This window comes from Caloenas nicobarica, chromosome 30 (genome assembly GCF_036013445.1).
Source record: "Caloenas nicobarica isolate bCalNic1 chromosome 30, bCalNic1.hap1, whole genome shotgun sequence".
Classification (NCBI taxonomy): Eukaryota; Metazoa; Chordata; class Aves; order Columbiformes; family Columbidae; genus Caloenas; species Caloenas nicobarica.
Window position 1 is genome coordinate 2,645,743 of NC_088274.1, and position 70,040 is coordinate 2,715,782.

The 70,040-nt window shown below is 52.2% G+C and overlaps 2 protein-coding genes and 1 pseudogene across 2 annotated transcripts; 2 read left to right on the top strand and 1 right to left on the bottom strand.

Moving 5' to 3' along the window:
- Positions 1 to 12,737: 12,737 nt before the first annotated feature.
- Positions 12,738 to 13,670, bottom strand: LOC135999866 (olfactory receptor 14J1-like). Its single transcript, XM_065653439.1, has one exon. The coding sequence runs from the start codon at positions 13,668 to 13,670 to the stop codon at positions 12,738 to 12,740; it is 933 nt and encodes a 310-aa protein (XP_065509511.1).
- A 7,400-nt stretch (positions 13,671 to 21,070) lies between these two features.
- LOC135999867 (olfactory receptor 14J1-like) lies at positions 21,071 to 48,606 on the top strand. Its single transcript, XM_065653440.1, has 4 exons — positions 21,071 to 21,111; positions 26,206 to 26,785; positions 46,608 to 46,682; positions 48,532 to 48,606. The coding sequence occupies exons 1-4, from the start codon at positions 21,071 to 21,073 to the stop codon at positions 48,604 to 48,606; spliced, it is 771 nt and encodes a 256-aa protein (XP_065509512.1).
- A 3,735-nt stretch (positions 48,607 to 52,341) lies between these two features.
- Positions 52,342 to 53,130, top strand: LOC135999868 (olfactory receptor 14J1-like; annotated as a pseudogene).
- Positions 53,131 to 70,040: the final 16,910 nt, after the last annotated feature.

Consider the following 70,040-nt stretch of genomic DNA (forward strand, 5'->3'; position numbering starts at 1 on the left):
GAATCATTTCAGCTGATGAGTAAGTTGTGGTTTTGTATTGTTTGTTTGTTTGTTTTTTTAAGAACTGAGAGCAGTTCTCATGTTTTCAGGCAGAGCTCCATGGTCTGACCATAAGCCCCCAGTGCAAACCTCCAGAGCCCACAGGGTACCTGAGGTATCTGCCTGGGACTGGCAGTTATCACACAAGACTGATAGAGCCCTGTTGCTTCCATCATGTACATCTGGTCTTCAACACTTGTACACTTAATTAGATAAGTTTCAAGGGTGTAGTGAAGGCGGAAGGTACAGAAAGAGCACTTAGAAGAAGTGATAGGAGAATTCTCCCATTGATACTGATGCAGAGTGTCCCCTGAGGAGGTGTGGACAGGAAGGAGCAGCAGTCTGCCTGAGGTCCATCACTGTATGGAGAACCTGCTCCTCACCTCCCCAACCCCACCACGTCTCTCTGTACACTTGACTGTGTTAGAGGAAAATATTCATCCATATGACACACATAAGGTTTAGATCCCTCCCAGACATCTCCTCATCTCCCCAGTTAGCGCAGAAAGAGACAAACACACAAACAAATGGGTCTGGGATGGACTATTCTTGAGCTCGAACATCACAGAATCATAGAATATCTCAAGTTAGAAGATCCCCATAAGGATCAATGAGTCCAGCTCCCTGCTGCTCGCATGATCACATAACACTAAACCACAAGACAAAGAGCATCGTCCAGACACTCCTTGACCTCTGACAAGCTGGGAACCGTGACCACTTCCCTGGGGAGCCTGTTCCAGTGACCGACCACCCTCCAGTGAAGAACTTCCTCCTAATGTCCAGTCTGAACATGCCCTGATGCAGCCTCATTCCATTTCCACCTGTCCTGTTCTCACTGGTCACCCAAGACAGGACATTGGCCCCTCACCTCTGCTGCCTCTCTGAGGAAGGTGCAGACTGTGATGAGGGCTGTCCTGCTTATAGTTAAAACAAGACTAATTCTCTGTTGGTGAATTTTCCTTTCAGCTTAAGCTCTTCTAAGTAACTGCATATTTCTGCAGTTGGATGCATGTTTTTCAAACACTGTCTACTCCAGAGCCGACAACGGCCAATATTGACAGTTTTACTGAGCTAACAGTAGGGCTGGTATGCAGAAAAGGCCTAGGACTAGATCTTATTGCTATAGCAGCCAACATCACTGGTGAATTTCTTATGTCCCATAAGTGAGGGGGTTGTACTTGCAGGGAGGGGTGGACAGAACGAGTGACGCCAATTGAAAACCGAGTTGTTCCATGCCATCCACGTCATGCACAGTTTAAAGCTGGGAGATCAGAAGGGTCTCAGGCTCTTGGTCCATGGCTGGCGTCTCAAGAGGAGCCTGCCCGTTCTCCTGCCTGCAACCCTGATCCTGGTTCCAGTCCTTGCATCCCTGAATCCAGATCCTGTGCACTGCCGAGTCCAGTCCAGGACTTCCTGATGTCTTCCCTGCAGCCTCTGCTGTGACACCAGCCCCTGTGGCAGCATTTTGGCTACTCTGGGAAATACAATATTGGTTTTGTATATTTTCCCTTATTTCTCTCATTATTAGTATTATGAGGAAAGTTTTCATTTTTGTTGTTTTATTTTTTAAAACTTTCCAACTTGTAAGTCTCTCTCCCTTTTCCTCCTTTTCCCTTTCCTTAGTGGGGAAGGGAGCGTGGTCAAGAGAGAACATCAGCCACACTTTATTGTTGCCACTGTGCTCGGCACTGGTGAGGCTGCAGCTTGAATCCTGTGTTCAGTTTTGGGCCCCTCCTCAGAAGAAGGACATTGAGGCACTAGAGAGAGTGCAGAGGAGGCGACAAAGCTGCTGAGGGGCCGGAGCACAAGTGTGATGAGGAGCGGCTGAGGGAAGTGGTGGGTTCAGCCTGGAGAACAGGAGGCTGAGGGGAGACCTCATCACTGTCTACAACTGCCTGAAAGGAGGATGGACCATGGAGGGTGTTGGTCTCTTCTCCCAAGGAGCAAGTGATAGGACAAAAGGAAATGGCCTCAAGTTGTGCCAGGGGAGGTTTAGACTGGAGGTCATTAGGGACATGGGTTAGTCCTAGAGTTGGGTAGAGGTGGAAGGCGCTGGAAAACAGAAGATGGGAGAAGGTGCAGCGTGTGTGTGGCAGCGGGGATGAACTGACACCCTTAGTTTGGTGTCAGGATCAGTGCTGGGCTTGCACATGGACTAAGCCCCAGCTCAGAGCACAAATTGCTGTTGTCGGCCCTGGGTGCCAAGCACTGTTCCTGCTCTCTCCTCCCTGGTGCCGCCCAAGCGCACGACTGCCCTGCCTGCTCCTGCCTTGGGGTTGGGGAACTCGGGGTCAAGAGGAAAGACAGACTCGTGTGGTTATGGGATCTCTGAAGTGTCCTGAGTTTGCTTTGCTAATCACTCTGTAATGGTTCCTGAGCTATTAATTCAATAATTGGCACAGGGAGGCAAATGAGGCATGAACCAACTTTCCAGTTAAGGTTTCCTTCTTAGAAAAAAACACACTTCCATTTTTACATCGGCAACAAACTGTAAGATGGACGCTGAAGCAGCATCTGCCTCTTGTGAAAACAGATAACAACGGATGGTTCCACTGACCCTTAGTTTCTTCCTGCACAGGAAAACTGTCCATTAATTTAATCTTTGGTGTACAGGCAGGGCCTTGCTGATGTTCCTGTGGAGGCAGCAAGCATGTGGATGTCAGGCTTTCTGCAGATTTGTGACTGAGTTTTCCTGTTTTCCCTAATAAGGAAAATCTTGCTGTGGACTCCTGAAGTCTCCCATAAGCTGATGGGTTGAGAGAAGGACGGGGAGCTGCAGTTAGCTCAGGGAGGACCAGTCAGCATCACAGGCAAAGCAGGCTGGAACTCGACTTGGTGAACATTAATGGAATTTATTGATAGATGAAACTGGCCCCTCGCCCCCGTCTTTGGGTGGATCACCGTGCACCCTGAACCGATACAGGCAGGTGTGGTCCGCGTGGCCCCAGTTGCTCAGCACTTGCAGCTGGATGTAATTCACGACCCCAGGGAGCTCGTTCTGAAACGACAAGAAGAAAGGAGTCGCCTTTTCCTCTCTGGTACGTGACCACTGACAGAAGTGCCGCAGCGACGGCCTCGTTCAACAGCTTCCTTCCAGCTGCCCCACGAGGGCTTTGTACCTGTCGTGGTCAAGATGTCCTTATCCTGCTCTACCTCGTTGGGCCATGAGAACTAGTAAAGGAAGAAGCAGCACCCAGATGCCTCAGCAAATACAATGGAAAGTTCTCACCTGCTTTGGGGCACAGGCTTCCACAGGCAGAAGACCCAGTGGTGGTGTCAGGAAAATAGCTCATTGCCTTCTCTAGAAAGCCAAGGAAACAGAATGGCCTCCCTGTCACTGCTCACTGCCAGCACCAACAGAATCCTCAGGAAGCCCAGTATTTCTGGTCTTTAACTGGCAGACCAGCAGTCGTGCATCCTACGGGATGTGGCCTCTTGTGTGCGCTTGGAGTCCAGACAGTCAAGCTGATTGTAGTTTCAACTGTGGTGCTTCTAAGTGCTGAAGTTTAAACCCAAAATGAAAGAGAAGAAGACTGGCAGTCCAGCCATGTGCCACCAGGAAGTTAAATCAGAAGAAAGGCCAGCGTGGCACACGTTCAAGGACAGGGCTGCCTGTAGCCCTTTGGCAGGGAAGCCTCTCCCCATCCAGCCGCATTTCTCCTCCTCTCCTAGAGTTCTCCCCCCTCTTTGTCCCCATACCTTCAGCTGGAAGGTCTGACTGGGATTCAGCGCTGCCAGGAAGGTGAACTGTCCCAGGAATGTTCCTTGCTCATCATGTTCTTCCTTGAAGCCCTATGGAAGGACAGGGGTGGAGAAAACAAGAGCGTCTGGTGCACCATGGCAAGACTGAACTTCAGTCGACGAAGCACAGGCTTATTTCAGCTACGTAGTCCAAGGACCATGAGCACAAGGAAAAGATGAGAAGCTGCAGGTGGGCAGCACGCCACACTTGCCTACTCATGAGTCCAAGCTGCCAGTCAGAAAAGGAGCAGACGCTCCCAGTGAAAGGGAGGTAACCCGAGGATCACAAATGCCACTGGGGTTGGAAACCAAGAACGTCTAGGACCATGCACTGTCCAGCTCCTTTTCCCTGTGGCTCCTGGAGTAGCATCTTGCCCCAGAAGCTTCCTTTCGAGTGGTCCATTGAATAAAAGAGGATTACAATGGGAAGGGAGCGACTCCAAGGAGCCTGTTTGTTCTGAGAGCCAGGAGGAACCTTCAGGCCACTCCACTCTCAGAACCGTCTTCACCCCCTGTGTAGAAATGCTGTGCAAGCCCCTGCCCCCCACTCCAGAGAAATCACTTACGTAGACAGCAAAGTCCTTTGGAGCTCCAGAGACACTTTCCCCATGGAATGCTGTCCCCAACACATGGTCCATGCTGACTGCTCTGGGAATGACTGGCTCAGATAGTTTGATGAAGACCTGTCCTTGACTTCCTGGGAAGGGCCAGCAGCTTCCAGGATGATTTTCTGGCTGAACAAAGAAGAAGAAACTACATTGACATGGAGAAGGTTGCCCTGGCTCTCTCCCAGAGCTCTGCAGGCACCTCTGCCATTCTCCTTCTGTGCCGTGCTGACAGTTTGCACAGCGACTGGGCAGACACAGACTGCAGGAGCAGCCTGGCCTGGTAGAAGCTCCCACCGAGAACCTGGGGCACTCTGGGACAGGAAATACTCAGCAGGGAGACACAGGAGGAGAGCAGGTCCATGCGAGAAGGAGGCAGGAGAAGAAGCTTCGAGGAGCAAAGACGGGGGGAAAGGCAACTCTGAGCAGTGTGTGTGGTTCATCCTCCTGACCTCTGTTTTACTGCTTCTTGGTGCTCCTACCTCAAGAATAAGCTCAGGGGACCTCATATAATCCATCACCGGCATGGAGTACAGGAAGACTTTGGCTTTGTCATTCCGGAGAGATGGAGAAGTCCTTGAATGAATGACAGCAGCCCCTGGAAATTAAAACATGAGCAGAATCATCAGGCAGTGTTGGGAGCAATATTGCACTGTTGACTTGAAAAAGCTTCTCAGTTGTCATCCATGTCCTACAGTGGGTTCCTCTCTTTCTTACTGGAATGACCCCTCTAGAACACACAGCAGGGAGTCATGGGCCGTGGAAAAAGACAAGAACGTGAACCAGGCTTTCTGTGCTTCCCATGGAGTCTGGCCCATTACAGACTCTGTCAGTGGGGGTACTTGTAGGGCACAAGGTGACCCTTGACTTCTTGCCCCTTCTCTCCTACCCCTGGGCATGTTCCAATGGCCATCTTGTCAATCTGGACAGGAAGCGCTTTGGAACTGGTTTGTTTGTACAGTGTCATGGTACCTGCTGATTTTAGGGCGTAATCAGGCATCGGGACCTGCATTTCTTCCAGCTTCTCCAGGGCTTCATTGATGATCTCCTGAACCGCCTGGGAAGGAACACAAAGGAGAGCGCCTGTTGGAAGGAAAAGGAAGGGGGCAAGCAGCTCCCCTGCAAGGCCAACCAAGGTGAACGGGGACAAGGCCCATATCAGATGGAAGGAACACTCAAATTGCCTGGAAGCCTCGCAGGTTTGCTCTGCTGTGCTTGACGGGATCAGAAAGGGGGGCTGCTCACTCCAGTGCTCTGAATGATGGAGCTGCGGGAAGGGGCTTTTCCCGTGGAGAGGCCCCAGGCCAGGCAGCACGGACAGGCAAGGAAGCGTGGCCATGACAGCACTTGTTCCAGCAGCACCAGCCTGTTAGCTGTGACAGGGAATGGAGTAGGATACGTGCCGGAGGGAGGATAAAACCCCTGAGGAGATCCTTCTGCCTTGTGCCCTTACCCGTCCGGTAAAGCCTGGGAGCCTTCCCTGCTTCACGCCTTCATGGAGAGCCCGCTCAGCCACATCCTTTGAGCTCCAGCGCAGATTATAAATCTGTTCCTGGAGCTTACGGAGCTGGTCTGGCAGGGGTTGAGTTTCAATCAGGTCTCCTAATTCCGCTGCAGTGCTCCAGAGCGATAAGGTGCCGAGTCGTCCCATATGGAAAACACCTGTCAGACACACACCAGAGCTTAGAACTTGGTCTAAGGCTGGGTTGTGCCTCGGGCTGCCCTCTCCCCTTTCTGTGTCTATCCCCAGTGCCATTGTTGTCTCTCCTCTTATTGTCTTTGACAGTGGCCATCATGGCATATGGGCTCCGCAAGAGATGGACGTTCCCTGCCCTGGACTGTGCTCCTCGTCCTGCAGAAGATTTTCATCCCCCTGGGGCAGGAGAGCTCAGCCACGGCCTCTCCCTCGGCTGAAGAGAACTGGCTTAGCCCTCCTGGGGAAGGCAAGTCACCCCTTCCTCACCCCCACACCCGTCCCGCTGGAGCAGGGACTGGCACAGCTCTGTCGGGGACTTTCTGCTCTCAGCTGAGCTCCTCTGGTCACAGCGGGGGAAGCGGACCAGGGCAGGATGGAGCCCCAAGCACATCCTAAAGCACCGTCCTCAGGTTGGAGCTCTGCAGAGACTTACCGAGAGAGAACAGGCCAAGAAGCAGCACCAGGAGTGTTGCCTTCAGTGCCTTCATCTTCCTGCAGAGCAACAAGGAGGAAAAGGCTGGTGAAGCTGGCGGTTCGCATGCAGATCAGCAGCAGACTGGAGAGCAGCAGCAGGGACTGCAGCCCTTGAGCCTGGCGCTCCTGGCGTGTGCGTTGGCTTGGTCCTGCAGCAGCTCGAGTCACTGCTGGGGTTGTCACCAGCTGCACCAGTGGGGATTTGTCATGGCAGTGATTGTTTCGTTAGTGACAAAGGGCTCAAGATTGACTCTGGACTAAGAGCAGGAGTTGCAACAAGAGCTGTGGCCACACTTCCCGTCTATTGGGCTGGACAGGTATTCTTTGGAAATGGAAGGCACATGATGAACGCTGTTTCTCCTGCCCACCGCCCGATGGGCACTTGTGCTCATCCTCTTCTCCACCCTCTCAAGAGAAGGTTCAGCCTGTGCCCCTACGGCAGGCTGTATCGGGGCCACTGCTTGGGACTCCCTCCATGTGATCCAAAATAGACCTGTCCCTCATTCTGCAGAGATCAAAGGCTTTCTGGGCCTTGCCCCTGTGGTCATGAAGAGACTGAAAGGCGGCTGCTGCCTTCCACCTGCTCCAGAGCGAGCTCTCAGGCTGCCCTCGTGTTCCTCTCCTGTCCACCCTCCACCCACCCCAGCTGATGAGGTGGAAAACACACCTGGGCAAAGGGGAGGAGGATTTTTCAAACATACCCGTTCAGACTTTGAACCTTTTCCGTCTGCCTCTTGGTACCTGCTGAGGTGCAGGTATCAAGCATCTGACTCGCTCACGAGTGAACCAAAAGCTCTGCGATCTCAGTTCCCTCAAGATCGAGAGTGACAAAGGCTCAGGGGACCCCTGCTTTTATACCCTGCTGTGCCGACCTCAGCGCTGATGCTGCTTTCTGACATCAATGGCAGTGGGTGATGTTACAATGGAAGAGGCTGCGCCACGTTGAGAGGCAAAGTCCAACCTGACAGCAGCGGGTTTTGCAGTCCTCTCTGCAAGGGCAGAAATCCTTCGCCATAGAAAGACTGGAAAGGTACAGGAACATGTTACTCTCAGAAAACAGACTCTGTCAACCACTCTTCCTCTTGCTTACTGAAGTTCAGATGGTGTGAGAAAAAAAAAAACCACCACAAAAAAGCAAGATTCTTGTTCTTATTTTATGGAGCCCATTATATCAGCCACTCAACATTAAGTCCAACTCCAGTCTGAACCTCAGAATAAGAAATGCCATCTTAAAATTTCCAGGAAATGGAAGGGCTTTGAAGTGGCGTGACCAGAAAACATTCATGAAAGCAGGGCCATGCAAGTCCACAGCCCTGATCACAGACCACCTGCCCCGTTACCTAAGGCAATGATGTTCTCAGCTGATTTGCAGCCACTGACATCTGGAAAACAGAACAAGCTCTTTTGTTCTTTTGCGCGGAGCACTTAGGTTGACACTGGAGCTGGTAAGAAAAATATCCACAGTCAGTCTGGTTTCATTGGAGGACACCAGGACAAGTTCAGTTCACATTCACAAGGAATCACAGCAGGTCCCACCAGTCCCTGCAGACCCCGACACGGCTCCTGTGCAGGGTCCCAAGGAGCAGTGAGCGCAGAACAAGAAACCTTCCTTCAAAAGAAGGCCCCCAGCCGGCTCTTTCCCCAAGCTGCACAAAGCAGCACCTAAGAACAACCTCTGCCACAACTACACCCGGCTCTGCCGTCTGCAGGAGGAGACCAGCTCCTAAATGATCCCCAGCCCTACAGACACAGATCTTCCCCAGGGCAGTGCTCAGCAAATACCAGAGCACAGCGACACCTGGTCATTCAGTTGAAGCTGCTGGGGAGAAGGACAGGGGACTAGAAAGAGACAAATCAGACAAGAGAGAAGAGAGAGGAGCCCAGAGAGAAAGAAACACACAGGGAAAAGGCTGGAGAGATGGAGAGATCAAGAGAAATAGGGACGAGGAGCCACAATGAGACAGGGAGGAAGAAAGAGGAGGGTGGAGGAGCAGGACAGAGGGACAAGGGGATGGGAAGGAGAAGAAGGAAAGTTGGGTAGAGAAAGACAGGGACAGGGAGGGGGATGTACAGCTGGAGAAAAGGAAGGAGACAGAGCAGAACAAAGCGACTGAGAAAGAAAGGGAAGGTCAGATGGGGATGAAATGTCTCAGAAAGGGAGAAAACCCACAGTGAGCTGGAGGAAGAGGAAAGGAGGGCTGAGAAGCAGCAAAGAGGAAGAGACAAAAAATAAAAGGCAGAGCCAGCTGGACAGGGGTCGATTGCCAGAAGCAATGGGACAGGCAGCGGGGCAAGAATAAAGACAGAAAAGATGGGGACAGGCAGCAGGACAGAGGGACAGTGAGAGGATAAAAGGGGCAGGGAACAGGATATACATGGAGAAACAATCAGCAGGAACAGAGAGAAAGATAGAAGAGAAAAAAAGAGATGAAGAGGGACATGGGACAGGGAGACAAACAGAGAAGGAAAGGGAGCAGGACAAGGATTGTCAGAGAAACACAAGGACAGGGAGCAGGACAGGGGAATGCAGACAGAGAAAAAGGGGTCAGGGAGGCAGCAGAAAGGGAAAGACAAAAAGAAGAGACAGGCAGCAGGGCACAGATAGAGGTAAAAAGGCCTGGGCTGGGCAGCAGGGCAGAGATGGAGACCAAAAAGCAGCTTTGGGCTGCAGGACAGAGATGGAGTGAGAAATGAAAGTGACAGGGAGCAGGAGAGAGTGACAGAGAGAGTGGAAAAACTACAGAGGGAGCAGGACAGCAAAACAGAGCGGGGGACAGACAGGGAGAAGGGCATAGAAACAGAGAGGGAATGAGAGGGGCAGGGAGCAGGACAGAGAGCTGGAGCAGGAAGGGAAAATGAGATGGGCAGCACCACAAAGGGAAGGAGAGACAAAGACAGGGGCAGGGAGCAGGACAAAGGGGTGGAAGAAGAAAAATGTAGTAATGGTTCAGGACTGAGATGAAAAAACAAATGAAAAATACACCGGGACTGGGATGGAGTGACAGAGAAAGGGCAAAGGAACAGGGGGCGGGACAGCACTGAAGGAAGAAACAACTGTGGTGGGCAGTGGGACAGAGAGATGGAGAGAGGAAAAACAGAGCAAGGGAGAGAGGAAAGAAGGGGCAGCAGCTGGACAGGGGGATACAGTGAGAAAAGATGGGACCGGGAACAGAACAGAAAGGAAAGAAAAAAAAGGACAAAAGGACAGCAGAGGGGAAAATGCACAATCAAGCAATCAGGTCAAGAAGCCGACACCGGGGGGGCAGCAGCTGGGGAGAAACCGGGGACACCAGAGACCCTGATGAAGACTCTCGAGTACCAAGGATGGACTTCAGCAAAGTTATGGCGGGGTTATGGAAATAATTTATGTTTGATGCATTAACTAAGCAGGAGAAACAAATGAATATGCAATAGGTGTATGTAAGAAATACCAAGAAGTGCGAATCACACACACGCTCGATCAGAGGAGCAATCTTCCGAGTGTCCGGCGCTGTAACAAAAGTGCTGCTTTTACCACTTTCCAAACCGTGTTAAAGAACCTTTTTGCCGACTTTTCGGTACCATTTCCCCCCGCCCAGGAGAACAAGGCCAGAGCAGCCCACGCACACCTGAGCCAGATGCAGCAACAACATCCCCAGGGCCCCAGTTGCAGGAAAAAGGGCCCCAGGGCTGGGCCGGGGGCTGCTCAGCCTTGGGGCAGCTCCACGGGCGCCACGGCAAAGCTCAGCCTGGCCGCCCGCAGAGCCGCCGCCTCCTCAGCCTGGGCTGCGCCGCCATTGGGCGGGAGGGCTGTCAGTCTCCTCCCCTGAGGTGATCCTGGATCTGATTGGCTGCCTTAGTGGTCACTCCCCACACAGTGCCCGCCCTGCCCTGAGGTAATGTTTCCTGTGATTGGCCGGCTGGGATTTCTCGTTTCCCCCACTACCAAGTGATGAGTCAGACCACTTGTCAATCATCTGGGTGCTGCACTCCCGCCAGCTGTGATTGGTGCAGCCAGCACGGCCCGCCCCTGAACGCTGCCCAGCTCGGTCAGCTCTCGCCACCTTTCCTGCAGGCCTCAAAGCTGGATTGGCTGGTTACCTATCAATCACATGACTTGCCCCGCCTCCTCAAATGCCATTGGCTGTCCTGGGTCCCCTGACTCCCCAGAGACTTCCGGTCGGTTGTTGCCAGGCAACGAGCTCCACCTAAACATGAAACTGTGGGCCCTGATCAGAGGCCATGGGTGATAAAAGACAGGTTGGGACCCCAAACATGAGGATTTGGGCCCCAAGAAGGAGGCTCTGGGCACTTAGAAGGACGGGCGGATGCTACAGATGCCGCTTTGGGCCCTGAACATGAGGGGACCCTCTTGGTTCCCACCCGACCTGGGTTTGGTGCCCGTGACCCCACAGAACAGACACCTGTGCTGTCCGGAGTGGCCACGGAACAGACGGAGCCCAAAGCCACGGACTCCATGAGCTCAACGGGGAGTTGTGACATTTTATGGATGTTTCACAGGGCGGCCCATGGGCTGAGGGCAACTGTGTGTGTGTGTGACATCAAAGGGTGGGCAGGGGAGCGGTGGTTGGTGAGGACGTATTGGATCATGTGGGACCTGAGCCTGACGCCCATGGGGTGGAACAAGGGCTGGAGAAAGGACCATCGTGTTGAACCCCAGCCAGTAACTGAGCCCCACGCAGCCGCTCGCTCCCTCCCCGCAGCGGGACAGGGGAGAGAACCGGAAGGGTAACAGTAGAGAACACTTGTGGGTTGAGATAAAAAGAGTTTAGTAATTGGAATTAAAAAAAAAAAAAAAAAAAGTTAAAAATGAAATTAAAGGAATTGAAATTAAAATATGCAGTATTAAAAATTATACCTATGATAATGAAAAAGAAAATACCAAATAGAAACCTAAAAAAGCCATAGAGTCATAGAATTTCCTGAGCTGGAAGGACCCACAGGATCGTCAGGTCCAACTCCTGTCCCTGCCCAGGACAACCCCACAGTTCACACCGTGTGTCTGAGGACATTGTCCAGTCTCTTCTTGAACACTGTCAGGTTGGGGCCGTGACACCTCCCTGGGGACCCTGTTCCAGTGTCCAGCACCCGCTGAGTGAAGAACCTTTTCCTCATGTCCAACTGACCCTCCCCTGGCACATCCTCCTGACATTCCCTCAGGTTCTGTCATTGGTCACTAAGGGAAGAGTCCAGTTCATGACCCTCCAGCTCCTCTTGTGAGGAAGATGTAGATCACCAAGAGATCTCAGTCTCCTCCAGGCTGAACAAACCCAGTGACTTCAGCTGCTCCTCATATGCATCTCATCTGTACAATGCAAACATGGACTTCTGACCTATTCATTCAGTGTCTTTCAATGGAGGGAGAAAGAAACTCTCTGAGCTGGGGTGAGAGGCCAGTGCTGGAGATGGAGGTTGTGAGGGATTAGTCCATGACGATTGGGGCAGATTGCATTGGGGGTCCAGTGCACATGGCACAGCCCAGACCCTGCTCTGCTGGTCCTGCAGGTCTCTGGCAGGAGGCCTGGCTGTGAGAGGACACTGCTGTGTGCCCAGCCCTGCACACACACACTGTTCAGCTGTGCCCTGGTGTTTTAATTTCCAGGCAAGTTTCTCAGAAGGTTCTTGAGAAAAAGTTTGAATGAAGACCTAAGCCTTTCACCTTTCTCGTGGAAAGGCTGTTCTGAGGCCAGCTCTGTCCCACAAGTGCCCATTGCCTGTCCCTGCCTGCGCTCACAGGACTCACACACAGCAGGACGGTGACCAGGCTGCCAGAGCACTCAGGCCTTGCACCAACACAAGGGATGAGAAGGAGAGTGTGGGAGTGGAACGAGAACAGCTCTGGAAGGCCAAGCGCTGGTGCTCCCTGGCAGTGCTGCCAGGCTGGACTCTTTTCCCCTCCACCCATGCACACAGGAACTATCCCCGTAGCTCCAAAAAGGCCTTGGAGTTAGGATGTCAGCAGAAAAGTATTTGCTGAAGGGCTCTTTATTTTGCTTATACACAGAGAGCACCATTCCGCATTGACACAGCCACTCAGTGAGAAAGGAAAAGCAGGCAGTGAATTGCAACGGGAATTACAACATTATCACAATAAATACAACTAGAAAAAAAAAGTACTGCAGACAGGATGAACCTGCAATGAGTTAGACTATAACTCTTATGTAGAAGAAGAGAGAGACACTTTATAGCTTCAGAAGAAATCCAGTTATCTGTTTCCACACAGCACCCTTGAGCTCCTGGTTCCTCATGCTGTAGATGAGGGGGTTCAGTGCTGGAGGCACCAAAGAGTACAGAACAGACACCACCAGATCCAGTGAAGGGGAGGAGATGGAGGGGGGCTTCAGGTAGGCAAATGCACCAGTGCTGACAAACAGGGAGACCACAGCCAGGTGAGGGAGGCACGTGGAAAAGGCTTTGTGCCGTCCCTGCTCAGAGGGGATCCTCAGCACGGCCCTGAAGATCTGCACATAGGACAGCACAATGAAAACGAAACACACAGAAATCAAACAGACACTAAAGACAATAAGCCCAAGTTCCCTGAGGTAGGTGTCTGAGCAGGAGAGCTTGAGGATCTGGGGGATTTCACAGAAGAAGTGGTCCAGGGCATTGCCCTTGCAGAGTGGCAGTGAAAATGTATTGGCCGTGTGCAGCAGAGCATTGAGAAACCCACTGACCCAGGCAGCTGCTGCCATGTGGAGACAAGCTCTGCTGCCCAGGAGGGTCCCGTAGTGCAGGGGTTTGCAGATGGCAATGTAGCGATCATAGGACATGATGGTGAGAAGAGAATATTCTGCACCAAACAAAAAAAATACAAAGAAGACCTGGGCAGCACATCCTGCATAGGAAATGACCCTGGTATCCCACAGAGAGTTGGCCATGGATTTGGGGACAGTGATGGAGATGGAGCCCAGGTCGAGGAGGGAGAGGTTGAGGAGGAAGAAGTACATGGGGGTGTGGAGGTGCTGGTCACAGGCTATGGTGGTGATGATGAGGACGTTGCCCAGGAGGGCAGCCAGGTAGATGCCCAGGAAGAGCCAGAAGTGTAAGAGCTGCAGCTCCCGTGTGTCTGTGAACGCCAGGAGGAGGAACTGGGTGATGGAGCTGCTGTTGGACATTTGCTTTTTGTTGGCATGCAAGCCCTGTTAAAAAAAGAAAAAGCAACTTAAAATTAGGACAGACTCCTCTTAGCAAAGCCACACCATTTTTCATAGATATCACCCCAACTGAAATGCATTTCCTTCCACTGTTGTGTGCTGGCTGAGTGTGCTGTGAGCAGCAGGACCTCTGCCCGTGTGCTGCAAGCAGCCAGCTTTGCTCTGCTGCAATGGGGAGAGGGGAGCTGGTTTGTGACAGCTCCCATGTTCACACAGAATGGCAGATGTAATCCACCTTCAGTGAAAAAGTTTAACATCTGTTCTCACGACTATCAAGGGCTTGGGCTGGAGAGCAAACAGTTACCATGTCTTTTTAAATATTTTATCTGTGTTTTTTTATTTTCCACCACCACATCAGGTGAGTGGGTATTTTCGAGGTAGAAATCCTTCTTTCTGTGATTTAAAATGTGAAGAATCTTGAGACAGACAGGCAAAAAGGCTCAGCTTTGTCTGGCTCAGTGCAGAGTCAGCAGAAGTGTCCGTCAGGATTTTACTCATCTGTCCTGTGCTTCAGCTTTTGCTGCCTTGAAAATGACTTCAGACACAATTTAATCTAATTAATCCAAACAACTGGACTCATACTGGAGCAGAAGAACCCTTTTAGAAAGGGCGGACCTGCAAACTCTTCTCTGTCCCAGCCCAGAGGTGGAGATGTGATGGAGACAGCAGGACATGACCCCTCACCGAGAGAAGCAAAGGACTCTGGCAGGAGAGTGCGGACCCCAAGGAAAGGCTCAGCACTCCTGGGATCCTACAGCAGAGCTGGGCCTTTCTGGGGGCAGCTGGCGAGCCCAGCAGGACAGGCAGAGCAGAGTCAGGGCTCCTGAAGATGGGATGTGCTAAAGGGACAGTCCGATCATTGCCCAGCAGACAACACCCAGCAGCCACCTGCAGAGAAGGAGCAGAAGAGCTCCTGAACAGCCCCTGCTCTGCTGCCTGGAGCTGTCCCTGCCTGCAGCTGTGTCTCTGTGCCCAGGTCTCCTTCCGTCAGTGTCACAGACCCCATCCCAGACGCTGTGTGCTCAGCTCTGCCCCGCAGACCCCTCCCAGCAGCCAGCACTGCCCAGGGGCAGCTCTGTGTGGGCCGGCTCTGACACCAGACCAGCCCTGATGAGGCTGGAAAAGTCATCCTGATGCTGTCTGGAAGCTAGGGTGTGTTGATTTCTGATACTCACAGGTTTATGCACTGCTAAGAGTAACAGATTTGGAATTTCAGTGCCTCCACCTGAACTGAGACATGAGTTTCTCTGTCCCATTGGCCACATAGACAACTCAGAGTGTGAGACTGATAAAGAGGATCCTTCTCTTTCACAGAGCCCCTGTCTTGCTGTGCTTCTTTAAGAGTCTCCTGGGAATGTCCTAAAGTGATCTGGAGCTGTGAGCAGCCTTGACCCACTCAGCACTCACTTCATAGCAGGACCCTTCCCAGCCACACGCTGTTCCTTCCCCCCACAGCTTCTCCCCTCAGTGTTGTTGGGATCTCCCCGGGCAGGCTGAGCGCTGACCCTGGCAGGCGGCAGAGTCCCTGCCCCGGCACAGCCCTGGGGTGCAGGGACCCTGCTCTGCAGGACAGCCCTGGGCAGCCCTGGGTGCTCACCCGGCTTCACAGCTGTTTGAAATTGCCTGACAAGATCTGTGTCCTTACAGAACCCACCAGCTGTGGCTGTGCCAGTTTTTGGAGTTGCCTCCATGAGTTCCAGCTGCATTGCCCTGCACCCAGAGACTTACCATGGCAAGGGCTGCAAAGATTTCTCCTCCAATGAGCTCTCAGTCATCCTCCCAGTCCTGACCACCTTTAATCTCTCTCTGCCTTGCCCGTCTCCCTGAGATCCCCAGGCAGAGCCCTCAGCCCTGCTGCGCTTTGCAGAGGAGCTGCTCCTGGGCAGAGCTGTCTCTCTGCAGCGCTGCCGCTTGCCATGAGCTCCCTCTGTCCCAGGAGCCCAGCCCAGCTCAGCAGCACAGGAGCAGCCCAAAGTGCTTTAATGACCCCTCTGGTGGATTTGATGCGGAGTCCATGAAACTCAGACCCTGGAGGAAATTGAAGAATCCTCTCAAGAAGTCCGAGTCAGATTCAAACTCCAAAGTTTCTTGTAATGTTAATGGGTCCCACTGAGGAACACTACTGAGGAACGATCCCCAGGGTCTGGTTAGAGAAGGAAACTGGAGGCGGAGACGACAGGTCAGGAAAAGCATGGGGAACGTCTCTCTGATGATTAGTAAACCTAGTTGTGTTTCATCAATCAAGGGGCCAAGCCCTGACCCCCAACCCCGGGAAGGCAAATCCTGTCCCTCCCACGTTGCCCAGGGCCCTTCCTGGGACAGTGTGATGTGGGGCTGTGCAAGGCCAAGGGCAGGACTATGGTCCAACACCTCCCAGGTTCCTGGCTGGGGACAAGGAGGCCATGAGGCCCCTGTGCTGTAAGGACAAGGTGTCTCCTCACAGGCATCAGAGGTGGAGACAACAGCCATAGCTGAGGGGAGAAGGAGCTCATGTCCGTTGGGGGATTTCAGCCTCTTTACGTCCGTGATCATCTCCACGACAGCCTGTGCTATGCTGTGGCATCACCTGCACCTCTTTGCCTGCAGGCTGGAGACATCCCCTCTGCTGCCCCACCTTGCTCTTGTCTGACCATCTTCCTTCCTCTGCTCGTATCTCTCCATCCTCCCCAGCTGTTCCTTGAAGCACAAAGCCTTGGGCTGATGCAGACTCCCTCTGGGTGACCGGTTCCACCACAGCACTGCCCTTCCAGTCACATTCCTTTCTCCTCATGTCCAGCTGGAACCTACCCAGTTGCACTTTGTGGCATTATTTCTTTCTCAAGCTCTTTCCCACTATGAAGAAAACCTCCACCATCTCTGAAACCACCCTTCAAGCACTCTCAGGCTCCTCCTACACTGCTGCAGCCTCCCCAGCGCTGCTGGACCAAAGCAGCCCAGGTCCCTCAGCATCCCACACCATGTGCACAAGGTCCTGAACCTTGCCTTGGCAGAGCCCTACACTCTCCAGTTCCTCCCTAGCTCTCCAAACTGGGAAGCCGCACACTGGCACACACCCGTGTGCGTGGGGTCACACCAGTGCTGAACCGAATGGGATGAGAACTCCAGGTGTCTGGGTCCCCACGCTCCTCCTCATGCAGCCCTGTGTGCAGCTGCCTTGTTCATGGTGAGCGTGCAGCACGGGCTTGTGTGGCGGCCCTTGTAGTGCCCAGGCCCTTCTCCTCAGGGTCCCTGCTCAGCGTGTCAGGTCCTGGTCTGTCCTGATGGATGGGGTTATTCTCCTGCCCCAATAAAGCTTTTTCAGAGCTTTGTGATGGTGGAATCCCAGATTTTCTCAAGGTCTGGACCCTCCTTGGAGTGAAACTCCATTTGTGGTTAGCTCTTAATGTTTACCTGCAGATGGCTTATCCTGATGAGGGTGTCTCTCCAAAGATTACATCATGAGGAGTTTCAGGGCACTACAAATAGCCCCTCCTGGAGAAACTGTGGAGTCTTGAGGGTCTGGTGCTCATCATGCCAGAGGTCTGGAGTCCAAGGGGAAGTTGCCCTTTATGTGAGGGAGCAGCAGGAATGTGTGGAGTTCTGCCTGGGGACAGAGAATATCAGCTGAAAAGCTGAGGAGTCAGCATGAGAGGGCAGAGCAACATGGGCAATGTTGTGGTGGGTGGACATCAGCTACAGACTCACTGATGAGGAAGAGGAATTAGATGCGGCCTCCTTAAAACAGATGAAAGTAGCCTCATGTTTGCAGGGCTGTGTCGTCATGGCAAACCTAAGATATCCCAATATCTGCAAGGTACCAGCCATGCAGGAGGGGTTTGGAGCTCAATGGCAACATCTTCCTGACACGGGTGACTGAGGAGTCAGTGAGGTGAGCTGCCCTGTGGGACTTCACACCTGCAAACCAGAAAGAGTTGGTCAGGGATGTAGCAGTCAGAGATGAGAAAGGAGAGCTGAGGTTCCTGGAAGATGATAACAAGGCAAAGAGCAGGATTTCAGGTGGGCAGGCTTTGGCCTGCTGAGGGTACTACTTGGGTCCTATGGGGTATGACCTTGGTGTCTGTAGCATTTTTTCTTTTACATTTCCTCCCTCCTCTCTCCCACCAGCTGTTGTGCAGTGTTTCTTACCCATTCTCAAATACAATATCACAGAGGTGCTGCCAGCATCACTGAGTGGCTCAGATTTGGCAAGTGTGGCTCCATCTTGGTGCCAGCTGAAATCGGCTCTGTCTGACATCGGTCAAACTCCTGTTGTCTTCTCAGAGAGGTGACAACTGTAGCACAGCCACACTCAGCCCAGTTCCAAGACTTGGCCATGTAAACCCAATACAGGGTGACAACGTGTTGGATTTTACAAACTCCTTGACCATGAAGAAGAAATGGAAAAGATGTTCTATCAGCAACCAGAGGAAGTCTCCAGTCAATGAGCAGGTTCCTATGGGGAACTGTAATTGCCCTGGCATTCACTGGCCAGGCAAAGCGGCAGGTGCCAACAGTCCAGAGGATCTTGGGCCAAGTTCTTAACATGTCTGCCTGGTGGGTCAACAAGGGTGATGCTCACCAGGATCTGGAACTGGCAAACAAGGCAGAGCTGGTCGAGGATGTGAACATCAGTGTCCACCTTGGCTGGTGTGAGCAGGAAACAGTGGGGTCCCAGGCACCAGAGGGGAGGGAGGAAGGCCAGCAGCAGAGCACAGGCTGGTGGGCTCCAGAGGAGAAGACTTTGACATGACTGGGGGCGCTGATAGAGGTGGTGCCAGGGAAGCAGCTCTGAAGGCTGAAGGATCTCAGGAAATCTGACAGGCCTTACAGGACAGCCTGCTCTAAGAACGGGAATGATCTCTCTGAGTACCCATGAGAAGTGGCATTTATCTTGTGAGGCTGTTCGTCTGAACTGACGGACCTCCAGGGGAAAAAGGCAACAGACAGAATGTGGGAGCGTGTCGAGCTCTAAAGGAGGAATTTAGAAACATTTTCCATTGATGTGGCGATGATGCCACAGCTGCCGTGGACTTGAAACCTGCAGGGGAGGCTGAGGGCAGCCAGATGAGCTGACACTGCTTCCTTACAGTAAAATAACCGTCCAGGGTAACATGGACCTGCTGCTGATCTTTGTAAGAGTAGAAGCAGACAGGACTGAGATACTTCACAGTTTCTTTGCCTCCATCTTCACCAGCAAGGTCTCCTGGGGCTTTGTTCCTGAAGGCAGGAGTCTGGAGAACACCCAGGAGTGGATGGCGCTCAAGTCAGGGGTTACTTGAGCAAACTCAGACACCATGACAGAAAAGGAAATGGGTCATTTCACCAGCTCCCTGAACACAAGTATCGCTGTGCTGTGGCACCTGAGATTCCCAGGAACACCCACCTCTTGGTCCAGAGGAGTGTGACTCCTCTTGAGCTGTCCTGGCCTGTCTCCTCACTCACGCGGTGATTCAGGCACCCACTTTCCTGACATCTTCAATCTTTATCAGGAGACGCTCCAGATCAATATGAACAGGAGACTGCTGAGACCACCTGTTCTGGAAAGGGAGGGAAGGACGAGCAGGGAAGGAAACAGAAGAAATACTGGTTTATGGCTGTTTATTATGGAAATGCTCTCTGTTTGGCTGTTCCTGAAATCTCTCTAAGCACCCACACCAGACTTGAAGCCTTTTGGAAAATGATGCAGAGAGGATTGCCATGAAAGGGCATTTTAGATATTAGTGAGCCCTCTGGTGCCATGATCCTGAACTGCAGCTACTGAGAGAATGAACAAAGCTCTAATGAAGTGAAAGGCAGAAGAAAACTCCAAGTTTCTGAGGGTGTTTGGGACCCCACGAAGGGCCATCACTGACACAGCTGTGAAGGAAACAACCAGTCGAGGTCCCTGTCCCTGGAGGCTGGTGAAGCAAAGATTGGAGACACTGGTTACAGGTGGTGAGGGCAATGTGGAGGTGGCTCTGGTGCCATGTCAGCCCTTGATGCTTGTTTATACCTAGAATGGCTGAGCCCTGACCCCTGGGACCTTGCAAATTTTTCTCAAATGTTTTTCAAGGCTTTGCCTGTGGACAGTGTTTTGTGTTTTGGGGGTGGGTTTTATGTCAGGTGCTGTTGCTTTAACTGCAAGGCTCTGGTTTTCTGTGGAGTTGGAAATGCCTGTGAGTTCCTTGCAACTCATCCAGCTTCTTTCATACACCTGGCAATGGTCACCAGTCACCTCAATGTCCCAGTGCCAAACTTGCTTGAACCCTCTATTTGTAGCTGTACCCCATCACTCCAGGATGTTCATGCATCCACCAGGTTCATGGATGGTTCCTGAGGACCATCCAAGTGTGGGGAGCGTAAGAGAGGAGCAGAGCAAGGTCAGCTCATGGGCCATGGCTGAGCACAGCCACCCCCAGCAGCAGCCATTCCCCATCTCCCAGGCACAGCCATGCCCACAAGATGGAAATGTCACTACCATATATGATTACCCCAAGAGAGGCCTTTCCTCCTTCCATTTTCCCAGGAAAATCTTCCTCTTATTCTTCCTCCACCTGCAGACATCAAGTATTTTACATTTCTGGGCTCAGACATGGCTGTAAGGGTTCACTAAAGCCATCGGCCATCTCATTGTTTCTCCCTGACATGCCCTGACCCTCTCCCACACCTACACATGGCCAGTCACGGCTGCTCAGGGTCTCCTGCTGCTCAGAAGAGGCCTTGAGCTTCTTGGTTCTTCCTGGTGCTTATTATAAACTTCCTTGCTCTCTCCAGAGCCCATGCTGAGCTTTCTTGTCCATAATAGCCCCTTTATGACCATGTGTTAGTAAGTGGTTGTCTTTTTATGATCATTTGTGCAGAAAGGGTAATCCCAGGAAATCACCAATTACATAAAAACGGATGCGGAGTGAAATGCCATGAAGACCTGATGAGTTACCCCCGTGTCTGTGTCTCTCCTGGAAGGAGTCTGTCCCGAGAAGGGGATCCAGCTTCTGCCAGTCTCTGGACAGGCACATGAGCAGTGTCCATGGCACCTGGGGAGGAACAGGGTGACTTTTGCCAGACCACCTGTCATCTGATCCACCTAGATACGTACTTGTGGATGGGGTATCAAGCCTTATAGTGTAAATACCTATTTGATGGGCACTGCCAGTGGGGCTACCACACATGCAGACTGAAATGTTGCAGATATTTATATTTGGGCAGGTTAACCTTTTCCTTTTTTTTTTTTTTTTTTTTACTGACACTCTTAGAGAAATTACATGATCACTTGAAGGACTGTTGATGCGTTTTAACATGATTATCCACAGAAGGCCCACCAGCTTTGCATCTCAAGAAATGGGATGCCAGAGGTCAAGGGAAGGATGGTTTGGGCTCTGTCCTGGGATGTGGAAAACTCGAACATGCTCACATCTCCCCAACACCCTGCCTTCCTCAATGAGGGGTATGAGAAATTCTGCTGAGGTCTGAACTCACAGTTATTGACAAGTATGTGTCTAACTGCAGCCAATGGTGTCCTGCCAGCCCAGCAGTTGGGCTTCCATCCCTGGAGGAATTTCAAAGACATATAGATGTGGTGCTAAGGGATATGGTTTAGTGTTGGACTTGGCAATGTTAGAAGATGCAGTTGGACTTGATGATCTTATGTGTCTTTTCCAAACTAAATGATTTTATGATTCTATAACTCTATGATTCTACGATTGCACCTGAAACCACTTCAATTCCCATCACGTCCAGCTTCCCTCGAGGGTGGCTGTTGTGTGGCACAACTGTCCTGGCTCTCCAGGCAGGTTGGGCACTGGTTTGGTGCCTGCATTGGGAGTTTCCCCTTCCTGGAGTACAAGAGCTTCGATGAGAGAAGGTTATAGAGATTTGGGTGGCAGAGGTCTGAAGTCGTCCTTTCAAAATCCGAGCAGGCTGAGCTTTGGAGCCAACAGAGAACAGAGAAGCTCTCAAGGATGTTTTTGAATAACGGCACTATCACTAATAACAGTCACAGATAACTCCTTATTCTCAGTGATATTCATGAGCTGAAGCTCTTTAATTCCATTCCCATTCTTGCTTCTCAAAACAGCTTGTACACCTCAGTAGTTCACCTTTTGCATGAAGTTCTTAGTAATTTTCTCTCACTCCTGCCTTTCCTAATTTTTCTCCTTTTTTTCTGTTGTGAGGTGGAGGTGGCATAGGGGAGTTGTTTCTTTTTTTGGCAAAGTAAGCCAAAGAACAGATCCCAGATCAGTGCAAAGGCACAAAGGAAGCCAGAATGTTTATGTGGTGTCCACTGACACTCACCATCACCTGCATTTCCAGTCTCTGAAGTCCTGAAAGTGCAACAGAAACTGGAGTTCTGCCCTGCATGACACATGTCAAATGAAACTACCCCAGTCAAATGGCTGGTTTTGATTCTCTTTACAGCCCGAAGCACCACAGGGGTCAGGAGACAAGCCAGGATACCCTATGAGGACTCACATGCTCTGCACTTAAAGTTCAGGTGTTCCCAGGAATCTCAGCAGACAAGAGGTGCCGATTCCTGGGTGCAAGGAGCTGGTCAAGAGCCTCGTCTCCATTTCTGTAACTATGGCTTTGCTCCCTGGCTGATGTGCAGACTCTGTACATGGATGATGACACCTGTTGAGCAACCTGCTCTGAAAGGATCAACAAGGTGAGCATGAGGACAGCAAAAAAGAAGACGCTGGGTTGGGGCAAATGAAAAGGGATGCACAAGATGTGGTCAGGACTGTTTGGGGGCACTTGTAAAGCAGCCCTGGACCTCATGTGAATTATTCCTGTAGTCAGAGAGATCCTGAGAGCTCTCCCTAAATTGAACACATGAAGGGGAAGGAAGGACAGCCTCATTCAGGCTGGATGAGACCTCGAGAGGTTTCTTGACCAACCTCCTGCTCAAAGCAGGATCAGACCAGATTACTCAGGGCTTTATCCAAACACATCTTGGACACTTTCTGGGGTAGAGTGGATGTGCACTCCTGGGAAACAGCTTCCAGTGCTTGACTGTCCTCAGGATTGGGAAGTTTCTCCCTTTCTATAGCACCTTTCCAAGCCCAACTATCCAGATTGTTTTTACCCATCTACTTGCACACTGACACAGACCATAATATCCTACCTTGGACACAAGAATATTGTGGGGCATGATGCTGAATGCCTTGCTGACTGCCAGGTAACAGACCACCACTGCTCTCCCCATGTCCTGCAACCCTGTCCTTTCCTCACAGAAAGCAGAGAGGATGGACAGACACAACCTGCCCTGGGTAAATCCCATCACCTTCTCTTCCAGACACCCAGAAATGGGGTCCCAGTGGCCATGTTCTGGGGCACAGCCCTTAGTTCCCCTGCTCGCCCATTGGCCATTTTTGAAGAAGTGCACACACTATGTGAGAGCTGCCAGTGGTGAGGGAGTCCTCCCAGTCTCCATGAGCTTTCCAAGGTGGTGGAGAGTGGCCTCACTGTGACATGGTCCTGCTGTCTCAGCTCCTGGGATGCTGCCCCTCCTGTCCCACAGACTGGAAAGGATTGTGTTAGTTCCAGTGATCCCTGACTCGATCCCCATCCAGATCTCCTCCAGATTCCTGCCTCCAGTCACAGAGGCCTGCGAGAACTTGCTGAGGATGAAGGAAAAGACACAGAGAATATATGTTCTTTCCCATATTAATTTCATCAATGGCCACACTGTGTCTTTGTTTCTCCTTTAACTGTTCCTGAAGTAGTAACAGCTCATTAGGGGGCCCTTGAATTGCATTACAGGTCTAGACCGAGTTTTGATCTGGACTGTTGCTGTGCTTGGAGGCTGCTGTCCTTACCGACCAGATGAACTAACTTCTGCCACCCTGCCTTGGCAGTTTATTCCATCTGTGTCACAGCTCTGTCTGCAACACTGACAGCTCCAGCTCAGCCAGTCAGGTCCCTGGCTGAGGACATTGCCTCCCATCTGGGCTGAACCACGCCAGCTGTGGCACCAGCCCAGCTCTGACCTGCCCCAAGGAAACCTGGTACCAAGTGTCCAAGAGCCCATGTGTATGGGAATGTAGCGGAAGATTTGGCGAGGAGGTTAGTTAAATGTAAATACGCTCAAGTGACTTGCACCTGTCTGTAGGAAAAGCACATACATCACGCTAATTGCTTTACTGACCTTGTGTGCTTGATGAGTAGAATGTCTGTGTTAGATAACATAGGCCTGTGAGAAACTCTAGGCACCTTATCACTATGTCTGAGATTCCTGCTTTGTTGTGAGAAAGAGCAGGAGGCTGCGCCTGCCTGAAGCCTTGAAATACAGGGAAGCTCAGCAGGCCCAGTGATCTTCCAACAGGGCTGAACTTAACAGGGCCTGCGTCCCCGCTTGCGTCAGCTCTGCCTGGGACAAGAAAAGATGTTTCTCATACCGATTTATTTTTTAATACAAAGAACACAATGCTGGAAAGAAGAGTCTCTGCAGATGAGAGAGGATCAAGGTCACTGATTACTCGAGGTTGTTTCAAAGGATGTGCCCCTGGAGCCCCAGGGACTCCTGGAGGGAGCCCAGAGGGGCCAGAGAAAGGGACATCATGGGCTGCTCCTGTGCTGCTGAGCTGGGCTGGGCTCCTGGGACAGAGGGAGCTCATGGCAAGTGGCAGCGCTGCAGAGAGACAGCTCTGCCCAGGAGCAGCTCCTCTGCAAAGCGCAGCAGGGCTGAGGGCTCTGCCTGCAGCACCGAGGGGACAGGAGCCAGGCACAGAGAGGGGAAACACAGACTGGAGTGGGAGGACAGATGAGAACTCACTTGGAGAAAAATCTTCTCAGATATTAAGCCTGTGGCTGCAGGGCATGCATCTGCAAATCTTGGTAGGATCTCAGAAAGCTGTCACATTGCAGAGCCTGCAAGAGATGTAAGTACAACTCTCAGAGATTCTCTGATCAGAGGAGGAGGATGTGCTGCAGAGCAGGGATTGCCTTCTGCACTGTCAGAGTGACAAGACATGAATGCTGCGTTCTCCCAAGGATGGCTGTGGGGTGTAAATGCAAATGTGCAGGCAGGGGTGCCCAGGGCTGTCCTGCAGAGCAGGGTCCCTGCACCCCAGGGCTGTGCCGGGACAGGGACTCTGCCACCTGCCAGGGTCAGCGCTCAGCCTGCCTGGGGAGATCCCAACAATGCTGAGGGGAGAAGCCGTGGGTGGAAGGAGTGACCCCTGGCACGGCAGGGTCCTTCTGCTGCTGGGTTCTCTGTGGGTCAGGTCTACTCACAGCTCCAGCTCACTGCAGACTGCTTCCAACTGGAGGTTTCAAGGAGAAGATCTATACAGGTATTACTATAAAGATAAGGAGCTTTCCTGAGTCTCTGCTTTTCATTTCCTCTTCCAAGACTGGGGGGAGGGAGAGGGGTGTAGGAAAGGATAAATGCAAAAGGAGCTCTCCAGTTTTAACAAGTCACTGAGACTCCTGAACTGCAACTCTGAGTGATCAGTACGTCTACCAGAAGCCTCGGAACATCCCTTCAGCCACTTCTCTGCCCATGGACAGCAGCAGCATCACATCTGCTGAACCCATCAGCTTTAGTCTGACCTGTCCTTTTTTCCAACCTGCAAACCTCTGCTCTCAGCAGTGCCTGGGGGCTTTTCAGGGTAACATGGCACTGTGATCAGCCTCCATCTCAGCAAAGTGCCAGCCCAGGGCAGCTGGGAGCAGGACAGAGGGACAGAGCAGCTGCCCTCACTCTGCACTGACCCACAGGCATTCTCCTGCCTTGCAGGACTCGCTCTGTTCTCTCTGAGTTCAGGATAAATGCTGAGGGTTTCTGACACCCAAGAACACTCTCCAGGGGAATTGCAGGAGTGAACTACATGATCTTTCGTCGTCCCTTCCAGTCCTCTAATATTCTGTGATTCTGTGAAGCTATAAAACACCCAAACATTTCAAATTTCATTTTACCGTCCTGTTTCATTCTCGGTGATAGAGCACATGCTGAAAGGCCCTTCTTCACCAGCAGCAGTTTCAGATGACAAATTTGAACCCCAGGTCTGTCCCCTGCCCCCCGTTCCATGACCCCTGCTGCAGAGCAGGGCTGACTCCTGGGCAGCCAGCGGGCACAGGCCCTGCTCCTCACGGCACCTCCAGCCAGCACCACCCAGGGCTCAGCCACGGAGCTGAAGGAAGGTCTGGAAAAGGACAAGGGGTGTGGAGCAGGGGAGGGTATGTGAGAAATGGCTTTGATTTTGCACAGAGAAGTCTCCCCTAACGTGTTACTTTTCTTCCCTCCTGTGACAGTGCCCCATGCCCAGAGGCAGCAAATGTCCAACAGCAGCTCCATCACCCAGTTCCTCCTCCTGGCGTTCACAGACACACGGGAGCTGCAGCTCTTGCACTTCTGGCTCTTCCTGGGCATCTACCTGGCTGCCCTCCTGGGCAACGGCCTCATCATCACCACCATAGCCTGTGACCAGCACCTGCACACCCCCATGTACTTCTTCCTGCTCAACCTCGCCCTCCTTGACCTGGGCTCCATCTCCACCACTGTCCCCAAGTTCTTGGCCAATTCCCTCTGGGACACCAGCTCCATTTCATATACAGGATGTGCTGCCCAGCTCTTTTTTTTTCTTTTCTGTGCTACAGCAGAATATTGTCTTCTCACGGTCATGGCCTATGACCGCTACGTTGCCATTTGCAAACCCCTGCACTACGGGACCCTCCTGGGCAGCAGAGCTTGTGTCCACATGGCAGCAGCTGCCTGGGCCTCTGGGTTTCTCATTTCTTTGCTGCACACGGTCAGTACATTTTCACTGCCACTGTGCAAGGGCAATGCCCTGGACCAGTTCTTCTGTGAAATCCCCCAGATCCTCAAGCTCTCCTGCTCTCACTCCAACCTCAGGGAAGTTGGGCTTCTTGTCTTTAGTGCCTGTTTAATTTCTGTGTGTTTCATTTTCATCATGCTGTCCTATGTGCAGATCTTCAGGGCCGTGCTGAGGATCCCCTCTGAGCAGGGACAGCACAAAGCCTTTTCCACGTGCCTTCCTCACCTGGCCGTGGTCTCCCTGTTTGTCAGCACTGGTGCATTTGCCTACCTGAAGCCCCCCTCCATCTCCTCCCCTGCACTGGATCTGGTGGTGTCTGTTCTGTACTCTTTGGTGCCTCCAGCAGTGAACCCCCTCATCTACAGCATGAGGAACCAGGAGCTCAAGGATGCCCTGAGGAAACAGATGACTGGATTTCTTCTGAAGCTGTAAAGTGTCTCTGTCTTCTTCTACATAAGAGTTATAGTCTAACTCATTGCAGGTTCATCCTGTCCGCAGTACTTTTTTTCTCTAGTTGTATTTATTGTGATAATGTTGTAATTCCCTTTGCAATTCACTGCCTGCTTTTCCTTTCTCACTGAGTGGCTGTGTCAATGCGGAATGGTGCTCTCTGTGTATAAGCAAAATAAAGAGCCCTTCAGCAAATACTTTTCTGCTGTCATCCTAACTCCAAGGCCTTTTTGGAGCTACGGGGATAGTTCCTTTGTGCATGGGTGGAGGGGAAAAGAGTCCAGCCTGGCAGCACTGCCAGGGAGCACCAGCGCTTGGCCTTCCAGAGCTGTTCTCGTTCCACTCCCACACTCTCCTTCTCATCCCTTGTGTTGGTGCAAGGCCTGAGTGCTCTGGCAGCCTGGTCACCGTCCTGCTGTGTGTGAGTCCTGTGAGCGCAGGCAGGGACAGGCAATGGGCACTTGTGGGACAGAGCTGGCCTCAGAACAGCCTTTCCAGATGGCAAGGTGATCTCCTCAGGGCAGGGCCTGAAGGTTTATGTCTTCTTATAAAGTTTCTCTCAAGGACATTTCCATTACAGTGGCTGACAAATTGAAAAAGCTAAAAACTGTAGGCCTGCAGGCTTGGGGCATTCAGCAGTGTCCTCTCACAGCCAGGCCTCCTGCCAGAGACTGTTGCTCCTCACCTCTCCAAATTTCTGTTTCGATCATTGGCCCCCTGGCAGTTGCATCACTTTTCTTTACATCAGATTCTCCACTCAAGTTTGCACCTGATTGTTACAGCTTCTCTGCACGAATTACTTCATGCTTTCCTTAGAGATCTGGATGTAAATAGGCACAAAGAGGCTTTTTAATTGGCAGAAAGCGAAAAAGATAATGAGAAAGAAAACACAACAGAACATAATGAACAATAAACTATACTCTGTCGTTAGTTTAAGCCACTTCCAGTGAGGTCCATCACCACAATTGAAGAGTTGCCTACAGGGAGTATGAGAGCGACGGCTGAAAGACAATTCAGCTTTACCTGCCTGAAGCTCAAAGCAGGGAGAGAGGTGAGAGGGATCTGAATGAGCAAAGAGTGAGAGGAGAAGAACCTCTGGAGAACAGTGGAAAGTGCAAATGTCCAGACAGGCTTCTGAAGAGATGACTGCAGACATGGTGGGTTGAATAAGGACAGGTAGAAACACCTGGATGTTCAGGGGGATTAAATACACAGTATCATAGGCAGAGTTCTGGAAATACAAGCACAGGGTAACTACAATATGTCTTCTCCTGCAATTCATACATATTGTAAAAATCCATATTTTGGCAGGACAGAAATTCATGGACATTTTATTTAAAACATTGAATCATTTTAGCTGATGAGTGAGTTGTGGTTTTGTATTGTTTGTTTGTTTGTTTTTTGAAGAACTGAGAGCAGTTCTCATGTTTTCAGGCAGAGCTCCATGGTCAGACCATAAGCCCCCAGTGCAAACCTCCAGAGGCCCCAGTGTACATGAGGTATCTGCCTGGGACTGGCAGTTATCAGACAGCACTGACAGAGCCCTGTTGCTTCCATCATGTACAAATGGTCTTCAAGACTTTTATGCTTAATCAGATAAGTTTCAAGGGTGTAGTGAAGGAGGAAGGTACAGAAAGAGCACTTAGAAGAAGTGACAGGAGAATTCTCCCATTGATACTGATGCAGAGTGTCCCCTGAGGAGGTGTGGACAGGAAGGAGCAGCAGTCTGCCTGAGGTCCATCACTGTATGGAGAACCTGCTCCTCACCTCCCCAACCCCGCCATGTCTCTCTGTACACTTGACTGTGTTAGTGGAAAATATTCATCCATGTGACACATGTAAGGTTTAGATCCCTCCCAGACATCTCCTCATCTCCCCAGTTAGCGCAGAAAGAGACAAACACACACACAAACGGGTCTGGGATGAAATATTCCTGAGCTTGAAGACCACAGAATCATAGAATATCTCGAGTTAGAAGATCCCCGTAAGGATCAATGAGTCCAGCTTCCCGCTGCTCGCACAACAATGTGACACTAAACCACAAGACAAAGAGCATCGTCCAGACACTCCTTGACCTCTGACAGGCTGGGAGCCGTGACCATTTCCCTGGGGAGCCTGTTCCAGTGACCGACCACCCTCCAGTGAATAAATTTCTCCTAATGTCCAGTCTGAACTCCCCTGACGCAGCCTCATTCCATTTCCACCTGTCCTGTTCTCACTGGTCACCCGAGACAGGACATTGGCCCCTCACCTCTGCTGCCTCTCTGAGGAAGGTGCAGACTGTGATGAGGGCTGTCCTGCTTTTCATTAAAACAAGACTAATTGTCTTTTAGTGAATTTTCCTTTCAGCTTAAGCTCTTCTAAGTAACTGCATATTTCTGCAGTTGGCTGCATGTTTTTCAAACACGGTCTGCTCCAGAGCCGACAACGGCCAATATTGACAGTTTTACTGAGCTAACAGTAGGGCTGGTATGCAGAAAAGGCCTAGGACTAGATCTTATTGCTATAGCAGCCAACATCGCTGGTGAATCTCTTATGTCCCATAAGTGAGGGGGTTGTACTTGCAGGGAGGGGTGGACAGAACGAGTGACGCCAATTGAAAACTGAGTTGTTCCATGCCATCCACGTCATGCACAGTTTAATGCTGGGAGATCACAAGGGTCTCAGGCTCTTGGTCCATGGCCGGCATCTCAAGAGGAGACTGCCCGTTGTCCTGCCTGCAACCCTGATCCTGGTTCCAGTCCTTGCATCCCTGAATCCAGTTCCTGTGCACTGTCGAGTCCAGTCCAGGACTTCCTGATGTCTTCCCTGCAGCCTCTGCTGTGACACCAGCCCCTGTGGCAGCATTTTGGCTACTCTGGGAAATACAATATTGGTTTTGTATATTTTGCCTAATTTGTCTCATTATTAGTATTACGAGGAAAGTTTTAATTTTTGTCTTGTTTTGTTTTATAAATCTATCCAAATTGTAAGTCTTTCTCCCTTTTCCTCCTTTTCCCTTTCCTTAGTGGGGAAGGGAGTGTGGTCAAGAGAGAACATCAGCCACACTTTATTGTTGTCACTGTGCTCGGTGCTGGTGAGGCCGCAGCTTGAATCCTGTGTTCGGTTTTGGGCCCCTCATCAGAAGAAGGACATTGAGGCACTAGAGAGAGTGCAGAGGAGGTGACAAAGCTGCTGAGGGGCCGGAGCACAAGTGTGATGAGGAGCGGCTGAGGGAAGTGGTGGGTTCAGCCTGGAGAACAGGAGGCTGAGGGGAGACCTGATCGCTGTCCACAACTGCCTGAAAGGAGGTTGGACCATGGAGGGTGTTGGTCTCTTCCTCCAAGGAGCAAGTGATAGGACAAGAGGAAATGGCCTCAAGTTGTGCCAGGGGAGGTTTAGAATGGAGGTCATTAGGGACATGGGTTAGTGCTAGAGTTGGGTTATGTTTGGACTCCATGAACCTGAGGCTCTCTTCCAACCAAAGCGATCCTATGATTCTATGGAGAGATGATCTGAAGGCAGGTTGGCAGCAGACCCTGAGGCTGTGCCGGGGGTGGGCACATCTGGCTCCTCCCAGCAGGATTTTGGAAAGTCCCTTCCCAGCTGTGAGCGCCAGGCCAAGGGCACGGGGCAGAAACAGCCCCCACCCCTGAGGGCCCTGGCCCCCAACTGGCCTCTGTCCCCAAACTACTCAAACTGCTGAACAGGCTCTGCCTCTACCTGAATGATCTTCAGTTTTAAGAAAATGCCAAACAAACGTGTACTTCTCGATGAGGATGGAGCAGGTTCAGGTCCAGGACCAGGGCTGCTGCAGGAGCAGGTGTCTCCAGCACAGACAGGCTGGGGGGACCTGTCGACCTCAGCACCCCTGGGCCCCACCATGCCCAGTTCAGCAGCCCTGGGCCCGAGGGCTCAGCCCAGGGACAGCCCCACAACCAGGGTCAGAGCGGTTCCTGCTGCTGCCCCGAGGGTCACCAGCCCCAGTCAGCCCTGGGCCAGAGTGCAGGTGTCTGAGCTGGGCTGAGGTGGAAGGGGCTGGAAAACAGCTCATCGTGAAGAGGCGATGGGAGAAGGTGCCGTGTGTGTGGCAGCGGGGATGAACTGACACCCTCAGTTTGGTATCTGGATCAGTGCTGGGCTTGCACATGGACTAAGCCCCAGCTCAGAGCACAAATTGCTGTTGCCAGCCCTGGGTGCCAAGCGCTGTTGCTGCTCTCTCCTCCCTGGTGTGACTCGAGGAAACGACTGCCCTGCCTGCTCCTGCCTTGGGGTTGGGGAAATCGGGGTCAAAAGGAAAGACAGACTCGTGTGGTTATGGGATCTCTGAAGTGTCCTGGGATTGCTTTGCTAATCACTCTGTAACGTTTCCTGAGCTATTAATTCGATTATAGGCACAGGGAGGCAAATGAGGCATGAACCAACTTTCCAGTTAAGGTTTCCTTCTTAGAAAAAAAAACACTTCCATTTTCACATTGGCAACACACTGAAAGATGGACGCTGAAGCAGCATCTGCCTCTTGTGAAAACAGGTAACAACGGATGGTTCCACTCAGGCGATCCTTAGTTTCTTCCTGCACAGGAAAACTGTCCATTAATTTAATCTTTGGTGTACAGGCAGGGCCTTGCTGATGTTCCTGTGGAGGCAGCAAGCATGTGGATGTCAGGCTTTCTGCAGATTTGTGACTGAGTTTTCCTGTTTTCCCTAATAAGGAAAATCTTGCTGTGGACTCCTGAAGTCTCCCATAAGCTGATTGGTTCAGAGAAGGATGGGGAGCTGCAGTTAGCTCAGGGAGGACCAGTCAGCATCACAGGCAAAGCAGACTGGTACTCGACTTGGTGAACATTAATGGAATTTATTGATAGATGAAACTGGCCCCTCTCCCCCGTCTTTGGGCGGATCACCGTGCACTCTGAACCGATACAGGCAGGTGTGGTCCGGGTGGCCCCAGTTGCTCAGCACTTGCAGCTGGATGTAATTCACGACCCCAGGGAGCTCGTTCTGAAATGACAAGAAGAAAGGAGTCGCCTTTTCCTCTCTGGTACGTGACCACTGACAGAAGTGCCGCAGCAACGGCCTCGTTCAACAGCTTCCTTCCAGCTGCCCCGCAAGGGCTTTGGACATCTCGTGGGCAAGATGTTCTTGTCCTGCTCTAGCTCATTGGGCCATGAGAACTAGTAAAGGAAGAAGCAGCACCCAGATGCCTCAGCAAATACTCGCCTGCTTTGGGGCACAGGCTTCCACAGTCAGAAGACCCAGTGGTGGTGTCAGGAAAATGCCTCATTGTCTTCTCTAGGAAGCCAAGGAAACAGAATGGCCTCCCTGTCACTGCTCACTGCCAGCACCAACAGAATCCTCAGGAAGCCCAGCATTTCTGATCTTTAACTGGCAGACCAGCAGTCGTGCATCCTACGGGATGTGGCCTCTTGTGTGCACTTGGGGTCCAGACAGTCAAGCCGATTGTAGTTTCAACTGTGGCACTTCTAAGTGCTGAAGCTTAAACCGAAAATGAAAGAGAAGAAGACTGGCAGTCCAGCCATGTGCCACCAGGAAGTTAAATCAGAAGAAAGGCCAGCGTGGCACACGTTCAAGGACAGGGCTGCCTGTAGCCCTTTGGCAGGGAAGCCTCTCCCCATCCAGCCGCATTTCTCCTCCTCTCCTACAGTTCTCCTCCCTCTTTGTCCCCATACCTTCAGCTGGAAGGTCTGACTGGGATTCAGCGCTGCCAGGAAGGTGAACTGTCCCAGGAATGTTCCCTGCTCGTCGTGTTCTTCCTTGAAGCCCTACAGAAGGACAGGGGTGGAGAAAACAAGAGCGTCTGGCGCACCATGGCAGGACTGAGCTTCAGTCGGTGAAGTGCAGTGTTATTTCAGCTACGTAGTCCAAGGACCATGAGCACAACAAAAAGATGAGAAGCTGCAGGTGGGCAGCACGCCACACTTGCCTACTCATGAGTCCAAGCTGCCAGTCAGAAAAGGAGCAGACGCTCCCAGTGAGAGGGAGGTAGCCTGAGGATCACAAATGCCACTGGCATTGGAAGCCAAGAAGGTCTAGGACCATGCACTATCCAGCTCCTTTTCCCTGTGGCTCCTGGAGTAGCATCTTGCCCCAGAAGCTTCCTTTCGAGTGGTCCATTGAATAAAAGAGGACAACGATGGGAAGGGAGAGACTCCAACGAGCCTGTTTCTTCTGAGAGCCAGGAGGAACCTTCAGGCCACTCCACTCTCAGAACCATCTTCACCCCCTGCTTAGAAATGCTGTGCAACCCCCTGCCCCCCACTCCAGAGAAATCACTTACGTAGACAGCAAAGTCCTTTGGAGCTCCGGAGATACTTTCTCCATGGAACGCTGTCCCCGACACATGGTCCATGCTGACTGCTCTGGGAATCACTGGCTCAGACAGCTTGATGAAGACCTGTCCTTGACTTCCTGGGAAGGGCCAGCAGCTTCCAGGATGACTTTCTGGCTGAACAAAGAAGAAGAAACTACATTGACATGGAGAAGGTTGCCCTGGCCCTCTCCCAGAGCTCTGCAGGCACCTCTGCCCTTCTCCTTCTGTGCCGTGCTGACAGTTTGCACAGCGACTGGGCAGACACAGACTACAGGAGCAGCCTGGCCTGGTAGAAGCTCCCACCGAGAACCTGGGGCTCTCTGGGACAGGAAATACTCAGCAGGGAGACACAGGAGGAGAGCAGGTCCATGCAAGAAGGAGGCAGGAGAAGAAGCTTCGAGGTGCAAAGACAGGGGGAAAGGCAACTCTAGAGCAGCGTGTGTGGTTCATTCTCTGACCTCTGTTTTACTGCTTCTTGGTGCTCCTACCTCAAGAATAAGCTCAGGGGACCTCATATAATCCATCACCGGCATGGAGTACAGGAAGACTTTGGCTTTGTCATTCCGGAGAGATGGAGAAGTCCTTGAATGAATGACAGCAGCCCCTGGAAATTCAAACATGAGCAGAATCATCAGGCAGTGTTGGGAGCAATATTGCACTGTTGACTTGAAAAAGCTTCTCAGTTGTCATCCATGTCCTACAGTGGGTTCCTCTCTTTCTAACTGGAATGACCCCTCTAGAACACACAGCAGGGAGTCATGGGCCGTGGAAAAAGACAAGAACGTGAATCAGGCTTTCTGTGCTTCCCATGGGGTCTGGCCCATTACAGACTCTGTCAGTGGGGGCACTTGTAGGGCACAAGGTGACCCTTGACTTCTCGCCCCTTCTCTCCTACCCCTGGGCACGTTCCAATGGCCATCTTGTCAATCTGGACAGGAACCGCTTTGGAACTGGTTTGTTTGTACAGTGTCACGGTACCTGCTGATTTTAGGGCGTAATCAGGCATCGGGACCTGCATTTCTTCCAGCTTCTCCAGGGCTTCATTGATGATCTCCTGAACCGCCTGGGAAGGAACACAAAGGAGAGCGCCTGTTGGAAGGAAAAGGAAGGGGGCAAGCAGCTCCCCTGCAAGACCAGGCAAGGTGAACGGGAACAAGGCCCATATGAGATGGAAGGAACACCCAAATTGCCTGGAAGCCTCCCAGGTTTGCTCTGCTGTGCTTGACGGGATCAGAAAGGGGGGGCTGCTCACTCCAGTGCTCTGAATGCTGGAGCTGCGGGAAGGGGCTTTTCCCATGGAGAGGCCCCAGGCCAGGCAGCACAGACAGACAAGGAAGCGTGGCCATGACAGCACTTGTTCCAGCAGCACCAGCCTGTTGGCTGTGACAGGGAATGGAGTAGGATACGTGCCGGAGGGAGGATAAAACCCCTGAGGAGATCCTTCTGCCTTGTGCCCTTACCCGTCCGGTAAAGCCTGGGAGCCTTCCCTGCTTCATGCCTTCATGGAGAGCCCGCTCAGCCACATCCTTTGCGCTCCAGCGCAGACTATAAAGCTGTTCCTGGAGCTTTCCGAGCTGGTCTGGCAGGGATTGGGTTTCACTCAGGTGTCCTAATTCCGCTGCAGTGCTCCAGAGCAATAAGGTGCCGAGTCGTCCCACATGGAAAACACCTGTCAGACGCACACCAGAGCTTAGAACTTGGTCTAAGGCTGGGTTGTGCCTCGGGCTGCCCTCTCCCCTTTCTGTGTCTATCCCCAGTGCCATTGTTGTCTCTCCTCTTATTGTCTTTGACAGTGGCCATCATGGCATATGGGCTCCGCAAGAGATGGACGTTCCCTGCCTTGGACTGTGCTCCTTGTCCTGCAGAAGATTTTCATCCCCCTGGGGCAGGAGAGCTCAGCCACGGCCTCTCCCTCGGCTGAAGAGAACTGGCTTAGCCCTCCTGGGGAAGGCAAGTCACCCCTTCCTCACCCCCACACCCATCCCGCTGGAGCAGGGACTGGCACATCTCTGTCGGGGACTTTCTGCTCTCAGCTGAGCTCCTCTGCTCACAGCGGGGGAAGCGGACCAGGGCAGGATGTAGCCCCAAGTACATCCTAAAGCACCATCCTCAGGTCGGAGCTCTGCAGAGACTCACCGAGAGAGAACAGGCCGAGAAGCAGCACCAGGAGTGTTGCCTTCAGTGCCTTCATCTTCCTGCAGAGCAACAAGGAGGAAAAGGCTGGTGAAGCTGGCGGTTCCCGTGCAGATCAGCAGCAGACTGGAGAGCAGCAGCAGGGACTGCAGCCCTTGAGCCTGGCGTTCCTGGCATGTGCGTTGGCTTGGTCCTGCAGCAACTCGAGTCACTGCTGGGGTTGTCACCAGCTGCACCAGTGGGGGATTTGTCATGGCAGTGATTGTTTCGTTAGTGACAAAGGGCTCAAGATTGACTCTGGACTAAGAGCAGGAGTTGCAACAAGAGCTGTGGCCACACTTCCCGTCTGTTGGGCTGGACAGGTATTCTTTGGAAATGGAAGGCACATGATGAACGCTGTTTCTCCTGCCCACCACCCAATGGGCACTTGTGCTGATCCTGTTCTCCACCCTCTCAAGAGAAGGTTCAGCCTGTGCCCCTACGGCAGGCTGTATCGGGGCCACTGCTTGGGACTCCCTCCATGTGATCCAAAAGAGACCTGTCCCTCATTCTGCAGAGATCAAAGGCTTTCTGGGCCTTGCCCCTGTGGTCATGAAGAGGCTGAAAGGTGGGTGCTGCCTTCCACCTGCTCCAGAGCGAGCTCTCAGGCTGCCCTCGTGTTCCTCTCCTGTCCACCCTCCACCCACCCCAGCTGATGAGGTGGAAAACACACCTGGGCAAAGGGGAGGAGGATTTTTCAAACATACCTGTTCAGACTTTGAACCTTTTCCGTCTGCCTCTTGGTACCTGCTGAGGTGCAGGCAACAAGCATCTGACTCGCTCACGAGTGAACCAAAAGCTCTGCGATCTCAGTTCCCTCAAGATCGAGAGTGACAAAGGCGCAGGGAGACCCCTGCTTTTATACCCTGCTGTGCCGACCTCAGCGCTGATGCTGCTTTCTGACATCAGCGGCAGTGGGTGATGTCACAATGGAAGAGGCTGCACCGCGTTGGGAAGCAAAGTCCAAACTGACAGCAGCGGGTTTTGCAGTCCTCTCTGCAAGGGCAGAAATCCTGCACCATAGAAAGATTGGAAAGGTACAGGAACATGTTACTCTCAGAAAACAGACTCTGTCAACCACTCTTCCTCTTGCTTACTGAAGTTCAGATGGTGTGAGAAAAAAAAAAAAACACAACACAAAAATGCAAGATTCCTGTTCTTATTTTATGGAGCCCATTATATCAGCCACTCAACATTAAGTCCAACTCCAGTCTGAACCTCAGAATAAGAAATGTCATCTTAAAATTTCCAGGAAATGGAAGGGCTTTGAAGTGGCAAGACCAGAAAACATTCATGAAAGCAGCGCCATGCAAGTCCACAGCCCTGATCACAGACCACCTGCCCCGTTACCTAAGGCAATGATGTTCTCAGCTGATTTGCAGCCACTGACATCTGGAAAACAGCACAAGGTCTCTTGTTGTTTAGAGCCGAGCACACAGGTTGACACTGGAGCTGGTAAGAAAAACATCCACAGTCAGTCTGGTTTCATTGGAGGACACCAGGACAAGTTCAGTTCACATTCACAAGGAATCACAGCAGGTCCCACCCATCCCTGCAGACCCCGACACGGCTCCTGTGCAGGGTCCCGAGGAGCAGTGAGCGCAGAACAAGAAATCTTCCTTCAAAAGAAGGTCCCCAGCCGGCTCTTTCCCCAAGCTGCACAGAGCAGCAGCTGAGAACAACCTCTGCCACAACTACACCCGGCTCTGCCGTCTGCAGGAGGAGACCAGCTCCTAAATGATCCCCAGCCCTACAGACACAGATCTTCCCCAGGGCAGTGCTCAGCAAATACCAGAGCACAGCGACACCTGGTCATTCAGTTGAAGCTGCTGGGGAGAAGGAGAGAGGACTAGAAAGAGACAAATCAGACAAGAGAGAAGATAGAGGAGCCCAGAGAGAAAGAAACACACAGGGAAAAGGCTGGAGAGACGGCGAGATCAAGAGAAATAGGGACGAGGAGCCACAATGAGACAGGGAGGAAGAAAGAGGAGGGTGGAGGAGCAGGACAGAGGGACAAGGGGATGGGAAGGAGAAGAAGGAAAGTTGGGTAGAGAAAGGCAGGGACAGGGAGGGGGATGTACAGATGGAGAAAAGGAAGGAGAGAGAGCAGAACAAAGCGACTGAGAAAGAAAGCAAAGGTCAGATGGGGATGAAGTGACTCACAAAGGGAGAAAACCCACAGTGAGCTGGAGGAAGAGGAAAGGAGGGCTGAGAAGCAGGAAAGAGGAAGAGACAAAAAATAAAAGGCAGAGCCAGCTGGACAGGGGTCGATTGCCAGAAGCAATGGCACAGGCAGCGGGGCAAGAATAAAGACAGAAAAGATGGGGACAGGCAGCAGGACAGAGGGACAGTGAGAGGATAAAAGGGGCAGGGAACAGGATATACATGGAGAAACAATCAGCAGGAACAGAGAGAAAGATAGAAGAGAAAAAAAGAGATGAAGAGGGACATGGGACAGGGAGACAAACAGAGAAGGAAAGGGAGCAGGACAAGGATTGTCAGAGAAACACAAAGACAGGGAGCAGGACAGGGCAACACAGACAGAGAAAAAAGGGTCAGGGAGGCAGCACAAAAGGAAAGACAAAAAGAAGAGACAGGCAGCAGGGCACGGATAGAGGTAAAAAGGCCTGGGCTGGGCAGCAGGGCAGAGATGGAGACCAAAAAGCAGCTTTGGGCTGCAGGACAGAGATGGAGTGAGAAATGAAAGTGACAGGGAGCAGGAGAGAGTGACAGAGAGAGTGGAAAAACTACAGAGGGAGCAGGACAGCAAAACAGAGCGGGGGACAGACAGGGAGAAGGGCAGAGAAACAGAGAGGGAATGAGAGGGGCAGGGAGCAGGACAGAGAGCTGGAGCAGGAAGGGAAAATGAGATGGGCAGCAGAACAAAGGGAAGGAGAGACAAAGACAGGGGCAGGGAGCAGGACAAAGGGGTGGAAGAAGAAAAAAGTAGTAATGGTTCAGGACTGAGATGAAAAAACAAATGAAAAATACACCGGGACTGGGATGGAGTGACAGTGAAAGCGCAAAGGAACAGGGGGCGGGACAGCACTGAAGGAATAAACAACTGTGGTGGGCAGTGGGACAGAGAGATGGAGAGAGGAAAAACAGAGCAAGAGAGAGAGGAAAGAAGGGGCAGCAGCTGGACAGGGGGATACAGTGAGAAAAGATGGGACCGGGAACAGAACAGAAAGGAAAGAAAAAAAAGGACAAAAAGACAGCAAGAGGGGAAAATGCACAATCAAGCAATCAGGTCAAGAAGCCGACACCGGGGGGGCAGCAGCTGGGGAGAAACCGGGGACACCAGAGACCCTGATGAAGACTCTCGAGTACCAAGGATGCACTTCAGCAAAGTTATGGTGGGGTTATGGAAATAATTTATGTTTGATGCATTAACTAAGCGGGAGAAACAAATGAATATGCAATAGGTGTATGTAAGAAACAGCAAGAACTGCGAATCACACACACGCTCGATCAGAGGAGCAATCTTGCGAGTGTCCGGCGCTGTAACAAAAGTGCTGCTTTTACCACTTTCCAAACCGTGTTAAAGAACCTTTTTGCTGACTTTTCGGTACCATTTCCCCCCACCCAGGAGAACAAGGCCAGAGCAGCCCACGCACACCTGAGCCAGATGCAGCAACAACATCCCCAGGGCCCCAGTTGCAGGAAAAAGGGCCCCAGGGCTGGGCCGGGGGCTGCTCAGCCTTGGGGCAGCTCCACGGGCGCCACGGCAAAGCTCAGCCTGGCCGCCCGCAGAGCCGCCGCCTCCTCAGCCTGGGCTGCGCCGCCATTGGGCGGGAGGGCTGTCAGTCTCCTCCCCTGAGGTGATCCTGGATCTGATTGGCTGCCTTAGGGGTCACTCCCCCCACAGTGCCCGCCCTGCCCTGAGGTAATGTTTCCTGTGATTGGCCGGCTGGGATTTCTCGTTTGCCCCCCTACCAAGTGATGGGTCAGAACACTTGTCAATCATCCGGGTGCTCCAGTCCCGCCAGCCGTGATTGGTGCAGCCAGCACGGCCCGCCCCTGAACGCTGCCCAGCTCGGTCAGCTCTCGCCACCTTTCCTGCAGGCCTCAAAGCTGGATTGGCTGGTTACCTATCAATCACATGACTTGCCCCGCCTCCTCAAATGCCATTGGCTGTCCTGGGTCCCCTGACTCCCCATAGACTTCCGGTTGGCTGTTGCCAGGCAACGAGCTCCACCTCAACATGAAACTGTGGGCCCTGATCAGCGGCCGTGGGTGATAAAAGACACGTTGGGACCCCGAACATGAGGATTTGGGCCCCAAGAAGGAGGCTCTGGGCACTCAAAAGGACGGGCAGATGCTGCAGGTGGCGCTTTGGGCCCTGAACACGAGGGGACCCTCTTGGTTCCCACTCGAGCTGGGTTTGGTGCCCATGACCCCACGCAACAGACACCTGTGCTGTCCGGAGTGGCCACGGAACAGACGGAGCCCAAAGCCACGGACTCCATGAGCTCAACGGGGAGCTGTGACATTTTATGGACGTTCCACAGGGCGGCCCATGGGCTGAGGGCAACTGTGTGTGTGTGACATCAAAGGGTGGGCAGGGGAGCGGTGGTTGGTGAGGACGTATTGGATCGTGTGGGACCTGAGCCTGACGCCCATGGGGTGGAACAAGGGCTGGAGAAAGGACCGTCGTGTTGAACCCCAGCCGGTAACTGAGCCCCACGCAGCCGCTCGCTCATTTCCTGCAGCGGGACGGGGGAGAGAACCGGAAGGGAAACAGTAGAGAACACTCGTGCATTGAGTTAAATCAGTTTAAAATTGGAATTAACAAAAAAAATAGATGAAAAATTTAAAAATGAAATTAAAAAATTGAAATGAAAATATGTAGTAGTAAAAATTATACCTATGATAATGAAGAAGAAAATACCAAATAGAAAGCTAAAAAAGCCATAGAATCATTTCTTGAGGTGGAAGGACCCACAGGATCATCGGTTCCAACTCCTTTCCCTGCACAGGACACCCCACAGTTCACACCGTGTGTCTGAGGACGTTGTCCAGTCTCTTCTTGAACACTGTCAGGTTGGGGCCGTGACACCTCCCTGTGGACCCTGTTCCAGTGTCCAGCACCCTCTGAGTGAAGAACCTTTTCCTCATGTCCAACTGATCCTCCCCTGGCACATCTTCCTGCCATTCCCTCAGGTTCTGTCATTGGTCACTAAGGAGAAGAGTTCTGTTCCTGCCCCTCCAGCTCCCCTTGTGAGGAAGATGTAGACCGCCAAGAGATCTCAGTCTCCTCCAGGCTGAACAAACCCAGTGACTTCAGCTGCTCCTCATATGCCTCCCCCTGCAAACCCTTCCCCAACTTCGTAGCCTCTTCTGGACACTCTCCAGTAGCTTTATCTCCTGTTTATCCTGTGTCCCCAGCCCTGCACACAGTGAATGCTCCAGGTGAGGCCGCCCCAGCGCAGAGTTGAGCGGGACAATCCCCTCCATGCCCGGCTGGCCGTGCTCTGCTGGATGCACCAGGACACAGGTCTCTCTTGGCTCGAGGGACACTGGTGGCTCATGTTCGACTTGCTGTCGATCAGAACCCCCAGATCCCTCTCCGCAAAGTTGCTCTCCAGCATCTCATTCCCCAGTCTGTCTGGTACCCCCAGAATATCTGACAGCATTTGTGCTTACTTGGGCTCATCTCGCCTCATGTACATGACATTCATTCTCACATCTCATTTGTACAATGCAAACATGGACTTCTGACCTACTCATTGAGTGTCTTTCCATGGAGGGAGAAAGAAGCTCTCTGAGCTGGGGTGAGAAGCCAGTGCTGGAGATGGATTTTATGAGGGATTGGTCCATGACGATTGGGGCAGATTGCATTGTGGGTCCAGTGCACAGGGGCACAGCCCAGAGCCTGCTCTGCTGGTCCTGCAGGTCTCTGGCAGGAGGCCTGGCTGTGAGAGGACACTGCTGTGTGCCCAGCCCTGCACACACACACTGTTCAGCTGTGCCCTGGTGTTTTGATCTTCAGGCCACATTCTCAGAAGGTTTCTGAGAAAAAGCTCTGTCACACAAGTGCCCATTGCCTGTCCCTGCCTGCGCTCACAGGACTCACACGCAGCAGGACGGTGACCAGGCTGCCAGAGCACTCAGGCCTTGCACCAACACAAGGGATGAGAAGGAGCGTGTGGGAGTGGAAGGAGAAGAGCTCTGGAAGGCCAAGCGCTGGTGCTCCCTGGCAGTGCTGCCAGGCTGGACTCTTTTCCCCTCCACCCATGCACGGGAACTGTCCCTGCAGCTGAAAATAGGCCTTGGAGGAAGAATCCCAGAGAAAAAATCACTGTAGAGCCCTTTATTTTGTTTAAATCCACAGAGAGCATGGCTGCATATCTACGCAGCCAGTGGTTTGAAAAGGAAAAGCAGACAGTGAATTAGAAAGGGGATGACAAAAATATCATGACTGATTAAAAAATAAACACCACCAACACACACACACACAGGTCTGGACCTGTAATGAGTTACATTAAAACTGTTATCTGTTAAAGAGAAGATGATGGGCAGTTTATTCTTTTTGAAAAGCATCCCGCCATTAGTTCCGACAGAGCACCCTTGAGCTCCTGGTTCCTCATGCTGTAGATGAGGGGGTTCACTGCTGGAGGCACCAAAGAGTACAGAACAGACACCACCAGATCCAGTGAAGGGGAGGAGATGGAGGGGGGCTTCAGGTGGGCAAATATGGCAGTGCTGACAAACAGGGAGACCACAGCCAGGTGAGGGAGGTAGGTAGAAAAGGCTTTGTGCCGTCCCTACTCAGAGGGGATCCTCAGCACAGCCCTGAAGATCTGCACATAGGACAGCACAATGAAAATGAAACACACAGAAATTAAACAGGCACTAAAGACAATAAGCCCAGCTTCCCTGAGGTAGGTGTCTGAGCAGGAGAGCTTGAGGATCCTGGGGATTTCACAGAAGAACTGGTCCAGGGCATTGCCCTTGCACAGTGGCAGTGAAAATGTATTGCCCGTGTGCAGCAGAGCACTGAGAAACCCAGTGGCCCAGGCAGCTGCTGCCATGTGGACACAAGCTCTGCTGCCCAGGAGGGTCCCGTAGTGCAGGGGTTTGCAGATGGCAATGTAGCGGTCGTAGGACATGACGGTGAGAAGAGAATATTCTGCACCAAACAAGAAAAATACAAAGAAGATCTGGGCAGCACATCCCGCATAAGAAATGACCCTAATATCCCACAGAGAGTTGGCCATGGATTTGGGGACAGTGGTGGAGATGGAGCCCCGGTCGAGGAGGGCGAGGTTGAGCAGGAAGAAGTACATGGGGGTGTGGAGGTGCTGGTCACAGGCTATGGTGGTGATGATGAGGCCGTTGCCCAGGAGGGCAGCCAGGTAGATGCCCAGGAAGAGCCAGAAGTGCAAGAGCTGCAGCTCCCGTGTGTCTGTGAACGCCAGGAGGAGGAACTTGGTGATGGAGCTGCTGTTGGACATTTGCTGCCTCTGGGCATGGGGCACTGTCACAGGAGGGAAGAAAAGTAACACGTTAGGGGAGACTTCTCTGTGCAAAATCAAAGCCATTTCTCACACACCCTCCCCTGCTCCACACCCCTTGTCCTTTTCCAGACCTTCCTTCAGCTCCGTGGCTGAGCCCTGGGTGGTGCTGGCTGGAGGTGCCGTGAGGAGCAGGGCCTGTGCCCGCTGGCTGCCCAGGAGTCAGCCCTGCTCTGCAGCAGGGGGTCATGGCAACGGGGGGCAGGGGCAGTCCTGGGGTTCAAAGTTGTCATCTGAAACTGCTGCTGGTGAGATGAGCCTGTCAGCCTCTGCACTATCCTGAGAATGAAACAGGATGGTAAAATGAAATTTGAAATGTTTGGTTTTTTTTACAGCTTCACAGAATCACAGAATGTTAGGGATTGGAAGGGACCTCGAAAGATCTCCAATCAACTCCCCTGGAGAGTGTTCCTGGGTGTCAGAAACCTTCAGCATTTCTGCTGCACTCAGGGAGAACAGAGCGAGTCCTGCAAGGCAGGAGAATGCCTGTGGGTCAGTGCAGAGTGAGAGCAGCTGCTCTGTCCCTCTGTCTTGCTCCAGCTGCCCTGGGCTGGCACCTTGCTGAGATGGAGGCTGATCACACTGCCATGTTACCCTGAAAAGCCACCAGGCACTGCTGAGAGCAGAGGTTTGCAGGTTGGAAGAAAGGACAGGTCAGACTAAAGCTGATGGGTTCAGCAGATGTGATGCTGCTGCTGTCCATGGGCAGAGAAGTGGCTGAAGGGAGGTTCCGAGGCTTCTGGCAGATGTGCTGATCACTCAGAGTTGCAGTGCAGGAATCTCAGTGACTTTTTAAAACTTGAGAACTCCTTTTGCATTTATCCTTTCCTACACTCCCCTCCTTCCCTCCAGTCTTGGAATAGGAAATGGAAAGCACAGACTCAGGAAAGCTCCTTATCTTTATAGTAATACATGTATAGATCTTCTCCTTGAAACCTCCAGTTGGAAGCAGTCTGCAGTGAGCTGGAGCTGTGAGTAGACCTGACCCACAGAGAACCCAGCAGCAGAAGGACCCTGCCCTGCTGGGGATCTCTCCTTCCCCCCACAGCTTCTCCCCTCAGCGTTGTTGGGATCTCCCCGGGCAGGCTGAGCGCTGACCCTGGCAGGCGGCAGAGTCCCTGCCCCGGCACAGCCCTGGGGTGCAGGGACCCTGCTCTGCAGGACAGCCCTGGCCACCCCTGCCTGCACATTTGCATTTACACCCCACAGCCATCCTTGGGAGAACGCAGCATTCATGTCTTGTCATTCTGACAGTGCAGAAGGCAATCCCTGCTCTGCAGCACATCCTCCTCCTCTGATCAGAGAATTTCTGAGAGTCGTACTTACATCTCTTGCAGGCTCTGCAATGTGAGAGCTTTCTGAGATCCTACCAAGATTCGCAGATGCATGCCCTGCAGCCACAGGCTTAATATCTGTGAAGATTTTTCTCCAAGTGAGCTCTCATGTGTCCTCCCACTCCAGACTGTGTTTCCCCTCTCTGTGCCTGGCTCCTGTCCCCTCGGTGCTGCAGGCAGAGCCCTCAGCCCTGCTGCGCTTTGCAGAGGAGCTGCTCCTGGGCAGAGCTGTCTCTCTGCAGCGCTGCCGCTTGCCATGAGCTCCCTCTGTCCCAGGAGCCCAGCCCAGCTCAGCAGCACAGGAGCAGCCCATGATGTCCCTTTCTCTGGCCCCTCTGGGCTCCCTCCAGGAGTCCCTAGGGCTCCAGGGGAACAGCCTTTGAAACAATCTCAAGTAATCAGTGATGTAGATTTTCTCTCTTCTGCACAGACACTTCCTTCCAGCATTGTGTTCTTTGTATTTAAAAATAAATTGGTATGAGAATCATCTTTTCTTCTCCCATCATTAGACAGGACACAAGGAATGTTACAGGAAATGATCTAATTTCTCCAAGCTTGGGGAGGAATATCTTCAGTTGAGGGAATTTAGCCATTTGATTCTGATTTTATACTCCTAGGACTAGAGAGACATTCAGCAATCTTGGGCCATGTCATGTCAGTGCTCTGAAGCAAAGCCTTTGCACCCATGGGCTCTTGGACACTTGGTACCAGGTTTCCTTGGGGCAGGTCAGAGCTGGGCTAGTGCCACAGCCGGAGCGGTTCAGCCCAGATGTGAGGCAATGTCCTCAGCCAGGGACCTGACTGGCCGAGCTGGAGATGTCAGTGGTGCAGACAGAGCTGTGACACGGATGGAATAAACTGCCAAGGCAGGATGGCAGAAATTAGTTCGTCTGGTCTTCAAGGACAGCAGCCTCCAAGCACAGCAACAGTCCAGATCAAAACTCGGTCTAGACGTGTAAGGCAATACAAGGAACAGTTAACTAAAAAATAAAGACACGGGGTGGCCACTGATGAAATTAATAAGGGAAAGAGTTGAGAATTTCTTTGTCCTCTTGTCCTCCATCTTCACCAGCAAGGTCTCTCTGGACTCTGTGACTGGAGGCAGAACAACCAGCAGTGGATGGAGATCAAGTCAGGGGTCACTGGCACTAACTTAATCCTTTCCAGTCTATGGGACAGGAGGGGCAGCATCCCAGGAGCTGAGACAGCAGGACCATGTCACATTGAGGCCACTCTCCACCTTCTTGGAAAGCTCATGGAGACTGGGGGGACTCCCTGACCACTGGCAGCTCTCACACATTGTGTGTACTTTTGAAAAATGGCCAATGGGTGAGAAGGAGAACTAAGGGCTGTGCCCCAGAACATGTCCACTGGGACCCCATTTCTGGGTGTCTGGAAGAGAAGGTGACGGGGTTTACCCAGGGCAGGTTGTGTCTGTCCATCCTCTTTGCTTCCTTTCTGGAAAGGACAGGGTTGCAGGACGTGGAGAGAGCAGTGGTGGTCTGTTACCTGGCAGTCAGCAAGGCATTCAGCATCATCCCCCACAATATTCTTGTGTCCAAGGAAGGATAATAGGATCTGCATTGGTGTGTAAGTAGATGGGTAAAAACAATCTGGATAGTTGGGCTTGGAAAGGTGCTATAGAAAGGGAGAAACTTCCCACTCATGAGGACAGTCAAGCACTGGAAGCTGTTTCCCAGGAGTGCACATCCACTTTACCCCAGCAAGTGTCCAAGATGTGTTTGGATAAAGCCCTGAGTACTCTGGTCTGACCCTGCTTTGAGCAGGAGGTTGGTCAAGACACCTCCCAAGGTCTCATCCAGCCTGAACGAGGCTGTCCTTTCATCCCCTTCATGTGTTCAATTTAGGGAGAGCTCTCAGGATCTCTCTGACTAGAGGAATAATTCACATGAGGTCCAGGGCTGCTTTAAAAGTGCCCCCAAACAGTCCTGACCACATCTTGTGCATCCCTTTTCATTTGCCCTAACCTAGCATCTTCTTTTTTGCTATGTCCTCATGCCCACCTTGTTGTCCAAGTCTTTGCTTCACCAGCCTCCAGGGACAGGGACCTCGACTGGTTGTTTCCTTCACAGCTGTGTCAGTGATGGCCCTTCGTGGGGTCCCAAACACCCTCAGAAACTTGGGGTTTGCTTCTGCCTTTCACTTCATTAGAGCTTTGTTCATTCTTTCAGTAGCTGCATTTCAGGATCACGGCACCAGAGGGCATCCTCTGTGCATCATTTTCCAAAGGGCTTCAAGTCTGGTGTGGGTGATTAGAGAGATTTCAGGAACAGCCAAACAGAGAGCATTTCCTTAATAAATAGCCATAAACCAGTACTTTTTCTGCTTCCTTCCCTGCTCACCCTTCCCTCCCTTTCCAGAACAGGTGGTCTCAGCAGTCTCCTGTTCATATTGATCTGGAGCGTCTCCTGATAAAGATTGAAGATGTCAGAAAAGTGGGTGCTTAAATCACCTCGTGAGTGAGGAGACAGGGCAGGACAGCTCAAGAGGAGTCACACTCCTCTGGACCAAGAGGTGGGTGTTCCTGGGGATCTCAGGTGCCACAGCACAGCGATACTTGTGTTCAGGGAGCTGGTGAAATGACCCATTTCCTTTTCTGTCATGGTGTCTGAGTTTGCTCAAGTAACCCCTGACTTGAGCCCCATCCACTCCTGGGTGTTCTCCAGACTCCTGCCTTCAGGAACAAAGCCCCAGGAGACCTTGCTGGTGAAGATGGAGGCAAAGAAGCTGTGAAGTACCTCAGTCCTGTCTGCTTCTACTCTTACAAAGTTCAGCAGCAGGTCCTGGTTGATTATTTTACTGTAGGGAAGCAGTGTCAGCTCATCTGGCTGCCCTCAGCCTCCCCTGAAGGTTTCAAGTCCAGGGCAGCTGTGGCATCATCGCCACATCAATGGAAAACGTTTCTAAATTCCTCCTTTACAGCTCAACACGCTCCCACCTCCTCTGTGTTGCCTTTCTGCCCTGGAGGTCCGTCAGTTCAGACGAGCAGCCTCACAAGAAAAATGCTACTTCTTGTAGGTACTCAGAGAGATCATTCGCGTTCTTAGAGCAGGCTGTCCTGTAAGGCCTGTCAGATTTCCTGAGCTCCTTCAGCCTTCAGAGCTGCTTCCCTGGCACCACCTCTATCAGCGCCCCCAGTCATGTCAAAGTCTTCTCCTCTGGAGCCCACCAGCCTGTGCTCTGCTGCTGGCCTTCCTCCCTCCCCTCTGGTGCCTGGGACCCCACTGTTTCTGGTCACACCAGCCAAGGTGGACACTGATGTTCACATCCTCGACCAGCTCTGCCTTGTTTGCCAGTTCCAGATCCTGGTGAGCATCACCCTTGTTGACCCACCAGGCAGACATGTTAAGAACTTGGCCCAAGATCCTCTGGACTGTTGGCACCTGCTGCTTTGCCTGGCCAGTGAATAGCAGGGCAATTACAGTTCCCCATAGGAACCTGCTCATTGACTGGAGACTTCCTCTGGTTGCTGATAGAACATCTTTTCCATTTCTTCTTCATGGTCAAGGAGTTTGTAAAATCCAACACGTTGTCACCCTGTATTGGGTTTACATGGCCAAGTCTTGGAACTGGGCTGAGTGTGGCTGTGCTACAGCTGTCACCTCTCTGAGAAAACAACAGGAGTTTGACCGACGTCAGACAGAGCTGATTTCAGCTGGCTCCAAGATGGACCCACTCCTTGCCAAATCTGAGACACTCAGTGATGCTGACAGCACCTCTGTGATATTGTATTTGAGAAAGGGTAAAAAACTCTGCACAACAGCAGGTGGGAGAGAGGAGGGAGGAAATGTGAGAGAAAACACGCTACAGACACCAAAGTCATACCCCATAGGACCCAAGTAGTACCCTCCGCAGGCCAAAGCCTGCTCTCCTGAAATCCTGCTCTTTGCCTTGTTATCATCTTCCAGGAGCCTCAAGTCTCCTTTCTCATCCCTGACTGCTACATCCCTGACCAACTCTTTCTGGTTTGTAGGTGTGAAGTCCCACAGGGCAGCTCACCTCACTGACTCCTCAGTCACCCGTGTCAGGAAGATGTTGTCAATGAGCTCCAAATCCCTCCTGCATGGCTGGTACCTTGCAGATATTGAGATATCTTAGGTCTGCTGTGAAGAAATAGCCCTGCAAACATGAGACTTCTTTCATCTGTCTGAAGGAGGCCACATCTAATTCCTCTTCCTCATCAGTGAGTCTGTAGCTGATGTCCACCCACCACTACATTGCCCATGTTGTTCTGCCCTCTCATGCTGACTCCTCAGCTCTTCAGCTGATATTCTCTGTCCCCAGTCAGAACTCCACACATTCCTGCTGCTCCCTCACATAAAGGGCAACTTCCCCTCGGACTCCAGACCTCTGGCATGATGAGCACCAGACCCCCAAGACCCCCCAGTTTCTCCAGGAGGGGCTATTTGTAGTGCCCTGAAACTCCTCATGCTGTTATCTTTGGAGAGACACCCTCATCAGGACAAGCCATCTGCAGGTAAACATCAAGAGCTGACCACAAATGGATCTTCAGTCCAGGGAGGGTCCAGACCTTGAGAAACTTTGGAATTCCACCATCCAAAAGCTCTGCAGGAGCTTTATGGGGGCAGGAGAATAACCCCATCCATCAGGACAGAGCAGGACCTGACACGCTGAGCAGTGATCCTGAGGAGAAGGGCCTGGGCACTACAAGGGCCGCCACACAAGCCCGTGCTGCACGCTCACCATGAACAAGGCAGCTGCACACGGGGCTGCATGAGGAGGAGAGTGGGGACCCAGACACCTGGAGTTCTCATCCCATTCGGTTCAGCACTGGTGTGACCCCACACACACGGGTGTGTGCCAGTGTGCGGCTTCCGAGTTTGGAGAGCTAGGGAGGAACTGGAGAGTGTAGGGCTCTGCCAAGGCAGGGTTCAGGACCTTGTACGCATGGTGTGGGATGCTGAGGGACCTGGGCTGCTTTGGCCCAGCAGTGCTGGGGAGGCTGCAGCAGTGTAGGAGTAGCCTGAGAGTGCTTGAAGGGTGGTTTCAGAGATGGTGGACGTTTTCTTCATAGTGGGAAAGAGCATGAGAAAGAAATAATGCCACAAAGTTTAGCTTTGGTGGTTCCAGCTGGACATGCAGAGAAAGGAATGTGACTGGAAGGGCAGTGCTGTGGTGGAGCAGGTCACCCAGAGGGAGTCTGCATCAGCCCAAGGCTTTGGGCTTCAAGGAACAGCTGGGGAGGATGGAGAGAGATCAGCAAAGGAAGGAAGATGCTCAGTCAAGAGCAAGGTGGGGCAGCAGGGGGAATGTCTCCAGCCTGCAGGGAAAGAGGTGCAGGTCATGCCACAGCATACAACAGGCTGTCGTGGAGATGATCACGCATGTAAAGAGGCTGAAAGCCCCCACCAGACATGAGCTCCTTCTCCCCTTAGCTATGGCTGTTGTCTCCACCTCTGATGCCTCTGAGGAGACACCTTGTCCTTACAGCACAGGGGCTTCATGGCCTCCTTGTCCCCAGCCAGGAACCTGGGAGGTGTTGGACCATAGTCCTGCCCTTGGCCTTGCACAGCCCCACATCACACTGTCCCAGGAACAGCCCCTTGCAACATGGGAGGGACAGGATTTGCCTTCCCAGGGTTGGGGGTCAGGGCTTGGCCCTTTGGTTAATGAAACACATCCAGGTTTCCTGATCATCAGAGAGACCTTCACCTTGCTTTTCCTGAACTGTCATCTCCGCCTCCAGTTTCCTTCTCTAACCAGACGCTGGGGTCAGTTCCTCAGTAGTGTTCCTCAGTGGGACCCATTAACATTACAAGAGACGTTGGAGTTTGAGTCTGACTTGGACTTCTTGAGAAGTTTCTTCAACTTCCTCTCTGTGTCTGAGGTTCATGGACTCAGCGCCAAAGCCACCAGAGGGGTCATTAAAGCGCCTTGGGCTGCTCCTGTGCTGCTGAGCTGGGCTGGGCTCCTGGGACAGAGGGAGCTCATGGCAAGCGGCAGCGCTGCAGAGAGACAGCTCTGCCCAGGAGCAGCTCCTCTGCAAAGTGCAGCAGGGCTGAGGGCTCTGCCTGGGGATCTCAGGGAGACGGGCAAGGCAGAGAGAGGTTAATGGTGGTCAGGACTGGGAGGATGACTGAGAGCTCACTGGAGGAGAAATCTTTGCAGCCCTTGCCATGGTAAGTCTCTGGGTGCAGGGCAATGCAGCTGGAACTCATGGAGGCATCTCCTAAAACTGGCACAGCCACAGCTGGTGGGATCTGTAAGGACGGGGATCTTGTCAGGCCATTTCAAACAGCTGTGAAGCTGGGTGAGCACCCAGGGCTGCCCAGGACTGTCCTGCAGAGCAGGGTCCCTGCACCCCAGGGCTGTGCCGGGGCAGGGACTCTGCCGCCTGCCAGGGTCAGCGCTCAGCCTGCCCGGGGAGATCCCAGCAACACTGAGGGGAGAAGCTGTGGGGGGAAGGAACAGCGTGTGGCTGGGAAGGGTCCTGCTATGAAGTGAGCGCTGAGTGGGTCAAGGCTGCTCACAGCTCCAGATCACTTTAGGACATTCCCAGGAGACTCTTAAAGAAGCACAGCAAGACAGGGGCTCTGTGAAAGAGAAGGATCCTATTTATCAGTCTCACACTCTCAGTTATATATGTGGCCAATGGGACAGAGAAACTCATGTCTCAGTTCAGGTGGAGGCACTGAAATTCCAAATCTGTTACTCTTAGCAGTGCATAAACCTGTGAGTATCAGAAATCAACACACCCTAGCTTCCAGACAGCATCAGGAACAGCATCAGGATGACTTCCAGCCTCATCAGGGCTGGTCTGATGTTCCCATCAGAGCTGGCCCACACAGAGCTGCCCCTGGGCAGTGCCCGGCTGCTGGGAGGGGTCTGCGGGGCAGAGCTGAGCACACAGGGGCTGGGATGGGGTCTGTGACAGTGACAGGAGGAGACCTGGGGACAGAGACACAGCTGCAGGCAGGGACAGCTCCAGGCAGCAGAGCAGGGGCTGTTCAGGAGCTCTTTTGCTCCTTCTCTGCAGGTGGCTGCTGGGTGTTGTCTGCTGGGCAATGATCGGACTGTCCCTTTAGCACATCCCATCTTCAGGAGCCCTGACTCTGCTCTGCCTGTCCTGCTGGGCTCGCCAGCTGCCCCCAGAAAGGCCCAGCTCTGCTGTAGGATCCCAGGAGTGCTGAGCCTTTCCTTGGGGTCCGCACTCTCCTGCCAGAGTCCTTTGCTTCTCTCGGTGAGGGGTCATGTCCTGCTGTCTCCATCACATCTCCACCTCTGGGCTGGGACAGAGAAGAGTTTGCAGGTCTGCCCTTTCTAAAAGGGTTCTTCTGCTCCAGTATGAGTCCAGTTGTTTGGATTAATTAGATTAAATTGTGTCTGAAGTCATTTTCAAGGCAGCAAAAGCTGAAGCACAGGACAGATGAGTAAAATCCTGATGGACACTTCTGCTGACTCTGCACTGAGCCAGACAAAGCTGAGCCTTTTTGCCTGTCTGTCTCAAGATTCTTCACATTTTAAATCACAGAAAGAAGGATTTCTACCTCGAAAATACCCACTCACCTGATGTGGTGGTGGAAAATAAAAAAACACAGATAAAATATTTAAAAAGACATGGTAATTATTTTCTCTCCAGCCCAAGCCCTTGATAGTCGTGAGAACAGATGTTAAACTTTTTCACTGAAGGTGGATTACATCTGCCATTCTGTGTGAACATGGGAGCTGTCACAAACCAGCTCCCCTCTCCCCATTGCAGCAGAGCAAACCTGGCTGCTTGCAGCACACGGGCAGAGGTCCTGCTCCTCACAGCACACTCAGCCAGCAAACAACAGTGGAAGAAAATGCATTTCATTTGGGGTGATATCTATGAAAAATGGTGTGGCTTTGCTAAGAGGAGTCTGTCCTAATTTTAAGTTGCTTTTTCTTTTTTTTGAACAGTGCCTACATGCCAACAAACAGCAAATGTCCAACAGCAGCTCCATCACGCAGTTTCTCCTCCTGGCATTCTCAGACACACGGGAGCTGCAGCTCTTGCACTTCTGGCTCTTCCTGAGCATCTACCTGGCTGCCCTCCTGGGCAACGGCCTCATCATCACCACCATAGCCTGTGACCAGCACCTGCACACCCCCATGTACTTCTTCCTGCTCAACCTCTCCCTCCTCGACCTGGGCTCCATCTCCACCATTCTCCCCAAGTTCTTGGCCAATTCCCTCTGGGACACCAGCTCCATTTCATATACAGGATGTGCTGCCCAGCTCTTTTTTTTTCTTTTCTGTGCTACAGCAGAATATTGTCTTCTCACGGTCATGGCCTATGACCGCTACGTTGCCATCTGCAAACCCCTGCACTACGGGACCCTCCTGGGCAGCAGAGCTTGTCTCCACATGGCAGCAGCTGCCTGGGCCACTGGGTTTCTCAATTCTTTGCTGCACACGGTCAGTACATTATCACTGCCGCTCTGCAAGGGCAATGCCCTGGACTAGTTCTTCTGTGAAATCCCCCAGATCCTCAAGCTCTCCTTCTCTCACTCCAACCTCAGGGAAGTTGGGCTTATTTTCTTTAGTGCCTGTTTAATTTCTGTCTGTTTCATTTTCATCGTGCTGTCCTATGTGCAGATCTTCAGGGCCGTGCTGAGGATCCCCTCTGAGCAGGGACGGCACAAAGCCTTTTCCACGTGCCTCCCTCACCTGGCCGTGGTCTCCCTGTTTGTCAGCACTGCCATATTTGCCCACCTGAAGCCCCCCTCCATCTCTTCCCCGTCCCTGGATCTGCTGGTGTCTGTTCTGTACTCTTTGGTGCCTCCAGCAGTGAACCCCCTCATCTACAGCATGAGGAACCAGGAGCTCAAGGGTGCTCTTTGGAAACTAATGGCGGGATGCTTTTCAAAAAGAATAAACTACCCGTCATCTTCTCTTTAACACATAACAGTTTTAATGTAAGTCATTACAGGCCCAGACTTCTGTGTGTGTGTGTGGTGGTGGTGTTTATTTTTTAATCAGTCATTATGTTTTTGTCATCCCCTTTCTAATTCACTGTCTGCTTTTCCTTTTCAAACCACTGGCTGTGTAAATATGGGCCCATGTTCTCTGATTATTTAAAGAAAATAAACGGCTCTGCAGTGAATTTTTTCTCCAAGGCCTATTTTGAACTGCAGGGACACTTCCTGTGCTTGGGTGGAGGGGAAAAGAGTCCAGCCTGGCAGCACTGCCAGGGAGCACCAGCGCTTGGCCTTCCAGAGCTGTTCTCGTTCCACTCCCACACTCTCCTTCTCATCCCTTGTGTTGGTGCAAGGCCTGAGTGCTCTGGCAGCCTGGTCACCGTCCTGCTGTGTGTGAGTCCTGTGAGCGCAGGCAGGGACAGGCAATGGGCACTGCTGTGACAGAGCTGGCCTCAGAGCAGCCTTTCCATATGGCAAAGTGATCTCCTCAGGGCAGGGCCTGAAGGTTTATGTCTTCCTACGAAGTTTCTCTCAAGAACATTCCCATTACAGTGGCTGAGAGATTGAAAAAGCTAAAAACTGTAGGCCTGCAGGGCTGGGCACACAGCAGTGTCCTCTCACAGCCAGGCCTCCTGCCAGAGACCTGCAGGACCAGCAGAGCAGGGTCTGGGCTGTGCCATGTGCACTGGACCCCCAGTGCAATCTGCCCCAATCGTCATGGACCAATCCCTCACAAAATCCATCTCCAGCACTCGCCTCTCACCCCCGCTCAGAGAGGTTCTTTCTCCCTCCATGGAAAGACACTGAATGAATAGGTCAGAAGTCGATATTTGCATTGTACAGATGAGAAGCATATGAGGAGCAGCTGAAGTCACTGGGTTTGTTCAGCCTGGAGGAGACTGAGATCTCTTGGCGGTCTACATCTTCCTCACAAGAGGAGCAGGAGGGGCATGAACTGGACTCTTCCCTTAGTGACCAATGACAGAACCTGAGGGAATGTGAGGAAGATGTGCCAGGGGAGGGTCAGTTGGACATGAGGAAAAGGTTCTTCACCCAGAGGGTGCTGGACACTGGAACAGGCTCCCCAGGGAGGTGTCACAGCCCCAACCTGACAGTGTTCAAGAAGAGACTGGACAACGTCCTCAGACACACGGTGTGAACTGTGGGGTGTCCTGGGCAGGGACAGGAGTTGGAACCGATGATCCTTGTGTGTCTCTTCCAACTGAGGACATTCTATGATTTCATGATCCTTTCTCTTTGGTATTTTTTTTTCATTATCATAGGTATAATTTTAATCATTGCATATTTATTTTCATTTATTAAGTGCCATTTTTAAATTTTGCATCTATTTTTCTTTTTTAATTCCAATTTTATACTGTTTTTAACTCAACGCACGAGGGTTCTCTCTGTTACCCTTCCGGTTCACTCCCCTGTCCCACTGCGGGGAGGGAGCGAGCGGCTGCGTGGGGCTCAGTTACCGGCTGGGGTTCAACACGACGGTCCTTTCTCCAGCCCTTGTTCCACCCCATGGGCGTCAGGCTCAGGTCCCACACGATCCAATATGTCCTCACCAACCACCGCTCCCCTGCCCACCCTTTGATGTCACACACACACAGTTGCCCTCAGCCCATGGGCCGCCCTGTGAAACGTCCATAAAATGTCACAGCTCCCCGTTGAGCTCATGGGGTCCGTGGCTTGGGGCTCCGTCTGTTCCGTGGCCACTCCGGACAGCACAGGTGTCTGTTCCGTGGGGTCACGGGCACCAAACCCAGCTCGGGTGGGAACCAAGAGGGTCCCCTCGTGTTCAGGGCCCAAAGCGCCACCTGCAGCATCTGCCCATCCTTTTGAGTGCCCAGAGCCTCCTTCTTGGGGCCCAAATCCTCATGTTCGGGGTCCCAACGTGTCTTTTATCACCCACGGCCGCTGATCAGGGCCCACAGTTTCATGTTGAGGTGGAGCTCGTTGCCTGGCAACAGCCAACCGGAAGTCTATGGGGAGTCAGGGGACCCAGGACAGCCAATGGCATTTGAGGAGGCGGGGCAAGTCATGTGATTGATAGGTAACCAGCCAATCCAGCTTTGAGGCCTGCAGGAAAGGTGGCGAGAGCTGACCGAGCTGGGCAGCGTTCAGGGGCGGGCCGTGCTGGCTGCACCAATCACAGCTGGCGGGAGTGCAGCACCCGGATGATTCACAAGTGGTCTGACCCATCACTTGGTAGGGGGGGAAACGAGAAATCCCAGCCGGCCAATCACAGGAAACATTACCTCAGGGCAGGGCGGGCACTGTGGGGGGAGTGACCACTAAGGCAGCCAATCAGATCCAGGATCACCTCAGGGGAGGAGACTGACAGCCCTCCCGCCCAATGGCGGCACAGCCCAGGCTGAGGAGGCGGCGGCTCTGCGGGCGGCCAGGCTGAGCTTTGCCGTGGCGCCCGTGGAGCTGCCCCAAGGCTGAGCAGCCCCCGGCCCAGCCCTGGGGCCCTTTTTCCTGCAACTGGGGCCCTGGGGATGTTGTTGCTGCATCTGGCTCAGGTGTGCGTGGGCTGCTCTGGCCTTGTTCTCCTGGGTGGGGGGAAATGGTACCGAAAAGTCGGCAAAAAGGTTCTTTAACATGGTTTGGAAAGTGGTAAAAGCAGCACTTTTGTTACAGCGCTGGACACTCGCAAGATTGCTCCTCTGATCGAGCGTGTGTGTGATTCTCACTTCTTGGTATTTCTTACATACACCTATTGCATATTCATTTGTTTCTCCTGCTTAGTTAATGCATCAAACATAAATTATTTCCATAACCCCGCCATAACTTTGCTGAAGTCCATCCTTGGTACTCGAGAGTCTTCATCAGGGTCTCTGGTGTCCCCGGTTTCTCCCCAGCTGCTGCCCCCCTGGTGTCAGCTTCTTGACCTGATTGCTTGATTGTGCATTTTCCCCTCTTGCTGTCTTTTTGTCCTTTTTTTTCTTTCCTTTCTGTTCTGTTCCCGGTCCCATCTTTTCTCACCGTATCCCCCTGTCCAGCTGCTGCCCCTTCTTTCCTCTCTCTCTTGCTCTGTTTTTCCTCTCTCCATCTCTCTGTCCCACTGCCCACCACAGTTGTTTATTCCTTCAGTGCTGTCCCGCCCCCTGTTCCTTTGCCCTTTCTCTGTCACTCCATCCCAGTCCCGGTGTATTTTTCATTTGTTTTTTCATCTCAGTCCTGAACCATTACTACTTTTTCTTCTTCCACCCCTTTGTCCTGCTCCCTGCCCCTGTCTTTGTCTCTCCTTCCCTTTGTTCTGCTGCCCATCTCATTTTCCCTTCCTGCTCCAGCTCTCTGTCCTGCTCCCTGCCCCTCTCATTCCCTCTCTGTTTCTCTGCCCTTCTCCCTGTCTGTCCCCCGCTCTGTTTTGCTGTCCTTCTCCCTCTGTAGTTTTTCCACTCTCTCTGTCACTCTCTGCTGCTCCCTGTCACTTTCATTTCTCACTCCATCTCTGTCCTGCAGCCCAAAGCTGCTTTTTGGTCTCCATCTCTGCCCTGCTGCCCAGCCCAGGCCTTTTTACCTCTATCTGTGCCCTGCTGCCTGTCTCTGCTTTTTGTCTTTCCCTTTGTGTTGCCTCCCTGACCCTTTTTTCTCTGTCTGTGTTGCCCTGTCCTGCTCCCTGTCTTTCTGTTTCTCTGACAATCCTTGTCCTGCTCCCTTTCCTTCTTTCTTTCTCTCCCTGTCCCATGTCCCTCTTCATCTCTTTTTTTCTCTTCTGTCTTTCTCCCTGTTCCTGCTGATTGTTTCTCCATGTATATCCTGTTCCCTGCCCCTTTTATCCTCTCACTGTCCCTCTGTCCTGCTGCCTGTCCCCATCTTTTCTGTCTTTATTCTTGCCCCGCTGCCTGTGCCATTGCTTCTGGCAATCGACCCCTGTCCAGCTGGCTCTGCCTTTTATTTTTTGTCTCTTCCTCTTTCCTGCTTCTCAGCCCTCCTTTCCTCTTCCTCCAGCTCACTGTGGGTTTTCTCCCTTTGTGAGTCACTTCATCCCCATCTGACCTTTGCTTTCTTTCTCAGTCGCTTTGTTCTGCTCTCTCTCCTTCCTTTTCTCCATCTGTACATCCCCCTCCCTGTCCCTGTCTTTCTCTACCCAACTTTCCTTCTTCTCCTTCCCATCCCCTTGTCCCTCTGTCCTGCTCCTCCACCCTCCTCTTTCTTCCTCCCTGTCTCATTGTGGCTCCTCGTCCCTATTTGTCTTGATCTCTCCATCTCTCCAGCCTTTTCCCTGTGTGTTTCTTTCTCTCTGGGCTCCTTTATCTTCTCTCCTGTCTGATTTGTCTCTTTCTAGTCCTCTGTCCTTCTCTCCAGCAGCTTCAGCTGAATGACCAGGTGTCACTGTGCTCTGGTATTTGCTGAGCGCTGCCCTGGGGAAGATCTGTGTCTGTAGGGCTGGGGATCATTTAGGAGCTGGTCTCCTCCTGCAGACGGCAGAGCCGGGTGTAGTTGTGGCAGAGGTTGTTCTCAGCTGCTGCTCTGTGCAGCTTGGGGAAAGAGCCGGCTGGGGACCTTCTTTTGAGGGAAGGTTTCTTGTTCTGCGCTCACTGCTCCTCAGGACCCTGCACAGGAGCCGTGTCGGGGTCTGCAGGGACGGGTGGGACCTGCTGTGATTCCTTGTGAATGTGAACTGAACTTGTCCTGATGTCCTGGAATTAAACCAGACTGACTGTGGATGTTTTTCTTACCAGATCCAGTGTCAACCTACGTGCTCGGCGCTAAACAACAAGAGACCTTGTGCTGTTTTCCAGATGTCAGTGGCTGCAAATCAGCTGAGAACATCATTGCCTTAGGTAACGGGGCAGGTGGTCTGTGATCAGGGCTGTGGACTTGCATGGCGCTGCTTTCATGAATGTTTTCTGGTCGCGCCTCTTCAAAGCCCTTCCATTTCCTGGAAATTTTAAGATGGCATTTCTTATTCTGAGGTTCAGACTGGAGTTGGACTTAATGTTGAGTGGCTGATATAATGGGCTCCATAAAATAAGAACAAGAATCTTTCTTTTTTGTGTTTTGGTTTTTTTTTCTCACACCATCTGAACTTCAGTAAGCAAGAGGAAGAGTGGTTGACAGAGTCTGTTTTCTGAGAGTAACATGTTCCTGTACCTTTCCAGTCTTTCTATGGTGAAGGATTTCTGCCCTTGCAGAGAGGACTGCAAAACCCACTCCTGTCAGGTTGGACTTTGTCTCCCAACGCGGTGCAGCCTCTTCCATTGTGACATCACCCACTGCCGTTGATGTCACAAAGCAGCATCAGCGCTGAGGTCGGCACAGCAGGGTATAAAAGCAGGGGTCTCCCTGAGCCTTTGTCACTCTCGATCTTGAGGGAACAGAGATCGCAGAGCTTTTGGTTCACTCGTGAGCGAGTCAGATGCTTGTTGCCTGCACCTCAGCAGGTACCAAGAGGCAGACGGAAAAGGCTGAAGATCTGAACGGGTATGTTAAAAAATCTTCCTCCCCTTTGCCCAGGTGTTTTTTCAACCTCATCAGCTGGGGTGGATGGAGGGTGGACAGGAGAGGAACACGAGGGCAGCCTGAGAGCTCGCTCTGGAGCTGGTGGAAGGCAGCAGCCGCCTTTCAGCCTCTTCATGACCACAGGGGCAAGGCCCAGAAAGCCTTTGATCTCTGCAGAATAAGGACAGGTCTATTTTGGATCGCATGGAGGGAGTCCCAAGCAGTGGCCCCGATACAGCCTGCCGTAGGGGCACAGGCTGAACCTTCTCTTGAGAAGGTGGAAAAGAGGATCAGCACAAGTGCCCATCGGGTGGTGGGCAGGAGAAACAGCATTCGTCATGTGCCTTCCATTTCCAAAGAATACCTGTCCAGCCCAACAGACGGGAAGTGTGGCCACAGCTCTTGCTGCAACTCCTGCTCTTAGTCCAGAGTCAATCTTGAGCCCTTTGTCCCTAACAAAACAATTGCTGCCGTCACAAATCCCCCACTAGTGCAGCTGGTGACAACCCCAGCAGTGACTCGAGCTGGTGCAGGACCAAGCCAACGCACACGCCAGGAACGCCAGGCTCAAGGGCTGCAGTCCCTGCTGCTGCTCTCCAGTCTGCTGCTGATCTGCACGGGAACCGCCAGCTTCACCAGCCTTTTCCTCCTTGTTGCTCTGCAGGAAGATGAAGGCACTGAAGGCAACACTCCTGGTGCTGCTTCTCGGCCTGTTCTCTCTCGGTGAGTCTCTGCAGAGCTCCGACCTGAGGACGGTGCTTTAGGATGTACTTGGGGCTCCATCCTGCCCTGGTCCGCTTCCCCTGCTGTGACCAGAGGAGCTCAGCTGAGAGCAGAAAGTCCCCGACAGAGCTGTGCCAGTCCCTGCTCCAGCGGGATGGGTGTGGGGGTGAGGAAGGGGTGACTTGCCTTCCCCAGGAGGGCTAAGCCAGTTCTCTTCACCCAAGGGAGAGGCCATGGCTGAGCTCTCCTGCCCCAGGGGGATGAAAATCTTCTGCAGGACAAGGAGCACAGTCCAGGGCAGGGAACGCCCATCTCTTGCGGAGCCCGTACGCCATGATGGCCACTGTTAAAGACAATAAGAGGAGAGACAAGAATGGCGCTGGGGAGAGACACAGAAAGGGGAGAGGGCAGCCCGAGGCACAACCCAGCCTTAGACCAAGTTCTAAGCTCTGGTGTGTGTCTGACAGGTGTTTTCCATGTGGGACGACTCGGTGCCTTATCGCTCTGGAGCACTGCAGCAGAATTAGGAGACCTGATCGAAACCAAATCCCTGCCAGACCAGCTCAGAAAGCTCCAGGAACAGCTTTATAGTCTGCGCTGGAGCGCAAAGGATGTGGCTGAGCGGGCTCTCCATGAAGGCGTGAAGCAGGGAAGGCTCCCAGGCTTTACCGGACGGGTAAGGGCACAAGGCAGAAGGATCTCCTCAGGGGTTTTATCCTCCCTCCGGCACGTATCCTACTCCATTCCCTGTCACAGCCAACAGGCTGGTGCTGCTGGAACAAGTGCTGTCATGGCCACGCTTCCTTGTCTGTCTGTGCTGCCTGGCCTGGGGCCTCTCCACGGGAAAAGCCCCTTCCCACAGCTCCAGCATTCAGAGCACTGGAGTGAGCAGCCCCCCCTTTCTGATCCCGTCAAGCACAGCAGAGAAAACCTGGGAGGCTTCCAGGCAATTTGAGTGTTCCTTCCATCTGATATGGGCCTTGTCTCCATGCACCTTGGCTGGCCTTGCAGGGGAGCTGCTTGCCCCGTTCCTTTTCCTTCCAACAGGCGCTCTCCTTTGTGTTCCTTCCCAGGCGGTTCAGGAGATCATCAATGAAGCCCTGGAGAAGTTGGAGGAAATGCAGGTCCCAATGCCTGATTACGCCCTGAAATCAGCAGGTACCGTGACACTGTACAAACAAACCAGTTCCAAAGCGCGTCCTGTCCAGATTGACAAGATGGGCATTGGAACGTGCCCAGGGGTAGGAGAGAAGGGGCAAGAAGTCAAGGGTCACCTTGTGCCCTAACAAGTGCCCCTACTGACAGAGCCTGTAATGGGCCAGACCCCATGGGAAGCACAGAAAGCCTGGTTCACGTTCTTGTCTTTTTGCACAGCCCCAGGACTCCCTGCTGTGTGTTCTCGAGGGGTCATTCCAGTAAGAAAGAGGGGAACCCACTGTAGGACATGGATGACAACTGAGAAGCTTTTTCAAGTCAACAGTGCAATATTGCTCCCAACACTGCCTGATGATTCTGCTCATGTTTGAATTTCCAGGGGCTGCTGTCATTCATTCAAGGACTTCTCCATCCCTCCGGAATGACAAAGCCAAAGTCTTCCTGTACTCCATGCCGGTGATGGATTACATGAGGTCCCCTGAGCTTGTTCTTGAGGTAGGAGCACCAAGAAGCAGTAAAACAGAGGTCAGAGAATGAACCACGCACGCTGCTCTGGAGTTGCCTTTCCCCCTGTCTTTGCTCCTCGAAGCTTCTTCTCCTGCCTCCTTCTCGCATGGACCTGCTCTCCTCCTGTGTCTCCCTGCTGAGTATTTCCTGTCCCAGAGTGCCCCAGGTTCTCGGTGGGAACTTCTACCAGGCCAGGCTGCTCCTGCAGTCTGTGTCTGCCCAGTCACTGTGCAAACTGTCAGCACGGCACAGAAGGAGAATGGCAGAGGTGCCTGCAGAGCTCTGGGAGAGGGCCAGGGCAACCTTCTCCATGTCAATGTAGTTTCTTCTTCTTTGTTCAGCCAGAAAATCATCCTGGAAGCTGCTGGCCCTTCCCAGGAAGTCAAGGACAGGTCTTCATCAAGCTGTCTGAGCCAGTGATTCCCAGAGCAGTCAGCATGGACCATGTCTCAGGGACAGCGTTCCATGGAGAAAGTATCTCTGGAGCTCCAAAGGACTTTGCTGTCTACGTAAGTGATTTCTCTGGAGTGGGGGGCAGGGTCTTGCACAGCATTTCTACGCAGGGGGTGAAGATGGGTCTAAGAGTGGAGTGGCCTGAAGGTTCCTCCTGGCTCTCATAAGAAACAGGCTCGTTGGAGTCGCTCCCTTCCCATCGTTGTCCTCTTTTATTCAATGGACCACTCGAAAGGAAGCTTCTGGGGCAAGATGCTACTCCAGGAGCCATAGGGAAAAGGAGCTGGACAGTGCATGGTCCTAGACCTTCTTGGCTTCCAATGCCAGTGGCATTTGTGATCCTCAGGCTACCTCCCTCTCACTGGGAGCGTCTGCTCCTTTTCTGACCGGCAGCTTGGACTCACTGAGTAGGCAAGTGTGGCGTGCTGCCCACCTGCAGCTTCTCATCTCTTCCTTGTGCTCATGGTCCTTGGACTACGTAGCTGAAATAAGCCTGTGCTTCATCGACTGAAGTTCAGTCTTGCCATGGTGCACCAGACGCTCTTGTTTTCTCCACCCCTGTCCTTCTGTAGGGCTTCAAGGAAGAACACGACGAGCAGGGAACATTCCTGGGACAGTTCACCTTCCTGGCAGCGCTGAATCCCAGTCAGACCTTCCAGCTGAAGGTATGGGGACAAAGAGGGGGAGAACTGTAGGAGAGGAGGAGAAATGCGGCTGGATGGGGAGAGGCTTCCCTGCCAAAGGGCTACAGGCAGCCCTGTCCTTGAACGTGTGCCACGCTGGCCTTTCTTCTGATTTAACTTCCTGGTGGCAGATGGCTGGACTGCCAGTCTTCTTCTCTTTCATTTTGGGTTTAAACTTCAGCACTTAGAAGCGCCACAGTTGAAACTACAATCGGCTTGACTGTCTGGACCCCAAGTGCACACAAGAGGCCACATCCCGTAGGATGCACGACTGCTGCTCTGCCAGTTAAAGACCAGAAATACTGGGCTTCCTGAGGATTCTGTTGGTGCTGGCAGTGAGCAGTGACAGGGAGGCCATTCTGTTTCCTTGGCTTTCTAGAGAAGACAATGAGGCATTTTCCTGACACCACCACTGGGTCTTCTGACTGTGGAAGCCTGTGCCCCAAAGCAGGCGAGAACTTTCCAGCGTATTTGCTGAGGCATCTGGGTGCTGCTTCTTCCTTTACTAGTTCTCATGGCCCAACGAGGTAGAGCAGGATAAAAACATCTTGCCCACGACAGGTCCAAAGCCCTCGCGGGGCAGCTGGAAGGAAGCTGTTGAACGAGGCCGTCGCTGCGGCACTTCTGTCAGTGGTCACGTACCAGAGAGGAAAAGGCGACTCATTTCTTCTTGTCGTTTCAGAACGAGCTCCCTGGGGTCGTGAATTGCATCCAGCTGCAAGTGCTGAGCAACTGGGGCCACGCGGACCACACCTGCCTGTATCGGTTCAGGGTGCATGGTGATCCGCCCAAATATGGGGGAGTTTCCAGTTTCATCTATCAATAAATTCCATTAATGTTCACCAAGTCGAGTTCCAGTCTGCTTTGCCTGTGATGCTGACTGGTCCTCCCCGAGCTAACTGGAGCTCCCCGTCCTTCTCTCAACCCATCAGCTTATGGGAGACTTCAGGAGTCCACAGCAAGATTTTCCTTATTAGGGAAAACAGGAAAACTCAGTCACAAATCTGCAGAACGCCTGACATCCACATGCTTGCTGCCTCCACAGGAACATCAGCAAGGCCCTGCCTGTACACCAAAGATTAAACTAATGGACAATTTTCCTGTGCAGGAAGCAAATAAGAATCAGTGGAACCATCCGTTGTTACCTGTTTTCACAAGAGGCCGATGCTGCTTCGGCGTCCATCTTTCAGTGTGTTGCCAATGAGAAAATGGAAGTGTTTTTTTGTAAAGAGGAAACCTTAACTGGAAAGGTGGTTCATGCCTCATTTGCCTCTCTGTGCCTATAATCGAATTAATAGCTCAGGAACCGTTACAGAGTGATTAGCAAAGCAATCTCAGGACCCTTCAGAGATCCCATAACCACACGAGTCTGCCTTTCCTTTTGACCCCGAGTTCCCCAAGCCGCAAGGCAGGAGCAGGCAGGGCAGTCGTTTCCTCGAGTCACACCAGGGAGGAGAGAGCAGCAACAGCGGTTGGCACCCAGGGCTGGCAACAGCAATTTGTGCTCTGAGCTGGGGCTTAGTCCATGTGCAAGCCCAGCACTGATCCAGATACCAAACTGAGGGTGTCAGTTCATCCCCGCTGCCACACACACGCTGCACCTTCTTCCATCTTCTGTTTTGCAGCCCCTTCCACCTCCACCCAACTCTAGCACTAACCCATGTCCCTAATGACCTCCAGTCTAAATCTCCCCTGGCACAACTTGAGGCCATTTCCTCTTGTCCTATTACTTCCTCCTTGGGAGAAGTGACCAACACCCTCCATGCTCCAACCTCCTTTCAGGCAGTTGTGGACAGCGATCAGGTCTCCCCTCAGCCTCCTGTTCTCCAGGCTGAACCCACCACTTCCCTCAGCTGCTCCTCATCACACTTGTGCTCCGGCCCCTCAGCAGCTTTGTCGCCTCCTCTGCACTCTCTCTAGTGCCTCAATGTCCATCTTCTGATGAGGGGCCCAAAACTGAACATAGGGTTCAAGCTGCGGCCTCACCAGCACCGAGCAGAGTGGCAACAATAAAGTGTGGCTGATGTTCTCTCTTGACCACACTCCCTTCCCCACTAAGGAAAGGGAAAAGGAGGAAAAGGGAGAAAGACTTACAATTTGGATAGACTTATAAAACAAAACAAGACAAAAATTAAAACTTTCCTCATAATACTAATAATGAGACAAATAAGGCACAATATACAAACCCAATATTGTATTTCCCAGAGTAGCCAAAATGCTGCCACAGGGGCTGGTGTCACAGCAGAGGCTGCAGGGAAGACATCAGGAAGTCCTGGACTGGACTCCGCAGTGGACAGGAACTGGATTCAGGGATGCAAGGACTGGAACCAGGATCAGGGTTGCAGGCAGGACAACGGGCAGGCTCCTCTTGAGATGCCGGCCATGGACCAAGAGCCTGAGACCCTTGTGATCTCCCAGCATTAAACTGTGCATGACGTGGATGGCATGGAACAACTCAGTTTTCAATTGGCGTCGCTTGTTCTGTCCAACCCGCCCTGCAAGTACAACCCCCTCACTTATGGGACGTAAGAGATTCACCAGCGATGTTGGCTGCTATGGCAAGAAAATATAGTCCTAGGCCTCTTCTGCATAGCAGCCCTACTGTTAGCTCAGTAAAACTGTCAATATTGGCCGTTGTCAGCTCTGGAGCAGACAGTGTGTGAAAAACATGCATCCAACTGCAGAAATATGCAGTTACTTAGAAGAGCTTAAGCTGAAAGGAAAATTCACTAAAAGACAATTAGTCTTGTTTTAACGAAAAGCAGGACAGCCCTCATCACAGTCTGCACCTTCCTCAGAGAGGCAGCAGAGGTGAGGGGCCAATGTCCTGTCTCGGGTGACCAGTGAGAACAGGACAGGTGGAAATGGAATGAGGCTGCATCAGGGGAAGTTCAGCCTGGACATTAGGAGAAAGTTCTTCACTGGAGGGTGGTCAGTCACTGGAACAGGCTCCCCAGGCAAGTGGTCATGGCTCCCAGTGTGTCAAGGAGTGTCTGGACGATGCTCTTTGTCTTGTGGTTTAGTGTTATGTGGTCGTGCGAGCAGCAGGGAGCTGGACTCATTGATCCTTATGGGGATCTTCTAACTCGAGATATTCTATGATTCTGTGATGTTCGAGCTCAAGAATAGTCCATCCCAGACCCATTTGTGTGTGTGTCTGTTTGTCTCTTTCTGCGCTACCTGGGGAGATGAGGAGATCTCTGGGAGGGATCTAAACCTTACATGTGTCATATGGATGAATATTTTCCACTAGCACAGTCAAGAGTACAGAGAGACATGGCGGGGTTGGGGAGGTGAGGAGCAGGTTCTCCATACAGTGATGGACCTCAGGCAGACTGCTGCTCCTTCCTGTCCACACCTCCTCAGGGGACACTCTGCATCAGTATCAATGGGAGAATTCTCCTGTCACTTCTTCTAAGTGCTCTTTCTGTACCTTCCTCCTTCACTACACCCTTGAAACTTATCTGATTAAGCGTAAAAGTCTTAAAGACCATTTGTACATGATGGAAGCGACAGGGCTCTATCAGTCTTGTGTGATAACTGCCAGTCCCAGGCAGATACCTCAGGTACCCTGTGGGCTCTGGAGGTTTGCACTGGGGGCTTATGGTCAGACCATGGAGCTCTGCCTGAAAACATGAGAACTGCTCTCAGTTCTTCAAAAAACAAACAAACAATACAAACCCAAAACTCACTCATCAGCTGAAATGATTCAATGTTATAAATAAAATGTCCATGAATTTCTGTCCTGCCAAAATATGGATTTTTACAATATGTATGAATTGCAGGAGAAGAAATATTGTAGTTACCCTGTGCTTGTATTTCCAGAACTCTGCTTATGATACTGTGTATTTAATCCCCCTGAACATCCAGGTGTTTCTACCTGTCCTTATTCAACCTACCATGTCTGCAGTCGTCTCTTCAGAAGCCTGTCTGGACATTTGCACTTTCCATTGCTCTCCAGAGGTTCTTCCTCCTCCTACTCTTTGCTCATTCAGAGCCTGTCACCTTTCTCTGCTTTGAGCTTCAGGCAGGTAAAGCTGAATTGTTTTTCAGCTGTCACTCTCATACTCCCTGTAGGCAACTCTTCAGTTGTGGTGATGGACCTCACTGGAAGTTGCTTGAACTAACGACAGAGTATATTTTATTGTTCATTACATTCTGTTGTGTTTTCTTTCTCATTGTCTTTTTTTGCTTTTGCCAAATAAAAAAGCCTCTTTGTGCCTATTTGAATCCAGATCTCTAAGGAAAGCACGAGGTAATTCATGGAGAGAAGCTGTAACAATCAGGTGCCAACTTGAGTGGAGAATCTGATGTAAAGAAAAGTGATGTAACTGCCAGGGGGCCAATGAGCAAAACAGGGAGGTTGGAGAGGTGAGGAGCAAGGATGTCCATCCCGTGTCTGGCCTCAAGGGACTGCTTTTCCCACCTGTCCAACTTCCTCAGGAGACACTGCACCAGTATCCATGAGAGAATTCTTCTCTCACTTCTCCCTAGTGCTCATTCAAAATGTCCTCTTTACCCACCCCCCTGAAACCTCTCTAATGAGCTCTATAATTCTTCAATACTTGAAGAAAATGATGGAAGAGACATGGCTTGTCAGAGCTTGAAACATTTTAATGAGCCCATGGAGTATATGAGGCTGAGTCCATGAACATCAGTTACTGAGACGAGACTCAACAAAGCTCTCAGGGAGCCAAAGGCAAAAGCAAACCCCAAAGTTCCTTGAAGCATTAATGGGCCCCACTGAGGCCTGTTCCTGACAAAGCCTCCCCAGAGACTCGTTAGAGCAGATAATTGGAGGCTGTGATGGCAGGTAGGCCAAGGCCCTGTGCAGGTGGTTCTGAATGCTGAGAAACCCCTTGGTTTGCTTTCTGAAGCAGAAAGGAGAAGCCCTGATCTCCAGGCAATGGGGAGGGCGATCCTGTCCCTCACACACGGCTCAGGGCTCTTCCTGGGACCATGGGATGTGGGTGTGCAAGGCCGAGGGAAGGACAACACTGGTACAACAACCTCCAGCTTCCCCATGGGGCTGCAAGGAGGCAACAAGGCCCCAGTGCCATGGGGATAACATGTCTTCTCCTAGGCCTCGGTGGCAGAGACAACTGCCATGGCCAAGGGGACAGACACCTGGGTTCTGTTGGTTCCTTCCAGCCTTGCCAGCACCCTTTGCCATCTCCACCACAGGCTGTTCTGCACAGTCCTACCCCTGCCCCTCTTTTCCCGCAGGCTGTAGACACCCATCTCCCTTCCCCACCTGCTCTCACCCCAGCATTTCTGTTCCTTCACTGATGTGTCTGCACCCTCACTGGCTGTTCTTTGGAACACAAACCATGGGCTGATCCAGCTCCCTCTGGGTGACCTCTTGCACCACGGCACTGCCCTTCCAGTGACATTTCTTCCTCCTGCTATCCAGTCTCTACCTTCCAAGTTGCACTTTGTGACTTTTTTCTCTCTCCTGCTCTTTCCCATTACCAAGGAAAGCTCAATCATTCCAGAACTTACCCTTCAAGCAGGGAGTCCTGCCCGTTAGGCTTCTTGTGGTCTTTCAGCTGCCCAGAGAGAAGGAACCTCACCATGAGCTCCTAAATCCCAAGATTGATGCTGGCGTTTCAGCTTCACTGATAGACACAACCATGTTCCTGCTGCTGTCCCATCATGTACTCAGGTGGGATGGACATGACAACCTTTCTCCAAGGCCTCTTCCTGGGTAGAGCCTGTGGGCACTTTGGAAGAGGTACCTTCCCAGGTGACACTAGTAACTGGCTGCACAGAGGACTTTGTACCACTGATGATATTTGGGCTTCATGGTTCACCCAGCTTCCCTCTCAGCATCCACTTCTTCAGCCCAGTCAGCACCACTCTGGCCAGAAGGAGACCATGTCTGACGTCTTGCAAACTCCCTGTACACAACATGCCTTTCTTTCCCCTGTGAATCAGGGTTCAGCAATCCCTTCCTTGTCCTTCACATTCCTAGAAATGGCTGCAGGAGGATGTGTCCCATCCCCTTCCCAGGGATAGAGGTAGGCTGGCCAGCCTGTAATTCTCCCAGTTCTTGTTACTGCCCTTCACGAAGATGGGTTTGAGGTTTGCCTCTTCCAAGGATCCCAGAACTTCTGATTTTACTGTTCTCATGAGAGCACAGTCCCGCATCATGGTCAAGGGTGACGTAGCAGACAGCAGCACTTGCAATTTGCCTGTCCAAGGCAGCTGAGATGAGTTACACTGGGCCAGTGGGGTTTGTTCCTGGAGTCACACGCACAAATGTCAGGGTTCTGTCAGGTGTCCACATCTGAGCTGGCCTCATGGACTCTTTATGCACCCAGGGATGCTCACAGACAGAGTCTGTCCCTTTCACACACAGAGGCAGGAGTCACAGTGTCTCTCTGGCCTCCTGTTGCCACTCCCAAGGGACGGGAGACACCTCAGCCCTGTGGTGTGTCCCCTGTTCTGCACTCATCTGAGATGTCCCACCTCATGAGGAATGGACATGGGGACCTCAGTTCAAGGAAGCACATCCCAGGGCTGCATTCAGGTGGTTTCCCATGGGCTGTTATTCCCAACATGAGGTGACCTTGAGAGACTGTCTGTCTCAGAGGCCTTCAAGGAACCCCAAAGAATAGCTGATGGCATTTCTGCTCACGTACATGATGTGCATGCCCTCTTCTCCTCTGTACAATGCAAACATGGACTGCTGACCTGCTTATTCAGGAACAAATTCTCCAAGCTGGTGTGACAGCCCAGGGCTAGAAATGGTGGCTGTGAGGGCCAGTCCATGACAATTGCCCTGGGGCAGCTTCCACGGGGTGTCCAGTGCACAGGGGCACAGCCCAGACCCTGCTCTGCTGGTCCTGCAGGTCTCCGGCAAGAGGCCTGGCTGTGAGAGGACACTGCTGTGTGCCCAGCCCTGCACACACACACTGTTCAGCTGTGCCCTGGTGTTTTGATATTCAGGCCACATTCTCAGAAGGTTTCTGAGAAAAAGTTTGAATGAAGACTTAAGCCTTTCACCTTTCTTTCTGGAAAGGCTGTTCTGAGGCTAGCTCTGTCACAGCAGTGCCCATTGCCTGTCCCTGCCTGCGCTCACAGGACTCACACACAGCAGGACGGTGACCAGGCTGCAGAGCACTCAGGCCTTGCACCAACACAAGGGATGAGAAGGAGAGTGTGGGAGTGGAACGAGAACAGCTCTGGAAGGCCAAGCGCTGCTGCTCCCTGGCAGGGCTGCCAGGCTGGACTCTTTTCCCCTCCACCCATGCACAGGAACTGTCCCTGCAGCTCCAAAAGGCCCTGGAGGAAGAATCTCAGAGAAAAAATTCAATGCAGAGCCCTTTATTTTGTGTAAATATTCAGAGAACATGGGTCCATATTTATACAGCCAGTGGTTTGAAAAGGAAAAGCAAAGAGTGAATTAGAAAGGGGATGACAAAAATATAATGACTGATTAAAAAATAAACATCACCACCACACCCGCACACAAAACTGGGCCTGTAATGAGTTACATTAGAACTGTTATCTGTTAAAGAGAAGATGATGGGTAGTTTATTCTTTTTGAAAAGCATCCCGCCATTAGTTTCCACAGAGCACCCTTGAGCTCCTGGTTCCTCATGCTGTAGATGAGGGGGTTCACTGCTGGAGGCACCAAAGAGTACAAAACAGACACCACCAGATCCAAGGATGGGGAGGAGATGGAGCGGGGCTTCAGGTAGGCAAATATGACAGTGCTGACAAACAGGAAGACCACAGCCAAGTGAGGGAGGCATGTGGAAAAGGCTTTGTGCCGTCCCTGCTCAGAGGGGATCCTCAGCACGGCCCTGAAGATTTGCACATAGGACAGCACAATGAAAATGAAACAGACAGAAATTAAACAGGCACTAAAGACAATAAGCCCAAGTTCCCTGAGGTAGGCCTGTGA

What these genes read in the sequence shown, in the direction of transcription:
- LOC135999866 (XM_065653439.1), bottom strand. Translation starts at nt 13,670, where the DNA reads ATGTCCAACAGCAGCTCCATCACCCAGTTCCTCCTCCTGGCGTTCACA.
- LOC135999867 (XM_065653440.1), top strand. Translation starts at nt 21,071, where the DNA reads ATGCTCACATCTCCCCAACACCCTGCCTTCCTCAATGAGGG. An exon ending in CCTGCCTTCCTCAATGAGGG is followed by an intron (nt 21,112 to 26,205) that starts GTATGAGAAATT and finishes CTGGGACACCAG; the next exon opens with CTCCATTTCATATACAGGAT. An exon ending in TGTACTCTTTGGTGCCTCCA is followed by an intron (nt 26,786 to 46,607) that starts GCAGTGAACCCC and finishes CTCCCTTTCCAG; the next exon opens with AACAGGTGGTCTCAGCAGTC.